Source organism: Phalaenopsis equestris, unplaced genomic scaffold (genome assembly GCF_001263595.1).
Source record: "Phalaenopsis equestris unplaced genomic scaffold, ASM126359v1 Scaffold000417, whole genome shotgun sequence".
Taxonomy (NCBI): Eukaryota; Viridiplantae; Streptophyta; class Magnoliopsida; order Asparagales; family Orchidaceae; genus Phalaenopsis; species Phalaenopsis equestris.
The window spans coordinates 930,816-996,731 of record NW_018164858.1 but is presented as its reverse complement, the minus strand read 5'-3'; the positions used below and the strand labels follow the sequence as shown (position 1 = coordinate 996,731).

The 65,916-nt window shown below is 34.3% G+C and overlaps 1 protein-coding gene across 1 annotated transcript; it reads right to left on the bottom strand.

Moving 5' to 3' along the window:
- Positions 1-20,691: 20,691 nt before the first annotated feature.
- LOC110027167 (protein NUCLEAR FUSION DEFECTIVE 4-like) lies at positions 20,692-49,389 on the bottom strand. The gene is made up of 3 exons (XM_020728482.1): positions 49,027-49,389; positions 21,415-22,241; positions 20,692-21,199 (listed from the first exon to the last, which is right to left on the bottom strand). The coding sequence occupies exons 1-3, from the start codon at positions 49,333-49,335 to the stop codon at positions 20,719-20,721; spliced, it is 1,617 nt and encodes a 538-aa protein (XP_020584141.1). The 5' UTR covers positions 49,336-49,389; the 3' UTR covers positions 20,692-20,718.
- Positions 49,390-65,916: the final 16,527 nt, after the last annotated feature.

Sequence of the window (65,916 nt, the reverse complement as noted above, 5' to 3'; positions counted from 1 at the left end):
CAAAACACAAATTTTATATATAAAAGAAAGTTCATACAACACTGATAAACAAACAATACTTATCTAAAAACTCTTTCTCAAAGCAAATCCTTTGAAGCCTTTCCTTAGAAATGCAGGAAGAAGATATCTCTCACTTTTTTTCCTTTTCCAACACTCTTACAGAAAGTTTCACACTAAACCTCACCACAAAAACTCTAAAATATGAAAGGAAAATAAAAAATTGACTCTAATATGATAGTGGAATGGAATGATGTGGTGCGAAAAATGAACGTAGAGGAGCACTTTTTCTGATGAAATTCAGCCCCAAATAGAGCCCAAGGTCGGTTCTCCAAGAGGTGCCTTGACCAAAAGAACATATGTTGAGATTTTTATACCTATTTTACACTGATTTTGTTGATATTGCACTTTAAGGAAAAGTATTGTTGATGTTTTGTTGCAGGAATGATGAATTATGGTCATTGGAGCAAAAAGATGCAAAAGTAGCGAATTTGGAGCGAAAAGGACCAAAATATGAAGACTTGAACTAGGGCGCCGCGGCGAGCTTAATGGCGCCGACGGTGAGATTTTCCCAAGACTCAGATTGAATATTTTAGAAGGCCCACCGACGGCACCCTAGAGGTCGCCGACGGCGAGATCAGCGGTTACTTCAATAGGTGCATTGAATGTGGACGATTTTTAAGGGGATGCTTAGGCAACTCTTGAGAAAACTCTTCTACTACTTTAAAAGAAGGTTTTAAGCAAAAATAACCGACTCTCAGCGTTCAAAAAGGGGGCTCAGTAGTTTTAGAGAAGTTCATATTAGTGTAGTGAGTCCATTTAGGGTTAGATTGTGAGGAATTCTTTGTGAGGAATTCTTTATTCTTTGAGAGATTGTAAAAGTTGAGGGAAAGTGAGAGATTTCTTCCTCCTTGCCGCTTCGAAGAAGAATTCAGTGTGTTGTAAAAAAAAAGAAGAGATTCAGAGGAACTTCGAGGAGTCTGCTCGGGGAGGAATTTGAGATAAGTTTTATTTACTTGTTGTAGTTTGTATGACTTTGTTTTTATATATAAATTCCAAGTTTTGTTTTATCTTCCCCATGAGATCTGAGTAATTTTCTCTGTCTTTCTCCTTACCTTGAGATTTATGAAATGGTTATTTGAATTGGTTGAGCCATGAAAATGTTAAAGAAGTTGTGATGATCTTTTCACTTCGATCTTAATTTACTTTCAATCTGGCCAATTAATTTGTTAAAATATGTTGAGTTTTACAACTAAAGTGAAGATTACATCCAAGATTCAGGGAGGTCAAAGTCCTTGGAATATGGGTGCAAATAAATAGAGAAATAAAATTATCGAGCGTAGAATTGGGGATTTTAGAGTGACAGACTAAAATCCTCAATTCGGACACTATCGTTTGGGTGCTGAAGTGTAGATGTTAGCCTTCAGGTGAGGGGAATGTGGGAGCTCCGAAGTGAGAGCCGGTATCGTCCCAGCCTAGTCGCAGGTTCAGTAAACAAGCATAGGATTAGTCAATGTTCTTTTTGCCTGGACAAAAGGGTAAAGAATAGGTATGCTTCTATTTGGCACAATCCAATTTGAACTGATTCATTTTATCTATTCACTATAAGTTCTTAAAAAGGAGAAGGATGATTTCTTATATATTGAATTTCACATTAGAAACTTTATTAGTATAATTAGTTATTTAAGATTTATTAAAATTACATTTTTATTTCAATTTCCTATTAGTGATAAATAAGCAACTTGAACTATATTATTGTGATTAAGTATTGATTTTCTATAATCTTAGTTCGTAGCCTCTAATATTACTCCCTGTGGGATCGATATCTAGGACTCCATTAGAGCCCTATATTTCTTGAGCGATTTGTATAATTGCGTTGATAAGTGTGACTTTACCATTATTAAATATTATATATATACATCTTTATCAAATCTATAACCGTTGTCAAGTTTTTGGTGTCATTGCTGAGGAATTAAATCTTCTAGCAGCAGTATTAAATACTTGTATTTTTTAGCATATATAAAGTCGCTGGTCATGCCTCCAAAAACTCTTCAAAAAAATCATCCAAATACATCGAACCTTCTAGAAACGGGGTCTGCACCGCCTTTGGCACCTTCGGCACTGGTTTGGAGTCATCGGTGCTGAGTAAAAATCTCAAGCCTTAGGTTGTTCAGCGTCCTTGGCACTGCCGGCGTTGAGCATTTCTTCAAAAACGTAATTTTGACTCCAAATTTCATCCTTCACTCCAAATTTCATCCTTTTTGCTTTCTTTTTATTTTAAGCCCTAAAAATCAACAACTTGCAAGAAAACACATCAAAATAACTTCCATTAAAGTGCAATATCACCAAAAATGAGTATAAAATATGGGTCTAAAAATGCATATATTTTCGGTTCATCAACTTACACACCTGCTAGCTAGCATTGCTGGTCACCACTCATTAAAATTACGTAATTATTGAGCCACACACATATGGTGGCATCTGTGTGCAGAGATACCACAAGTGATGGTGTTTGGGGTGACACCACATGAAAGTGAATGCCAAAGGCAAGATTTAATTTCTTATTCAAATAATAGTATTTAACAGATGACATATCATTCAAAAAAAGTTTATCCACAAATAAGCACAAACCCAAGCATTTAGCATGAACATGCAAGTGATGTGGATACAAGAGTTAAAAACACAACATGCTAGTGTAGTTAGTCATGTTGACCCATCGGATCGACCGAGGTGGTCGATCGGGCACTATGATTAATAAGGGTCAGTTGGGTTGAGGTGGTCGACCAGACCCAAGTGATTACTTGACTAGGTCGGAGTGGCCGATCAAACCAAATTTATTGGTTGATTGAATTAAAGAGGCTAATTGAATCAAAGTGATTAGTTAGTAGGTAAGGTAACCGATCGGAACCAAAGTGGTTGGTCAATCATGCATTGGCGGCCGATCAAACCCATTTGATCGGTTGACTGAACCTTTGTGGCTGATCAAACTAAAATGTTTGGTTGATCAGCCCTTGTTAACCAATCAAATTTATTTGATCGATCCATTAAGCATTGATGTCCGGTCAAACCGAAGTTTTGGTTGATCAGACATTGGTGGCCGATCAAACCCATTTGATTGATCAATCTAGCCTTAATGGTTGATCAAACTAAAGTGGTTACATGTGCAAAATGATAAATATAGTGCATCATAAAAGACATGTAATTAAATTTAAATCAACGTGCTTGATAACCAATTATGCTTGTCCTAATGATTTCACATAGGATATAGAGTTTGATGAAGTCATAGTTACTGACCATTACATAACTTAACAGAGGACCTACCTCTAATTATCAAGTAAGGCACAAAAGAAATTTTTCACAAGGATGAAAACCTTCACAAAAATGAAGGTTTTCTGCATAGTCATAACTTACGTGTTCTAGGGAAAGAGAATCAAAGGATTTTCTCTTTCTCTAGATTAGGGAGGCTTCAACCCATTCATCAAGAGTTAAATTCATCGGATAATTACAGGGTTACTAGGTTCCGGACGATTAGGATTAAGTGATATGGTTTATGGAAAATTGCTCATGGATTGTAAGGAGATCAAAGAAAAAGCTATTAGATGAATGGGCTTTTCCTCTAACACAAGACCTAGCCTTATTTTCTCTATCAAACAAAATAAGAGGCTTGCTAGGAATGGAATATACAAAAGATGCTAAGGCTGATGAATTGTTCTCTTTGCTTGCTTCTTGCTCCAACCTTATTGACATGAAGCTCTCTTTACCTTTAGGAGAGATGAAGTTCTTCCTTCTTCCAAGTGGGATGAAGCTCTCCTTCTTCCAAGAGAGATGAATCTCTCCTTCTTCCAAAAGAAATGTGAATCTTTTCCCTTAAGATGCTTCTTCAAGGCCTACCTCACACTTTCCTTAAGAGATCGAGGGAGGAAGAAGAAGAAAAAAGATAAGGAAGAAGCTTTCCTTTCTCCTTGCTAAGAGCACTCCTCCAAATTTTTTCTCTAGCAAGCTTATTCTCCTTTACACCAAGAGAGAACCAGATTTTTTTCCCCCTTTAAAAAAAAAATGGATGCAGCCCTTTATAACTTCCACAAAAATGGTCATAAGAAGACTCTTCTATCATGTTTTTCCTCCCTTAGGCATATATTCCTTTTGCTCAAGTAAATTCTGCACTTTTTGTCTGTCTCGGATCATGGTTCATCCTTGATTTGGCTAAAATCACATAAATAATGTAACCTAAAAAGAAGCTAGCGCTTAAGCGCTGGGGATCAGGTGCTTAGGCGCTGACTGTGGCATCTAGGCGCAAGGGCTAGGGCACCTACTTTTTGTCTTCTTGACTTTCTACAATCATGGGGGGCTGCTTTAGGCACCTAGGTACCTACCTTAGCACTTAGGTGCTCAGGCCTGTTGCCTAGGTGCATGAGACTGGCTCTTAAGCGCCTAAGACTGGGTGCCTACTTTCCAGGCTCTCGGTATCGAGATCTTGGAGGCTTTTTCAGATTGTTTCCTACATGCATGAGACTAGGCACTTACTTTCCATGGTTTTAATTTTGGGGTCCTATATGCTATTTTAGTCATTGGGGACCCCGTACTGGTGCCTAGGCGCATGAGACTGGGTGCTTACTTTCAGCTCTGGTCATGTAAGCCTCAATTTTCACAGAAAAATGTTTTTGAAGGGTTTTGTCAATATCTAAGCTATGGGAATTATGTACCATTGAAATATATTATAATAACTTCAAAAATGAATATTTATAGAATTTATATCAGGGGTTTATAATGTTGGCGAGCCTTCCGAACCACCGTACGGGTGTAACTGGCTGAACCCTAATTTTATCAAAAATGTGCATGGGAGAGTCTTATGACTTATCTTGGCCACAAGTGGCTTCTAAAAGATGAGGAATGACTTTTAAGCATAAAAATAATCAACAAAAATTTTTTTATTAAAACTGACACCACTCAATGACGAGCTTGTCTTTGTAAGACTGAGTTAACAACAACCTGTGTTTTGTGCCAAAAACACTTACAACAGGACCCTAATGGATGTTTTAGACAAAGAGGATAAACACATAATAGTCTTAGGTAGATAGAAAATTTCAAATGATCCAGGAAATTCAGATGATTAATTATTTTACAACCAAATAGCTTTTGAAGTTTATCTACCCTCTAACTTTTCTTAATCATTATTTTTTCAAGAGACCATCGGAAGTCTGAAGGAGATCTAAATTGAGTAGCTGTTAGTTTTAAGATCTGAGATTATGATCCATCTCAGTATGACCCATGGGGGAGATTGCCATAGTAAGAAGAATGGGTAGAATTATAGGTTAGGATCTCAGCCGCGAACCTACGACACTGTTGGCATCAATTTTTCATATCACATGTACATGTTTTATACTTGAATGACTTGGTACTATTGACACAACTAAAAATTACCTACTTTTTCATATATATTTTATGCTCAAATTTAATAATTTTTAATGATATTAAACTTTAAAGGAAGTTATTTTTTATATTTTTATTTTCATGTCTAAGGAATGGACTTTTGGAGAAAATGAAGCAAAAATTATGCAATTTAGAGTAAAGACAAGCAAGAAAGAGAATTTTGACTTGCACATTTCGATATGTCTTTCTATGCTTAATCTAATTTATATTTCTCACATATTTTTGAATGAAATTATACTTTAAAGAAAGGTTGTTTTCATGCTTATTTTGTAGGCATATCTGTTAGGAGGGAAATGTAACTGAAACGGGGCAAAACGGAGCTGAAATGGAGCCTAACAAAGTAAAATGGTGGAGCTGCTGCAGGGTGGCGCCTGAGGTGCCAAAATTTAGAGAGCTGGCACTTGAGGAGCCATATATGATATAAGACAGATTAAGGTAATTTGAGACGAATTTTGAGCGGATTTTGAAGGCTCCAAATGACTCAAATGCCCCATGGAGTGATTCAATGCATCTAGACACTTTGGAAGGATCTTTAAGGAAGGGATATGTCTCTTGAATGAATGGACATGTCTTTTGGGATTCAAAAGGTGTGACTTATGGGACTATATTTTTTGCATGTCTGAGGTCTTCACAAAACCTTCTATAGCTCAAAGCATCCTTCTAGACCTCCTAGTACCTATTCGGGGCACAAAACCAGTTCATAATGATTCAGTCTTGCCCAAAAAATTCCATTGTTATATATCATTAGCTATGATACAAGACATATTTAATATTAATTCTAGGGTTTAGAGACCATACCCTATCTATTTTGATCATTCCATGGTCGAGGAAGGTCACAAAAACCTCCCACGCATGTTTCAAGAGAATTAGGGTTTTGGGGGAAATGAACCCGTGTGGTAGTTTATAGATCCTGATGGCACCAAATTCCCTTGGTAAAAGATACAATTTTTTTTATTTTTGGACTTATGGGACTATATTTTTTTCATGTTTAATATCTTGTATCCTTTGTTGGATGTTCTGCACAAATATTGAGGTTTTTTCCCCCTGGCACTTAGACATCAATCCTGGGCACCAAGGCACCCATAATGGCCTTGAGAGTCTCCAAACTGAGAAGCTAGAAAATAGGTGCAAGCCCTTGGTACCTAGGAACTAGTCCTCTAGAAAGTTGGCACTCAAAACAACTCCAAAAAAAGTAAAAAAAAAAAGATAGGCCCACCATTTTTAAAGAGGAGGACTAGTTCTTCTTCTTGGCCGATCTCCTACTTTCATGATTCCTCTCTTTTCTGGTTTTGGGGCTGAAGAAAAATCTAGGGATCCATCTTCTTCCTTGGAGCTAGAGAAGACTCCTGAGGTGAATAGCTTGGGAGAAAAATGAGGTAAGGGCTTTTCTTCTTAGAGTCCCTTCTTCTTCTTCTTCTTCCCTCACTACAATCTCTTTTTTCCTTCATCTTCTCCTTCTTCCTCCTCCACTTTCTTTGAGTGTGTGAGGGGCTTTTCTTGGAGGGGCTACATTGTGGAAGATAAGAGAGCTTCAACTCTCCTAAGGAGGAAGAGGAGCTTCTTCCTAGAAACATTGGCGCATGGAAAACTAGAGAGAACGCTTCAAACAACTATCACATGGGTAAGAATCTCTAAAAACTTTTATTCTTCCTTTCCTAGACCACCCTTGGGTCTAGCCGTTAAAATTTTAAGGACTTAGGATATTTTTTTTTAGAGGAACGCCCCATAGGATTAACTTCTTTGTGATTTTCCCCTTCAAATCCAAGAGCAAGATTTAACCTTTTTCTTAGCCCAAAAGCTTAAAGATGGGGTTGTACTCATCCTATCGTTTGCCTTGGTGGTTTCATCTAGATGGACACTTCAAAACTGCCGATCGAGAAGATGAAGATATTTCTTCTATATTCATCTTCTTGATCATGAAGAATCCTCTTCTTGAGAGATTCCCTCAGGTGTTGTGCAAACAGAGGTGGGTGTCTTCTTACTTCATGCAATAAGGATTTGGTACACCTCTCTATCATTTAACCTTAGGATCATGTCAGGTTGTTAGGATGAGTCCAATTTATTATCAAGCATGATCGGATTTATATTTTATGCATGTCTTCACATTGTTCGCATTGCTTGAGTTTTAATTTGCATAAAAAATGATGCATTTTTGTATGCTTCATCAAGCGACCATCCACACTATTAACTCAATCGAATAATTTTATCAATTCCATCGATCAACCGCCATCAGCCCAATAGATCCGATCAACCTTTTCCATTGGTTCAATCGATTATTATCTTCGCATCCGATCAGTTTGTTAGACTATCTTTGTTGATCCAATCGATTAGTCGCCACTAGCCCAATTGACTCACTTGACCTTTTCCCTCGTTCGACCGATCGACCACCATCAGTTCGATCAATTTGTTCAACTATCTTCATTGATACAATCAATTAGCCGCCACCAGTCTGATCGTATTCTATAGATTTGATCAATCGACCTCCACTGGTTTAATCACATCAATTGACCAAACACCACTGATCGGTCACCCACGTTGGCCCGATTGACTCTTTCAATCAACTCAATTGATCGACCGTCACTAGTCTGATTGTCTAGATCAAAATTTTATTTTCAATTTGATTCATCGCCCTTCACCTATTTGACCACATCCATCAACCATACTTCATTGACCAGCCACCTACATTGGCCCAGTCGATGCTTTCTGTCGATTCGGTCGATCGGACGCCACCGACCCAATCATCTTGATCAACTTATTTCCATCAATTCTAATGTTCAATTATCACCAATTTGATCGCATCAATTGAACATTCTCCATCAATTTTCCACCTACGCCACCTTAATTGACCTTCCCCAGTCCACTTGATCAATCAGCTGCCACCGGCATATCAACTGACCATTCTTCGTCATGTCGTCTATGCCAGTTCAATCGACCACCTCTGTCACTTCGATCAATCAGTTGTCAATAGCCCAATCATGTTGATCAATTCCCTTGAATGTAGCATTATCACATGCTTGCTTTCTCACACCGCCTACATTAGCACATTCACACCCCGCGCTCTATTGTGCATCTATGAGCATATGCCCTCACATTCTCATAGCGAGTGGCTTTGTTCCACTTTAGCATGTTACTTTGTGCCTAACTCATGACATCCACATATCATAGTGCATTATGTTCCTAGTGTTTGCACTCTCACTCGTACGCCTTCGCATGTTTGTTTGCAAAGCGTCCTACATCTTGATCATTTGCATGTCTGAGGTCTTCACTTTAGTCACTACTTCTCGCACGCTCATCTTTAACACGCATGTGTCCTCTTCAGAGACAGCATGCACATTGGGTCTGTTTGGTGCAGATTGGTGTCGTGGCATTTTGAAAATGCACCTGGCATGTTTGGGTAAACTGCGTTTTGATAGCTTATGCATTTTTAAAATGCTAAAAACAACATTTCACACTGCACCTCTCTAGGTGTGGTGGCAACTTTCTTGCAGCGGTCTGGCTTCTCCAAAAAAATTAAAATTTGTAATAACCACTGCACCTAGCTTAGCTTATTAACAAATTATTCAATAAGTTGCAACTGTCCCAAACAGACCCTAAGCCTACCCATCGTGTGATTCTCTTCTAATTAGAATCACACTTCTTCACCTATTTTAACACCACTTCGGACTACTGTAGGCATTTCCTCGAGTCACTGCTTCTCGTACATTCATCTTTGACACTCATGTGTTCTTTTTTAGAATGGATTATACATTTAGTCTACCCTTGGTATGATTATCCCTTAACGAGAATCACACTTCATCACCTATTACAGCACCACTCTGGACTATCATAGGCATTTTTTATAGCATTGTTCTTGCACACTCATCTTTAACACTCATGTGTCTTCTTTTGGGGTGGCTTGCACATCTAGCCTACCCGATGCGTAATTCTTCCTAATAAGAATTACGTCACCTCACTTCATATGACATCACTTGTATGTACCATAGGTTTTTCACGTTGTGCCACTTGATATGGACCATTCTCCAAAAGTCTCTAAATCCCCGAAGTGCATGATATGTGACCACTTGGGCACATGGCTTTCACCAGATATGGATCGCACTCTAAAGGCCTCTGAATTCATTTGGTGCTCAGGTCATGTTGCCCATGACACTACCCAGGTATGTCATAAGTATGTCATATGGGTTGCATGTGCATGTCATTTGTCTGTGTGCTTGGTCATTATTGGGGCAAAGTGTAATTCTTCCCTATGGCTTCCTCTACCCTAAGCGAGCAAGCACAACATCACTTGTGCTTTATATCTTGCATGTTCATCTTTGCACTTTTATCATATTTATCACTATTATAGGCCACCACATATATGTGATAAATATTCACTATCTCAAGGTCACCCCCACCTTGACGGAGCAGTCATTACAAAATGGATCACTTCGCATCGGCAAGTGCAATCCCAATTGTCTTGACAACGAAACTAACTTTTTAACTAAGTAACCCATTGTTGATTGTGATGTGATAGCGAGTATTGCCCATGAGAATTTCTTGATGGGTAATTCCAGCACCCACAACGTGATTAGCATGCATATGTTGTGCTAAGATTCCAAGGGATCTAATAGGTGTCACTTAGGCTTTTCCCTTTCTTATGACCTATTTTAAAAATATTTAAAAAATTAATTTTTTATTACATGTATGCATCTTATTTTCAAAACCTATTTTTAAATTATTGCATCTCTAGCTTAGATCATATGAGTTCAAACCTCTTAAACACCTTCTTTCATACAAAGCTTGCATTTAATGGAACTTGTTAGAATCCTTGGACCCTAGAATAAGGTTAGGGACCGTGATCCCGAAAATATATTTGTGTAAAACTTATAAAGTTGACTCTGCTTTACAACGATGCCAAAAACATGATGTATTATTTTATGAATAAGAAATTTAAATAACTTATGTTGGGATTCTATGCAAGTATATGTATTGTTATCAAGTAATATAAGACTTTCTTATAAGACTTTCTATTTAAGCTGACTTTCTATTTAAGCTCCAAATATCAATCTCACGAGGAAGGTATAAATTTAAAATGATAAATTAACCAAGAAATTCACAGAAATAAAACAAAATTACTGTAACTAATCTTGAATTGTTTGAGATACTATCAAAACTAAATTATTAACTACTAGCAAAACTAAAATGCAATGTTTAAACAGTCACTAATAAACTATGTTTTATGTGATGAAGTTTTCAAATATGAAAAATCATCTTTCCCCACTACAATTAGTTTTTGGTAAAATAAGATGAGATAAATGGTTTAAATTTGTATTGTGCCAACTAGGAGCAATTTTAATTCTCAACCCTGATTCAGTGTTATAGAAAATCATTGGCTAATTTCAGGTTTAGTCCCTAAATCCATGGTTAGGCTAGGAGTAATTTTAGTCTGTCGCCCTAAAATCTCCAATTCTACGCTTAACAAAGTATATTTCCCTATTTATTTACACTTAATTCCATGAATGAAATACTCCTTCATGGAATTAAATGTGATTCTCACTCTTGTTGTAGAACTCATACTCCATTTCCGAGATCAGATGTTTCACAACATAGTTTAACAATTCAATTGAACAGATCAAAAACTAAATTAAGAACCGGAGTTTAAAAATCATCACAGTTTATTTTACAATTTAATATTGGTAAATTCATATTATCTCTTCATTTAACCATATCTCAGAGTAAGGAGAAAGATAAAAGAAACTACTCAGACTTCATGAGAAAGATACAACAAAACACAAATTTCATATATAAAAGAAAATTCATACAACAATAATAAACAAACAACATTTATCTGAAACTCTTTCTCAAAAAAAATCATTTGTAGCCTCTCTTATAAGATGTAGGAAGAAGAAATCTCTCACTCTCTCCCTCTCTAACACTCTTAGAGAATAATTCTCACTTAAAATCACCACAAAAACTCAAAACTCTAAAGAAATAAATGACTAATGGACTCTAAGTGGCTGTGGAGAATGTAGAATAGTGTGGAAGTGAGTGGAAAGCGGTCAAAGGGGGTCTTTTCTGATCAATTTCCGCTCTAAATAGAGCCTAATGTCGATTTTCCAATAGGTGCATACAAAAACTCTTTAAAATTGATCCAGATTCGTCAAATCTTCTAGAAATAGGCCTTGCACCGACATTGGCGCCATCGGTGCCCATTCTGGCGCCGTCGAGGTTAGTGTCCCTTGAATTAATTTTGTGCTCTCTGTTAAATGGCACCGTCGGTGCTGCTCCTGGCACCGTCGGCGCTAAGGATAGTCTAGCCTCTATTCTGTAGGTCTACACCATTGGTGTCCATCCTGAAGACGTCGGCACTGAGTATTACTTCAAAAATGCTATTTTGACTCCAAATTTCATCCATTTTGCTTCCTTTTTTCTTTAAGTTATAAAAATCAACAACCTGCAATAAAATATAAAAAATAACCTCGTATAAAGTGCAATATCACCAAAAATGAGTATAAAATATAGGTCTAAATATGCATATATTTTTGGTTGATCAGACTGCGACCCCATCAAAGCATACGGTAGTCTTTCACCCACACCTACACAAACTTAGATTTTGTGACTAGGAAACTATACATTAGATGGTGTGATAAGCTAGGACTAGAATGCTAGGTAGTCTTTTCGGTCCTAGATATATTTCTCTGCTAGTTTGGTTGCCCAAGCCATACATCACTTTATGAGTTGCTTTCTTATATTTACTAGGGTGTGAGACATGTGCATTAATATGTTAGGGATAGTTTTCTTGAAGGAAGCCATGTTCATCAAGGAGGAGCTATAATGTTTTATACTAATGCATTTTCTGAAGGTATTGTTAAGCTCTCCTTCTATAAGGCATGACTCACTACATTAAATGCCTATAACCTGTACAAACCCTGTTGCTTTGCGAGGAAAGTTTTTTTTTTTTAATTTTACTATGTACTTTTTAGAGTCTTTAGGCTTGATTTTGTATAATAAATAAGGTATGTGCACAGGTTCTAAGACGCATAATGGGTGGAATCATGTGATGGGGATCAGGAGCTGCAGGCTCGTGTCTCGTACTTTAATTCTAAATCTCTTTAATGTATATAATTAGGATTAGAATGATATATGAGGTGTCTGACTCCTTTATTTCTTTTCTGGGTTATCTTTTTGATCCAACGACACCTAACCTCTCTATTCTTTTATGTTTGGCTTGTCTCTCTTTATATTGCATAGTGTGTCTAAATGTTACTCCCTTTTTCAGCTTGTGGATTGTCTGAGAACAGTGTGAATATCACATAGGCTCTTTAAGACCTAAAATTATAAATTTTCTACAATATCTTAATAAAATATTAATACTAATCAAAATTTAGGATTAAAATATTTCAATATTTTTAAGATCTGTACTTAATTTCCTACATGACTTTTTGGTTAGAATTAAAACAAATTTGCATTGCATGGGCATAACCCGAGTCATACTAATAGGGCCTCCACATTAGGACTTTTGTAGATAACTACATCTTTTGCACATCCCAAGGAGAAGTCCTCATGCTTCTTCAACCAAACTAGCCCAACATAGATTTCTACTAAGGTGGTTCTCCGGCACGCTTAGGGTGTTAGAGGCTTTATCGATCCAAAAGGGAAAAAATTCCTTTATGAGAGCGTGTCAACTTCATATCTATATCTCTCTCCTTTTTCCACTCCAACAGCTTCCTCACACTTTTGTAGGTATAAGTCACAACACTACTTTTAGCCTGCAAAGAGTAATAGGAATTAAATTTTCCTTCTCTTAAACATAGGGTTGTTGCAGTCCTCTTGGATGACACAATTCAAAAATTGTTGATAAGGGATAGTTGGTTGTGTTGGGTCGACTATCTTCACAACAATGGTATCCTGACCTGGCTATCAGTACCCAATTAGGATTACTCTACCCTTCCTTTGTTATACCTCTTTTGAGCTCTGCCACATCCTTTAACACTTTGTTGATGTTTTCTCATACCCCAATTTGTGGATAGATGGTCGCCAATTTGGGCTAAGGTGATTCACCATATACCTTTATGGCTCAGTGAGGCTATAAAAGCATAGTGTGGACTCTATGGACCATGTGCATCAATGAGTCACTACCCAATTAGGATGTGAGAGATTCACTCTTTGTTCTATAGCTAGGTGAGAGCTCAGAAAGCAGTGACATGTTCTTATGAGATAACCTTCCTTTGTGACACCCTTCACTAGTCGTCACTTGAATGTTAGCAAGATTCCTTTAATAGACACTATTATTGGTCATCCCCTAAGATGTAGTTAACCAAAGGGAAACATCCCTTTAAGAGTTGCTCTTGACCCTATAATAATCAACCACACTTGACTCTCTAGTTGTAAGTTGCTTTTGTTGGGTCTTCTTCATGTACATATTCCAAAGAATTTTCAGTCCAATCTCATTTTGGATGTATGCTCTTGGGCTATCACACGAAGTTTACTTTACGAAAGTTTTTTGCATTCTTTCTCTTGTTTATCTACCTTTGTTATATTTCCTTATTTTCTTATTCTTCTCTTCTTCAGATCATCCATATGATCCGAAAGAGACATTTACTTGATGAAGGAAATCATACCACCAAAGACAAGCTAGCAACTCCAAGAAAAAAAGAGAGAAAAAGAACAAAAATAGACATTCATCCTTACTTTGTTGTATCCACATCTACTGCACAAGAGGATGAGCTTCATAGGTAGGTTTTCACATTATCTACAAATATTGAAACTCGAGTTGTTGTCATGGTTACTGCCCATCTTGCCCAAATGAGGTCGAAGATCAAAGAGTAAATGAAATCAAAGCTAGATGTGATCTGATATCGAGAAAAACAGTGAGGAAAGAAGTAGGTTTTGGATGAGTTTGAGGAAGAGGATGATGATAATGGGATAAAGAATGACTAGAGAGATGTTTTCTTCATTTTAGTTTTTTGAAATAATTTGATGGAGCATATTTTCTCTGTACATATATTCACTTTTAGTGTGTGTAATGTATTCATTTTACTTTCATGCTTATTACTTATTAAATACTTTGATTGTTAAATTGTGCATTATATTATATCTTTGGATTTGTATGTGTCTTACGATTGCAGGTGAAGATGGTTGAATTGTATTGTTGAATACTTACTTTTTTTCTACTATATTTTTTGATGACTTTATGATGCCTATCCAACAGATAATAACATTTGATTATTAAACCGAGAGTAAAATGACAGATTTGCAATGGACTATCGAACTGCCAACAGCTTAATAGATATAATATAATGCACAATTTAGCAATGGACTATCGGTTTTTTTTCATCACCAACCAACGGTCAAGTAATAGATGTTCCAAGTTATTGATGGAGTGTTCATCGATAACAACATTGATTAATACTGACAGCTTACCGACAACAAACCGACCAGCATTTACAGACTAAAATCGACAGATTTTGGACCGTCAGTATTGTTACGGAGACATAATCAACGGGTAACCGGTGCTTTGGGTTCTACGTAATAACTACAATCTAGGCTATCAGAAATGCATCAAAAGAGAAAATCCATCATTAATAACTTCAGTAAATAAATTACCTACAATCATTTTTAGCTATGCGCCAAAAATTGTATGTAAGCCATCAAAATTTAAAAATATGATGACTTTTTAATTATTTTTGACTTATTTGGACTGTTGATAATAGATTGATTTCATGTAGTTCCAAAAGGAGGCACACCATCAATGGTGCATGAAAGAGCCTACCTTTTGATCAACTCTTCCACCTCTTCTCTTCTTTGAATGAGGAGGAAAAGTTTTTTTGGTTGATTGGGGTCTCTCTCAAGGAGAGGGGGTGCTAGTATGGGCCAGCACCAATGGGAGGTACGCTGTGATCGATATGAAAGTGGATTGGTACACAGGCTCTCCATTGGCATAAGACTATACATCTACCTAAGTGGAGGTTTTTTTTTTTCCGGCCTTTGCTAAGTCTCTTGGGCTCTCGAGTGCCCGAAACTTTATTAAAAAATTTACTACAATCGCATTAAGGCTTGGGAGTCCTCTTACCTCCAATCAATGGCCCTTGATAGAGTAGAATCAAATTGAGCCGCTGACACGAAGATTAAATTAATAAAATCAAAATTCAGCAAACCCAACTTAATTGATTCATTAAAATTGAAATTATTAAACTCATTAAAATTAAATTCAAAAGCCCAAGACCTAAAACCTAACCAAAAGCCATTAAAATTAAAACCAAAAGCCCAAGCCCCAAAGCCAAACCTAAACCCCTCATCCTCTTCATAACCTATAATCCAGATGATTAAACCATAAAATATCTTTAAACGCTAAATAACATTTTTTCTAAAAATTATTAAAAATTCAAGCCCCTCATGAGAAATCACATCCAAAGCTACCTCATTTTTGTCGTGAAACCACTCCACCACCTCAACACAAACATAGCTTGTCTAGGGGCCTACATAGCTTGTCCCAACATTTCTAATGAATATTGGCCTTACCCTTACCTTCCCAAAGAAATTTATTGAAAAGTTTTTTCCAACCTTTTAATAAAACCCGCAGACATATTCATCGCTTGTGAAGCATAAAGAGATAGAGAACTTGTAATGAATGTTGTTTTGGTCATATATTGATATAATTAGTAGACAAGGTTATTAAGGAATGCCCTAATACATGATAATAAACTTTGAGCTCACTAGTGTGAACATATTTATGAGCTAACATATGCGGCCCAAGTAGAAGATTATTGAAAAATAATTAAGTAATTTTTTACACGGGCCAACATATGTAAATAAATGTGTTATGCTATCATGAATTTAAACATAATTAATATGATATAATAAGATATTAATGATAGGCTTATGGGTATTGAAAATTTTAAATAGTGTCTAAAACAAATGCGTTGAGATTTATTTGATCTTTCAAATTTTTTAATGGGCAGGAAGTACAAATGTTCAAGAAATAATTACCCATAATATGGTGGTTATTTAAAAATGGTTATAGTGCCAATTTCATATATATAAGTATCAATTCACTTTCCCAAAGGAAAAGAGAACTCCTCTTATTTGTAATTATATCAACAAAAAACACACATTGATTTTAGAGACAATAACTCATAACTACAAGTAATCATTATGACCAAACACAAACCCAATTGAAAAGGGAGAGAAGAGAAGAAGAGAGATAAATAATTTTTAATACCTAATAATAATAATAATAATAATAATAATAATAATTTATGAATAAATCCATATTCTAGCCAACCAAAAATATAATAAAAAATGAAAAGATGAATGAAAATGATTTTCAAAAACACACCACAATATTCTTATATATTTATATAATTAATATTTCGTGTTTGTATTTACATATCTAAAACTTTAATTTCAACTTTAATTTTCACCTAAAAAGTGAAAAAACAATAATAATAATTTTTTTTCCAAAAAATTTAGGTTTTAATGAAACCCATGATTATGTGTTGTATTTAAAAAACTAAATCTTTTATACATAAAAAAATTTTAAAATTTTTTATATAAAAATATATAACAAATTTTTTTTTCCTATATGTGCTTGAATGTTGAAAACTGATTTCCATATGCTATGTTTAAAAATAAAAGTTTTTTTTTTTTTTGTATAAAAATAAATATTCCCATAGAAAGAATATTTTTTGTGTTATGGCTAAAAGATATATTTTTTTAGTATAAAAATAAAATATTTTTTAGTGTGAAATTAAAATTTTTAATGTGCTTTGTATGTAAAGAAAAAATAATTTCCATATGCTGCATTTAAAAAATAAAATATTTTTTTTAGTGTGAAATTAAAATATTTAAAACTATTTGTAAATAATAATTAATTTCAAGATGTCATATTTAAAAATCAAATATTTTGAAATGTTAAAGTAAAATATTCAAAAGCTTTGTATCTAAGAAAATGAATTTTTTATGTATTACATTTATAAAGAATTTTATGTATGTTGTATGTAAACTAAATTTTAAAAAATATAAAACAAGTTTTGTTTACGTGTTATGTTTAAAATTAAGCATTTTTGTGTGAAAAAATTAAAACTTCAAATGTGAAAGTGTGTTTAAATTTTAAGTATTTTAAAAAAATATTGTGAAGTATTTCATATAAGAAATTGTAATTTTAAATATTTGTGATATTAAAATTTAAATGGATAAAAAAAAATTAATGATTTTATGTAAAAAAAAAGGAATATTTAAATGATAGTTATGAAAAGATATAAGAATTGTGTAGTGTGTATGTAAATTTGACAAAAAAAAATTTAATAAGATATTAAAAAATAGAAGAGGAAATACAACTCCCCAATATATAACCAAATATTTATAATCTTTAAAAAAATCAATTCACTAAAATGTCCACTCATAAAGTCATCTAAAAACTCATTTAAAACTTCATTTAAACTGCACTCCAAACTCCATTTAAAATCTTCATCAAAATCAACTCAAAGCTCCATCAAAAACCCACCCACATAAAACCTTCATCTAAACCTCCACTCAAAACTCCATTTATATCTACATTAAAATCCACTTCAAATTTTTACCCAATTTCACAAAAATCTCCACTTAAATCTTACAAAGTCTCCATCAATATTACTTCCAAATTCCTTTCCCAAAATCATACCCAAATCCTAACTAAATTCAAGGAAAGATCAGCAATCATCATCCTATAAAAAAAATATAGTTTCCATAAAACTTCAAGTTAATAAAAAATTTAAAAGATAAAAAAGGAAGGATATAATAATAGTAATAATAACATGTGTGGGTGTGTGTATAACGTGAAATAATATTATTGTTATAAAGTTAATTAAGAAAATGAAAAGATAATTGAAACAAAAAACCTATATTCTCTTAAGCTACTTAAACTATGAGAAATAAACCTTTGTCTCCAAACTTAAGTACCAAAATATAAAATTAGAATTCCGATTTAACTTCATAAACCCATTAAAGTGAAAAAAACATAGCCAAAACCCTAAGCTACAGCATCAAAAAATGCATAAGGGCAAAATGATAATTGTGAAGATATGAGAAATTGGGCTTCTTAAACATTGCTAACCTTCATTAAATATAAGTCACAAAACCAATAATTCATTCAATATTTCAAACAAAATTGATAAGATTAATAAGCCAAACTACTAAATTTCAAAAAAAAGTGGATAAAGTTGAAAAATTATAAATTTACCCTTGAACATAATTTGAACTCTTTGAAACCTTAAAAGTTAATTAAAACCAACTGATGAAACACAAAACAATTAAGGCATAAAGAAACTCATAATTAAGAAAGTGAGGGGGCGTTATGCTTGTCATTTTTCTAAAATTACAAATGTATCATTCTTAATTTTTAAACATGTAATATGAACATTGAGGAATTAGACTAGGGGAACTTAATGTCACTTGAACAATAATAATTAACTCGTCGGGTTTACTAAGGTTTCTTGGACAACACAACTTATGGTTGCTGACAAAATTTTTTCATTCAAAATAGGTTAATTACCTTTCTTGACAAGTAGATCCGAATTACCAATGACCCCGGAATGAATAGAATCCATAGTCTTCTTTATCTTTACCGTCTTAACTAAAATTTGATAAATATTCCCACTTTACATTTACTCGCCTTTAGACACCATAAGACACTAATCCTAGATGTCGTAAGATTAGATAAGTTGTACTTATGGTGGTTTAGATGACAGTACTTTCTAGGTAGATTTATAAGTTCATTGCATTTTATTTGTGTTCTTTCTCTTTCCTTAGACAAGGTTTATGAGGTTTCACTCCTTTAAGTGAATTTCACTTCAGACATAGTATTATGAGGTCGCTCATCTATTTACGGTGTAAATCCTTACCTCTTAGGCTTTGACACGATCATATATCATGTCACTTAAGATCAAATATTTTATTAAAAGCATTAATACAAACTCTTTAATTGTGGATCTACTCAGTAAAGAAATTCCACCCAATGTCTTTCATGAGCATACTGCACGTATAGGTGTTTAATTACTTGATAATATGTAGTTTTACTAAGAGGTTGTATTTGGATGTTATGCCTTTTAAATATATATAAATTGTCTATTTTCTCTAGAAATTAAGAAATTAGTTTAGTTTTCACTCTAATTAATTTGGCTCAACTTTTATCTCATTAAAATTTCAGTTTGGACTAGTAGGAATTAGGCATTTATATATCAAATTGCATGTAACTTTCATGCTACACATCCATATTTGATATATGTTATTGAGTTGCATTGATACATATGATCATTGATGGGCTAGTCAAGTTGAACTTATAATGAATGTTTTTTTGGCCGTATATTGATATAATTAGTTGACAAGATTGTTAAGGAATGCCCTAATATATGATAATAAAGTTTGAGCTCACTAGGGTGAACATATTTATGAGGTAGCATATGTGGCTCAAGTAGGAGATTATTGAAAAATAATCAAATAATACTTTACATGGGCCAACATATGTAAATAAATGTGCTATGCTCATGAAGTTAAACATCATTAATTTGATATAATAAGATATTAATGATAAACTTATGGGTATTAAAATTTTAAAATATTGTCTAAAACATATGTGTTGAGATGCATTTGTACTTTTAAATTTTTTAATGGGCAGGAAGTACAAAAAGTGAAAGAAATGATTACTAAGGTGGTTATTTTAAAATGGTTGTAGTCCACATTTTGTTATGTACAAGTATCAATTACCTTTTCCAAAGGGAAAGAGAATTCCACTTATTTGTAATTATATCGACAGAAACATACATTGATTTGAACGACAATAACTCATAACTACAAGTAATCAAGAATTAATGTATGCTTTCACAATTTCATTTTAATTTTCTTTTTATAATTTGACATGGCAGATCCAATATTTCATGAACCAAATCTTTAGTTTATAATTTCGCCAAATTTTACAAGAAGAAATACTACTAATATCCTTTGAAATTGAACATGCAAGCTGCTTATGAAATGCCACATTCTCTTACCTTAACGTTCATCTCAATTGCTTAAATTTAAATTAAATAGCAGGTTGTTTAATATTTCATGCTATTTGCTCAAAAAGATGAATTAACACTAGTAAACATGGGCTGGTATTGATTCACAGTAGATTTACAATTGCTTGGGAGAGCCAATAACAGTCAAATTTTACAATACACATGCATACATAAATATATAAATATATATACATAAATATATAAATATAATATATATATATATATATATATAGATATATATAATTTTATTGCTTGGGAGAGCCAATAACGTTCGCACAAACCTCTAGCCACCACTTTCATCCGCGGATCTATACGCCGCCCTCGTCCTCAAGTAAAGCGCAACGCCGCAAGCAAGACCAAGCATCGAAATACATCCCCAGCCGAGAAAGGTCTTTCCATAGCACCGCGGACCCATGCAAACCACCACGCCATCGCGAAGCAGCGTCGCCGCAGCCTTGCATAGCCGCTGCACGCCAACACTACCGTTGGCGTCGTAGACAAGCGCGGCCAGCAATCCGTAGATGAGGGAGCCCAACGGAATGTTTGTTATGACGATGTTGTGGTTCACTGCAAAGCTCGAAGGCCCAAAGAGTTCCGATGTTACGGACACAGCCGCCGCGAAGATGAATCCGGAGCTCAGACCAATCAGTGCTGTTCCGACGACAAGAGTTTGCCCGTCTTCTTCCTTGGACATCTTGTAGAAAACCAGCGGCATTGGGACGAGTGCTGCGGCTAGCCAGCCGGTTCTGGCGAACCTTATCTTCCTGCATGTCGCAAGGGATTAGCATTATTGGTCGGTCAGACATGTTCTTGATTCACAAAAAATATGTAAAGGGGATGTCTGAATGTAAGTTAAATCTTATCAGATGTTCATTGGTAATAATAACATATTACCAATAAATCAAGGAGAATTGAACGGAAAACTATTCCTTGAGAATTTATATAAATGGATGGCTTAATTATGTGAAATTAGGCGAACCCGGGGAAAAAGTCGGGAGCGGCGGAGAGGAGGCGGCCGAAGAAGGAGCATGAGGAGTAGACGTTGACGAGAAAGGTGGTCTGCGATCGCTGCCCCAAAGACTGGGCGATCTGACCCAGGTTGTTGCTGTAAACGAGACCAACCGTCCCGCCGCAGAAATAAGAGATGTAGTACAGCCAGAAATCTAGCCGGCGGACAAGTCTCCTCGCCCCGTGCTCCTCCCCCAGTACTGTAATCCTGTCTTTCGTCGTCACCTCATTGAAGTAGCACAGCCACCCATTGGCAGTACTTTCAACGTCCTCTTGTACGACCTCTCCGACAATCAGTGCCTTCTGCAAGTCGTATAGGACCAAGCCATCGGAATCATTGGAGCAATGAGCCCATTCTATCGCAACAACGACAAGCGGAAAGGCTAGGAGGATTACTGCGCCGGAGAGGATTAGGGCAGAGATAAAAGGGTTGGGGGAGTTGGGGTTGTGGAAGAGGAGGTAAAGGCCGGTGAGGAAAGCGAGGGTATTGAGGACGAGAAAGACGTTTCTGTCTGAGGAGGCTTGTGGGGGTTGGGGAGGCGGCCGGTGGAGGATGGGTATGAGAGCAAAAACAGAGGCGAAGAAGGGGATTGCGGCGTTGAGGAGGAGGTAGGAGGAAGGGGGCCCGTTGATGGCGTTAGCAGCGAGGCCATATAAGGCGGCGCTGAGGCCGTTGAAGCTGACGGTGAGGGAGAGGGCGAGGGAACGGTCTGTGGTGAAGTTCTGGATGCAGAGGACGAAGCATAACGTGTTGAACCAGCATATGCTTAGGCCGGCCGACAAGCACAGCACAAACACCTGAAAAGGGGTTGCGTTATAATTAGAAGATAAATTCTACTTGCATTCACGCAAGTGAATATGTAAATTCAATGCATTTTGAATATAGCTTTGAAAATTATAATTTTTTTTGGAAATTTTAATGGGATTGATTATGAAATTTAAATTTAACAATAATTTTTAATTATCTCAAACGAAATAAAGAAATAAGTTTTTGTTTAATCAAACATGTAGCCAAGTTAAAGCTAAGAAGATAAAGAAAGTTCACCAATGGTTGAAGTTCGGGAACAATAACTTGCTTTAAACTAGGAAGCCCAAGCTCGCAAAATTCAAGAGAGCCCAATAAATTAATAAACCCTAACTTAAAGTGAATCGTCGAAGGCATTATAATCACTCGCTCATATAAGATGACAAAAATAGAGAAGATGCTCACGTACCCCAAAGGCACTCTTTGCGACCCTAGAAGGAACTGGCCAATTTAATAGTGTTGACTATTCGGTTTGGCTAGAAATCCCATATAGTCATTGAGACAACAATCCATATATATCTTAGTTACCATCTTGACAGTTTATAATGTATATATCATATATTTATTATTTATGTCATTTTATAACCCTTTCGTTAGCTCCTCAAAATTTGTTATATAAAGGTTCAAAAGGCCACAACATGGGCAAGAGTGTCAACTCTATATTTTATGAAAATTATAATAAATAATCTAACAATTTTCTTTCTGGATCTCGGTCTTTACTTTTTTCTTTCTTTCTTTTAGTGTAGAATTTGAACAAATTATGATAGATTTTATAAATATGAATTGAGAATTGTCATAGATAAATTTACATCCATCATCTATTTAGGTCATATAATATACATGTCAATGTTAAAAAATATTAATCGAATAATATAAGAAGCAAAACAACCAATGAGGAAAATAACACTACACATGGATAATCAATTCTTCATAAACAACAAACAACTATTGAGATGGAGGAGCCAATAATGAGAATAATTCTGGCAGCTTTAGAACAAACTCCTAGAGTAATCATGAAAGTAAGAACACCATAAGTCTCATCTGACTTAATCATACAAGATAATGCATAGGCATTTGAGCACTAAACTCCACATTTTCCATTGACAAACCTTCCTACTGCAACAACAATGATAGGTCTACTTCTTATACCTAGCAAGTTAAAGGGCAAAGAATTCAACAAATAAATACTATGCATGGAGATTATAAAAGTCGAAACTCTAACCAAATTTTGAAATACTATATTTAAAATTCTATAAAAGAGGAACTGATCCAAGAATCATGTGACTTCAAATTTTTATTTTTTTCGTGAAATGAATGGTTTATCAATATCACTAGCTCTATGCCAATTAAAAGAATTACCCATTCAATATTTTTTATGTCTTTTACTAAAATTCTTCACATCCTTTGTTGAATTCAGAAGGCATGTATTTCCCTATTTGTTAGTGCTTAGAGACCTCTAAGGAACTTATATGTATCTTCGATGATTATACAATATCTTGTTGAGTTTCTTAAAAATTTAAAAGATTTAATCAATAATCACTCAAGATTTATGAAAGTCGTCATTTAATTATGAACTTGACCTATAACTGGCATAGACATTGTCATAGTTGAACTTGCTAAAAATCATATCAATCTTGAGGAATACTACTGAAATCACTAAAGTGGCTTTTTTTAATTCATTCAAAAATGAGGTTTTTTCATGCTAAGACAGTGTTGTTATAATGACATCCAACATTCTCCTCATTTATTCAATTACATGTTGTATAATGTAATTGATTATAAGTCTCCATTGGGATACTTTGTGGGTCTTAATTTGTCAAGCAGATATCAAATACCATAACATACCTTGAAATTCATAGTATTAATTTGAAGTTTTCTATAATGGTTCAGTCACAATATCCTAATCTAAGCTATCTTCTTCGTCGTTTCCATTTTAGAACTCCTTGTAATGTCCAATTGATAACTTTTAATTGCCTTAATTTTTAATTACTATCCCTACCGCCCTCTAGATCGAATTTAAACTTCTACTATAAATAATTCTTAAATTAGAGGTTGAGTTTTAAAACTGGACATCCAAAAATAATTCATAGTCATGAACAAACTTACCCATACATTTTCTTAATACAATTCTTTATTCTAAGCTTTGGAGTGTGAACTTCAGAGAAATTTGATAAGTTTTCATTAAGAATAACCGTCCTACAAACTCAACGTAGGAATTCAGAGCAGTAGTGTTTTCGTGGCTTAAATAAAATTTCTAGAATCATTAATTAATTGCCAAGAAGCATTCCTACATTAAGTACTTTCAAAATTCTTCTTCATTATTGATGTGTCATTAAGAAATTTTTATCATCAGGTATGAATCTCGATGTAATTTGAGTATTAAATATTCTAAATTCAAATTCATATCATCTCTGCCCCAATTTTAACAAGTTTATAGTCAAATTAACTGTCTCCAAATGAACAACCCAATAACAACAAAAGTAATCCAATATGAGTCTAAATTATGGTTTTGATGCATTAATTAGAAGGTTAAATGATTTCAAAATTTGGCATGCTTACATTTAAATCAATTAGCTCAATGTTAGGAATCCATTGAGCCTAATATCATTCAATTTTAATATCTTTAAGACACTCAAATGTTGAAATCTACTTGTCATTAAGGAAATTAATGTTGACTGCCTGATAGAGTGTTTTGGGAGATTGACCAATTGTACAAAATTTTCATCTTAGAAACTATAATAGGTCATTCTAACTTGAGAGGGGAGGATAAAGAGAGAAGAGAGTGAGCTAATTACAAAAGCTTACCTCTTGAAGTATTAACACTTATCACCGGTCACAAGAGTTTGTCACTAACCACAAAAGTTCACTGCTAGTCACCAATGGTTAATTTCGACCATCATCAGTAATTTGCTACAACAAACAACGACCATTATTACAACTAATAACAACTTTTATATCCAACAAGTGATATTGTAGCCACCAACATCATCTTATAATACCATCTTCTCTAATAAAGGGGAAGTGTGGACCACTATACTTTTAACTTTCTAATGCTTACTTTGACTCTAGATCAGACCTTGTGATTTGTCTTTTTTAAGATTTTTTTTCATATAAAAATGTTGGTTGTCTTATACATATGTATCTTTTAAGACATAAGATTTCTTTATTGTTGAGAACTTTTCTATCCTCAAACGGTTTGGCGCCATCTGTAGAAAATAAAATCTCATTTTTATAGAAGTGTAAGCATTCGTTCAATGGCTAAGGAGCATAATACTCATAGTGATGGAGCCTCCTACTCTAATACCAGTCACTCTAAGGGATAATCTCATAGCCATTGACAATAATCCTCTACATCTTTTCCCCTTAATGAGCACCTCTCTGATAGTAAAGATGCATTTTTTGTTCTAAAATATCGCTTATAGAGTATGAAGAATCTTAAAATTATATTTTTCAGCTTTTACGTGAAGCTAGACAACTAGATTGAAAGAATAATGGCAAACAAGTTACTTAAATTATTAAATGAGGAGTATAACTCTAACATACCTTATCTTTATGAAGGATCATTTTCCCTCAAATGATGATAGTTCTTATCACTTAAAAAACACATGGAAGTTTCTCATTTCATTTCCTAAGAGAATTTCTTTTTTTAGACAAAATTCTATCATTTATGTTCATTATCACCAATTAATTTTTTTATAAATAATATTGTCTATTATAAGACCCTTGAGGGCAAGTGGTAAATATAATCTCCACCTATACCCTTGAAAGACATGTCCATGAGATAGTCTCAATGGAAGCTAGTAGTGACATAATCCTTACTAGAAATACCCTTAAGAGAAAATGACACACTATTTCCACTTATAGCCCTAAAAGATACACTCATGAGGTATGTTAGCTGGAAAACTATTAGTGGACTCAATCATCAGCAAAAGAACCCTTAAGTGCAAGTGACATTCACAATCTCCACTTATACCCCTAAAAGACGCACTCATGAGGTCTTTCTTATGAGGATTTTTTTTTTTTTTTTGCAAGACATGTTATCAAGAATCAACATTCTTACATGAAGATAAAGAATTCATCAAGTATCAAAATCATGAATTTTAGTGAGATCAAGTTTTATGCTATGTTAATATACAAAGTTATTGGATCAACATGCAAGAGTTCACCATGCTTTATAAAATCATCACCAAAAAACTTTTGGGATCTTCTATGGCTTTCAAAGTTCCCCTTAACTTCCATTAGATCGTCTTATTCTCTGTAAGGTTTATAATAAAAATGAAATATAATTATTGACTATAGTTCATTTTAATGAAATCAAAGCTAATGTTTATACCTTCCATAAAAAAAAGTTCAGCTTTTTTAAAGTTGTTGATATCACTGATATCAACAATATTAAGCTAAACATCAAGTATATATAAAGAAGAAAACATGATCAACACATATTTTAAGGGTAGGGAAAAATTTTATTATTATGGGTCATAATTGCCTTATAAATGAAGAAGTATAGCCTAAGAATCATTAGGCAACAACAACCCAAGAAAAATTAAGAGAAGTAGCCTAAAATGATAAAATAATTGCATGACTTTAGGTAAGTAATAGTAGTCTAAAAGTTACTAATGGTTGAGTTTGGATAGGAAACAATTGTCTGAAAGTCATAAATTTCTGAGATTAGGTAAACAGTGATAACCTATACGCAACAACTACCTAAATTAGGGTAGGAAAAAATAACCTGAAGGCAATAATTTTATGAGTTTGAATAAAAAATAATAGCATGAAGACAACAATTGCTTGAGTTTGGGTAGGTAATGATAGCTTGAAAGCAACAATTGCTTGAATTTGGGTAGACAATCACTGTATGGATTTGGGTAGGCAACAACAGCTTGAATAAATTAGGCAACCACTTCTTATGGGCAAGCCAACTACAACATATCGAGGAGGTGTGTTGCTTCCCTCCCCCTCAAGAGGGGCATTTATATTTAAAATTTAATAAAAAGGAGAAAAAATTAGAAATTTGATTTTTTTTTCTCTACTATCAAACCCATGGATGTGCATAAAAGTGAATAGTTCTGCAAATCATTCTACACACGTGAATGATTTTACAAAACTCTTATATGTCCACTTAATCATGCACACACAAACACACACCCTATGTCCCTGCCCATGTGAGCATGCATTCCACTCCCATGCACTCTCTCTTATATACACTCTTATGCAGACATGCGAACACCCACATAGGCCCATGCATGCACACTCACACACATGCCCATACTTTGCTAAACCTACATACCTTTGTGCATGCCACTACATCTTTGCTCTTGCTCGTACTCCCCTCTTGCTCGTACTCACCTACAAACCTAGCAACTCTCTTGAGCACAATATTATTCTCATTTTCTCCCACAATATCTGCTCCATTAAACAATCATATTAAGTATATAAATAGAAAAAAAGCAACCATTTGATTGAATTATCCTCAGTAAGCTTGAAATATGCTTGCTCAACCATAGTCAGTGTAGTTTGTGTGCTACTCATTAGACATGACATTTTAGTCTAGGTAGATGATTGCATTGAACAATTTGTAAGATTTTTGGAAGCACTAATCTATGAAGGAGTATCTTAGGTCAGTTATTAAACTTCATAATATGGATGCAACATATTGCCAATATCATTTGATCGGGATCTCCAACTCAATCATCTTTTTTATCAATTAAAAAGAATGTGTGGTGACCTATGATGATTTTGTAACTCGAGATGAAGAAATAAAGAAAAAGAGGATTACTGAAGTTAAATAAGCTAAAGCACCATATGGAATGAAGAATGAAGAGAATAAGAAAACCCTTACCCTTATTATGAATAATTATGAGGAGTATGTTCCTATTTAGCCACCTTATGTCTCTAATTGCTTAGTCAACAAGATAATATAGAATTTAAGGGGATGCATATGAAAGATTAATATGTAAGAAGCTATCAAGGTTACCAAATAGAAGTTGAAGTAACAACTCTTAATCCCTCGGCTATAGTTAACCATGATTTTATAAATGGTATGCTTGAGGAAAAGGTCCTTACAGTAGGCACTCAAGGATTTTTTCACTAAGAGGAGTGACAAAAAGATTCCAAATCTCATTATTTCATAGTTGAGAAGAGTGAAACGCTTGCCCCAACTTAATATTTTAATCACTAAGGTAAAAATATGATTATATTTGTGATATGGAGAAGAAAACAGAAACGATAATAGCTATCATGAACTTTTATAGAGTATGTCTTTCTCATCACATAAAGCACCTAATGAATCAAATAGACCTAAGGCTATTATGGTAATAAAAAAAAGAAGAAAGTTATTAAGGGCCAAAGTTGATGCATAGAGGATGCAAAAAAAATGAATCTCGATGATAGTATAATGCTTACAAAGGATATAAAGTAACTAATCAAATAGTAAGTGAGGGAATCTCTTTCAAAATTCTTAGGGCTTTGTCTACCCCAAAGAGATTGATGTGGTATTGTATCCTAAATGATTCATGTCTCCATCATTTAAGTGTTCAATGGCAAGAGAAACTCAAGGAATCTTCTATCTTACATTTTAAGCAAGTTATTGTAATGTAAATAAAAATGATGGTCTATTATTTAGATAGTTCATCAACATTTTATTTAGTGTAGTAATTGACTGAAATGTTGAATTGTTCAACAATATAGTGCAAACCTTTGAAAATTTGAGAATAGTTTCATCAAGAATTTTTTTGAGCCGTAACACCAAGTTATAATGGGTTTTTTGTTGGAGAAGCAAAGGATTAAAGAGTGACCAGCCAACTATGTCTTTAGATGGTCGAATATAAGCATGAAGTGTGACCCTAACTTGTAGGAGCGACATTCAATTAAGGTATTGATTAAGAACATTCATGACGAGGTGGCATTCTTTTTCATAAGGTTCATTATCAAGACTATTGACAATTTACTGAGAAAATTTACTAGTATTTAAGAGAAAGCTTTATAACTGTCTTTCTTGAAACCATAAAAATAAATTTCCCAAATTTAATCACTATGAAGACTCAAGTGAAGAACACACTCTCCCAATCCATAGGAGGACTCTCTTGCCTCAAAGGCATTAGACGGGGGGCCTAAAAGTGACCACACCAATTTAGGACTTACTTGGTGTTCAATAAACAAGACCACTGAAGTACTCATCTGAACTATATTCTATATGTATTTTGATCATTAAGTTCACATATTTATAGATAATGTCATATTTTTTTATTTAAATCAAAACATTTTCATTTTTCTAAATATCATTCACATACACTTCAATATTTTTAGTTTTTTAATGAAAAAAATTATATAAATTATGCATTGATAAGTAGCGTTAGCATTCCTTAACCTGAAGGGCATTACAATATAACAATATTTTTCATTGGTAGTGATAATTACAGTCTTCTTAGATACATCTTGATCTAATGGTAGTCATATAAGGCATTGAAAAAGCTCATCGCATAATGATCACTGTATGCATTGAAAAACTTGTCAATTTGTGGTAGAGAGTAGTTGTCCTTCAAGAGAGTGGCATTCGGGTTGGTAATTTCAATGCACATCCTCCATTTGTTATTTGATTATTAAAACATTATGAAATTTGATAACTAAAGTCAAGTACTAGATTTCTCATATGTAGTTAGCCTTCATCAGCTTTTGTACCTCCTCCTAGATTGGCTTGACCAAAGTGACAATCAACATTCTTATCTTTTGCTTCATTGGTCGGACCATTAGGTTGACATTCAAGCAGTGACAAGAGACATCAGTTGGTATCATGGGCATCTCAGTGGTTGGTCAGAAAAAGACATCTTAATGGCTCTGGAGGCTCTCGATCAACACATCCTTATGACCTACATCAAAAGTTTCACCTAGCATAAAAATTGCAAGTTTTGCCTTAGGTCTTTAAGATATGATGGGTGGTCTTTCTAGTCTAGAGACTCTCTTGTCATAAGTTGCCAAGCTCAAAGGGTTCCTGTTAGATGCTACTGGTAGGCTAGACATAGTAGTTGCAGGAATTTTTAAGATTAGCTTGGACTATGTTCACCTTTTCATTGACCAGGAACATCACAATCACATGATGGATGAAGGTGAGCACCCTAAAAGAATTGAGTAGAGGATGGTGAAGATAACATTACAGGTAGGTGATGAGTCAACTAATATGATGTCCTTCATGTTCATAAACTACTTATTTCTTTCTCCTAAGGTAATCAATAGAGTGATGATTTTCAAAGCCTCGTTCATTTCACTAGAAAAATCATAGAGTTTCCTAGGCATAATTATAAGTCATTTAGCTTCGAGACCCATCTTTTCGAACACCAACTTGAAGAGAATATTCAAAGAGTTTCCCATATTGATGAGGATAATTTTAGTTTGTTAGTTGTCTATCATTGATGCAAAAATGATGGCATCATTATAGGGATTACCTTTAGGGAACAAGTCCTCATTAGTGAAGGTTGTGGGTGGATCTGAGTTGCATTTTGACATGAGTGTGATTGTGTATAGCTCTCTAGATCAACACTTTTCTAGGATGGCTTGGCAGAATGAGTTTCTTCCTCCAAAGATGGTAGAACTATGTCAGCGATATGAATTTCATGAGCTTGGATTCGTTCATCCATTATTTTCTCAACTGGGGCCTTCCTTTGCATTTGGGTTGTTGGCCTGGGAGCCACAAACTCCTTCAATATATGTTGACCTCATTTTTTGTTGAGGTCTAGCTTTTCCTCTTTAGTAGTCTATGGTCTAGTCATAGGAATTTCCTGTTGTCTATTCTTAGATGACTAGAAAAGGAACCCTCACCATTAGAAATTTACACTCTTCCTTACTCAACTTAAAGTTCCACATATTGGTCATAAAATCTAGTACTTAATAGGTGGGGTAAGTAAGGAAGAGCTCAAGGGGAGTCTCCCATAGGATGTTCAAACCTTAGGAGACCTTGGGACTAACCTTGGGTGGTTTGGTTTTGGTTAGGCTAGCCTGTACACACCTTCTCACACAACCAAAACCCTAGACCCCTTTATTTGGTCATCTGACTCCTTTTGGGAAGCTCATGTGGATGGACACAAACCCCTAGTCCTTGGCTAAGAGGGTTAGGACCAGCATATTGAACATCCAAAATGAGTCCTCATATGACTCCTGTTTGTTTGTCATGGCTTCATGGCTTACTTGCCCATTCTAGCCCAAAATCACCAAATTACCAAAATACCCCTACAACCCTAATTTTTGTCAAAAATCCCAAAATTACCCAAAATACTCAAATTTGTCCAAAAGTCATTTCAAATCACTCATCACTACCTAAATTAACAAAAATTTACTAAAATCACCAAATGTTCAAAATACCCCCAAAATTGTCAAACATTACCAAAATGTTCCTCAAGACCAAAAATTTTCAAAAATTCCAGAACTTCCCAAAAAATTACAAAATAATCCCAAATATTACCAATTTAAACTCTTAACCATTACATTGACCCAATTTGACCAATTTTATCCAAGTTGACCAAAAGCCCCAAATTACCCTTAAAGAACCAAATTTCCCTAATTTATCCTCAATCTTGGCCCAATTGACGTCAATCTTGCCCAATTTCAATTTCAAATCAAAATTTAACATCCCTAATACCAATTGAAGTCAAATACAAGCTCAATTTGACATAATTGCAAGCTCAATTTCACCTAAATCAAAAAGCCCCAATTTTGATCATATGTCTAAATCCACTAAATTGGTGTTTCAATTCAATTCAAAATCACTTGAAATCCTTTCTAACTTCTTCATGACATATCCCTACACCAAATTCAACATTCAATTGATCCAAATTTTAGCCCAAATTCAACCTTTAGAAAAGCCCAAGCCCACCAAGTTTAATTCCAAAAGCTCAAATTCAATTAAAAGCCCACATGAAAATTTTCCCCCTCATCATCCATTTCATTAAAATCACTCCCTAAGTCTTAAGTCCATGATCAAATCATTCCAAATCAAACCTCATGACAAACACCACCAAAAATATCTCATAAAATTCAAAATCTTTTCCCATGCAAAAGAGCCAAGCCAAAGGATAGTCATGAAGCCATTCTCAAGCCATAGGTGAGCCATATGAGCCTTGCCACCTTATCAAGCTATTAATGACAAGAGGCCAAGCCACTTTCAATCCTTCTTAAAAATGTTGTAACCCTTTTAATGACACAATCTAGACCATGTTTAGCCAAATCTCTTTGGTTGTTGACTTATCCCCAACGATTAAGTTGAGCCAAATGATCTCCTCTTCAGCCCAAACCAGCTTTGGTGGTTGAGTCCAACCCAAATCCATGTTTTGACCCAATTTGACCCAAAATGACACTTCCCCCATTTTTCCTTAATCCAAGACCTTTACACATGGCCAACCCTAATTGATTGCACCAAATCCAAGCCCTGAGCCTCCTGACAAAATGATGACCTGATCGTGGCCGGCCAGCCACCTTGACTGCCGGAAAACACCATGGCCAAGGGGGGGGTGGGGGGCAAGGAGCTAAAACTCAAAATTGAACCAACCTGATATGCAAAAGTCTAATTGGACATTAGATCCTTGCTTCCCTCCACCTAAGCATCATTTTTTACCAACTGGCCAGCCATGGTGGCCTCTCCTCCCCCCTCTATTTAAACTCACCCTCCACGACCAAGGAGGGAGAGCTTGAAATTCTTTGGGGAGACTTTGTCAAATTGTTCCCAGAGCTTCTTCAAGACCTCTTGAGTGCAATGCAATCATTTTCTAGCCCTCTTCCCCACTAATCATAGCCAATTCTCAACCTTAATTTGAGCTTGAAATAAGACATCCCTCAAAACTCCACCAACTCCAAATTAATTGCACTTACACCATCTTTTGAGTGAGAGAAGAAGATTCCACACAAAAGGCTCATCATCAGACCACCCTAGGGTATACTTTGATCAACCCCCTAAATCGGCCTTATTTGATTTCATACTTAGGCATTTCACGACAGCTTAAGGTTTCATCTAGGAGCACTTTGGACTCAAGGTAAGCTTTTGGAAGCACCTAATCTAGGCCACACCTCTTGGACAAAGGTATTGAACTCTCCCCTTAAACCAAGCTTCATTTAATTCTTCATGCTTATAGACTTGATCAACCATATGGATATGTTCTCCTGGTCAAGACGAGTCTATAGGAACAAACCGCACTTAATTTGGTTAAGTATCGAGAGAGATATTAAATTTTGAATATGGAAGGTTCTCGGCTAGGGATTTGGGGACGATGAACGGATGTCGTCCATTTCCGTGTGTATCAAATGGACTATCATGATTGCATCAGACAGATCAATGGAACAAAAAGGTAGGTCGAGTCAGCGCTGAGGTGGATGGCGGCGCCGAACCAGAAGACGTCACGTGGAAAGTTTGGATCTGCCTAGGTTGAGGTGACACCACATCAATTAAATAGAAAAATAGGGATTTTTTTATTTATTTAAATATTATAACTTAAAAATGCATATCTTGGTGTAGAAAAATCACAAAAATAAAATAAAAATTTGTTTCATGCCTTTTTTATGCATGTATGATTTTTAATTAATTAAATGGTATTTTTCTTATTTTAATTCTCTATTTTCATAGACCATTCACCATGGCATGGGACCATGGGCCTTTTGATGTCTCTATTGTTAGGTATATCCCCTGATTTTTCCAAGTTCAGGGGCATCTCTAATCAGAGATATCTAATTTTAAACTTATTAGTCTCTGTTTTGGTATAAAAATTATAGTAATTAAAATATTGACAAAAAAAATACAAAACTTATTTTGGTAGTTTTAGTGTAATCAGAGGACCCTAAGAAAAATATAAATTTGGTTTAACTCATTAAAAATAATCTCAATTGTCACCAACCCTTAAAATGAATAAAAATAAATTAGGAATAATTATAAATATAAATGGTATAAAAATCATTCTCCATTGTAATTTCAAGTCAATTAGAGTTAATTTGACCACTTAAATGAATCAATTAAGTGAAATTACATTTTTAGCATTAAAATATTTATAATAATTAAAATAAAACTCAAAAAATCATCAAATTGGTTTTGGGTTCTCCTAATGACCAGAGGAATCTAAAAAAAATAAAATTTGAATTAAAATAAACACTTCATTTTTTAGCTAATTTTAAGCATTTAAATAATTAAAAATTATTTCTAAAATCGTAAGAATTGAAAATTGTAAAAACCACATTAAAAAGTTACATTTGATTTTGTGATCACTTGAAACTAATTAAAATAATTTTCCTAATTTTCTAAGTCAAGATATTAATTTTTAAAGGATTAAAATGAATTTTCTTTAATTTTCCACTAAGTAATTCTAATATAATTAAAATATAAATAAAAAAATATGAAATATGTTTCTTTGGGTTCCCTGGACACAGAGAGATTTAATTAAAATATAAAACTTAATTTTCCACTTAATTAATATTTTATATTTAATTAATACTCAAAATAAAAAAAATAATTTTAATAATTAAATTAAACCTCTAAAAATCATGAAAAATGGTTCAAGTTGTCCTCTGAGCTAGGTGAACCTCCAATAATTTTCTTAAGGATAGGAGTTTTATTTTAGTTGAGTTATTAAATTTTCATTAAAAATCCTTAATTTTGCATTAAAAATAATTATAAAATTAAATAAATTCAGAAAAAATCACATTTTCTCCTCTAATGTTTTAATTGGACCATGAGTGGGGTAACATAAAATTTTAAAGTCATTTGCATTAAACTTGATAAATTATGAAGTGTCAGGTCTTTAGGGGCAAAATGGTAATTTTGAAGATTTAGCCTTAATCAATATTTAGGCTCAAATAAAATGAGAAATGGGCAATGAATGATCTTAATTAACATGATTAAATGATTGAAACACAAAGTGTTAAGTGGTAGCAACCAATCTCACTTTGATCTTATTATAGATAAATTCGTAATTCCTTAAATTAATGAGGTTTGAAAGAATGATTAAATAAGAAGATATTAAGGTGATGGTTTGATTTCGGAAGATCATAATTCACTAGTTTTAAACCCAAATTAATGGTGTATGATTCAGGATAATTATTAAGAACATAAATGTTTAAAAGCTTTTTTTTTAATTGCAAATCTACCCATTAAGCTTTAAGAGCTTAGTAGTGAATTAGGCCTAATCTAATTTTATCTAATGAGGTTTAGAAAATGAACTATGATTAATTTGAAACTTTTAAAGAACTACAAGCCCATTCTTAAAAAGTCAAATCGGCTAAGCTTCTTAATTAAGTCAATTCGCCTCTTAAAAACTTTCACCTGCATAATTTATAAATAAAATATCAAAGGATAATTACCCCATCCTTAGGGTTGGTTATAACATCAGTTTATTGAGCATAATGGTATGATAAGGATGAGTTATTAAGCAACATAATGAGTTTGAATGAGCTCGGGAATTTTTAAGGGATTGTGAAATGCCCGAGGCCCGGTCCCTGGACCTTTCTCATACTCTTTTGGAAGCATGATTAAACTTATTATGCCTTGCTTGAGAAATCATCTATACATTTAAATAAATAGGACCCACCAAGTTATGACATAGAATTTGGTAGGCCTGTGAAGAACCTATCTATAGGCTTTACTTTCCAGCAAATTATAAATGTTTACTGCAAAAGATACTAAATTTTCAAGTGGATGAACGAGAAGACTCGATAGGTATGCTTTTATAGTTTACAGTATCTTCTTTTCCTGCACTTTATTTACTATACTTGTCATGCTTATAAACTTGCATGTTAAATAATAATGTCACATTGCATGCCAAAATCAAAACCTTTAGGATAGCCACCAAAACTGAAACCAAAATTAAAATCAAAACAAGATAAAATTCACCACCACAACAATCAAAATATAAGACAACTCAAAATTTAATCACAAACAAAACGAAACAAAAAAAATTGCAACTAAATTAAAATGTCTCTATCGGATGATCAGGAATCCCTCGGAGGAGGTAACATACGGTTTCTAACGAGATTTCGCACGGTCTAAATGAAAGTATGGAACTCATTAAGTTGAGTTTAGTAAATTCATTCAGACTAAGTGAATCCGAAAAAATACAGTGGTGTCGGAAAGAGGGAACCGTAGGATCCTAACCGGTGTCGCTCTAATCAACTTTAATATCCCCCGTAATACTTGAATAACCATAACCTTAGAAAACATCTGATTTGACATCAGGACCCAATCCATCAGAAAACTTAAACTCGTCACGACGAGGAGTTTGGAGCTAACATCGTGGGCAGTACGGCCATCTTCAATAGCAAAATATGTTTACACTAGCTAAATCATCACTTACAATTAAACAATAATCCATAGGACTTCGAGGTTGTCAGCTTATGCAACATAAATTCTTAACTTATCTTTAGGCCTTTGTATATCTTTAGGCCTTTGTATAGCTGCTATGTAATTTAAGCCCTAACTCGCTTTAGGATTCCGAGATTTTCGTTCGTCACGACCTAAATCCTCACATCTTTCGGGCTATTTGTGTGATCATTTCACACAAATGTAAGCCCTAATTAATAAAATTGGCAGGATAAACCACCTAAATATTTCTCCTCTAAATTCAAGCCAAACCATAGGATAGCTTGAGAAGTCATTGAGTTTCTCCTCAGGATCTGTGACATCCCCTAGTCTCTCCTCCTTTGGATTCCAGAAATAAATGTTTCAAATCTGAGTCATTCCCCTTTCACACTTCTTTGTCTGATCTCCTTGAAAAGTCATATCCTTTTAAAATTCTTAAAGATAATATCCCCTAATTTTTATCAAGTGTTTTCTTATTTGTCTTCGGTTATCTAAGATGTAATTAACTACAAGGGCTTGTCTTTATAGGAAACATTTTAAGAACACGGCTTAATATAAACCTTATTTAATTCTTCATATTAAATAGGAGAATTTGTCGGTCAACATAAAAACAGTTTCACAGACCAAACAGATGGCATATAATCTTTAGTTTATTTAATCAAGCCTTACCAGTAAATAGTGTGTTTATCCTTCGGGATAAATACATTGCTTGTGGTATTAGGCTCGTTTATTTAAATTGCAGGGAATATGAGATCGGTTCGGTCTTGTACTTTCAATTTTTAAAATATTATTTTCCAAATTATTATATTAAACTAATATAAAACGGGTGTTGTGATATTCATCCTAGCAGTCGACAACTTCACAACTCCTCAACTTTTTAGTGTCGATAATATACCGACCATTATCATATCTTTCATCAGGCATTCAAGGTCTTCGCGCTACTCTGTGTTGATGGTAGGCATAGTACTTATTTGGATTTCAAAGGCAAGCTCAAACTTTCATCAGTTGCAATTTCTTGAAATAATTTTTATTATGAGTGGTGTTTATTATCTCAGCCATCGAGACCCTCAACGGGATGGTCTAGGAATTAGCAATTATTTTACATATTGAGTCGGGTGTTGATCAGAATACCAAGCTCGATTCCCTTGATGGTGTATTCTATCAACCACCTTATGATCGTGAGGTGATTGGGCATCTTCAAAATGAGGATGAGCAGAAGGATGTAGATTATGTCTCAGCCTCCGCCCTTCAACTTGAGTGGTCCTTTGCTACAGGTGATGGGTGGTGGGTTCTGCTCTGAAAGAGGAGAGGTTGGAGTTATACTCCTTAACCAATATGTGGTTGTTGGCAAGCTTCAACAATTCGAGTAGTGTTTTTGGTTGTGACAGGCCTAACACATATCAGAAGGGTCCTTCCTTCAGCCCTTCAACCATGGAGACATGGGCAACTGTTGGTTCCAAATCATATGCTTCTAAAATTTCCTTATGGAAGTAGATGATGAATGAGCAGAGAATCTCGCCCTTCCCTTAGCGAATTTTCAGGGGGGCCTTCTAGCTCTTTTGGGACTTCTGGGCGCTGCCAATTTGAGCCCCAAACGTATGCTTGAAATTGTTAAATGAACTGATTACTTTTGTTGGTAAGCTGTTGAAACATCTGCGAGCTGACTCTCTCAGTGTGGTAAAGAAATGACAACATTTCAACATGTTGGTGACCTTCAACAAGAAAATAATCGACTCAGATAAGGCTATATGATTGGTTGGATCGGTTTGCCCCTTGTAGGACTCCAGTGCTAAGGTTTTGAGTAGCATTAAGAGTTAGACTTTGAATCACATTAAGAGTTTTGTTCTTTGGTTGTTAGGGTGTTATAGTATGCCTGAACTAATGTTGTTTGATTGGTGTCGACCCATCACTATCGTGGTATTGAAGTCACCATCTCTTTCTAAGACTGACAAGACTCTTCTAACAATGGGTGTTCGTCCTTCATCCCAAGGTTGATGATCTCTATCTTGAGTCAGTGTCACCTCATGGATTTACTGGGCCACAAATTATCTAGTGCACTCCATGTTGCCAGCATCTCTATTATGGGATTCTTCCCCTTTAGATACTCCTCTTCTTGTTTGTAGATGATCCACACTCATTCCACTTTTAAGGATGTTGAATCTGAGATTGTTTGTAAATCAAACCCAAGAAATAAATCGTGAATAGTAGAGAGAACACACACACATAGAGAGAGCGAGAGCGAGAGAGAATAAACAGTAAAAGTGATTCCCCTTCTTTATTAAAGGCTTCCAATATTTTTAGAGGGCGTTTTGCAATCATGTTTTTTTTTTTTTTTATCCCCAACCTAAAGAAGATCTATAATAGAGTATTTTTTCCTATATTCTACATTAGTGATTATCCTCGATTACTAATGAGGAGCCTTTGAACTCTTCACATATTGGCTGGATAAATTTTATGGAGCTTGATCTTCCTTTGAATCAACTTTACTGGTAGATAGGTTTATTGAGATAGTTTTCTTATAGCAGTTGACTCAGATGCTCTTTGGTCTCATTTTCAATCGAACAACTCACGCTTGAATCATTCGATCGCCTTCTTGTTCGTCTCGTGGCTTAGTCAGGTTTGGTCCGGTCAGCTCGACTCGCTCGATCAAGTAACCCCATGAACTTCTTATAGTGGGGCCTCCTTCATCCTACTTCTCCCTTCCGGATAGTTAGATCTTTTCAAGATCAGTGCAGACACATTTTCAATGTAAATCTACATAACTGAAATCATGGGTGCAGCCAAACACCCCTTATAGTTTTATTCCTTAAAAAGGATCCATTTGACTATCCTCTATATTTTTCTTTGGCTAAATCTCACTGTTCCATCATAATAACCTGATAAAAAATAACACATCATATACACATATTGCTAAACAGAGTCGTGAAGTAGCAACCACAACATGCGTGCAGCCCTCTTTGACCAAATAAAAATTACAAGGGTAAATTAAGAGGTATAAAAATGCAAATTTTTCTGTAAAAACTCATTTCATCGTTTTTGTACCCCTAATGCCCTTATTGTATTTCGAATGTTGAAAATAATGATAATATGTATCACACACAGGGGTGTAAACGAACCGAACACGAACGAGCAGAGCTTGTGTACGTGTTCAATCTGCTCGTTCGTGTTCGGTTTGTTTGAAATTTAGTTTGTTTGAAATAAACTCGTGTTTGAAATTGTTCGTGAAGTCACTGTTCATGTTCGTTTCTTAACAAACGAGCCGAACGACGAGCTGTTCGCGAACGACGAGCCAATTTGACATCCCTAATATTAATATTTCTAAATAATATATTATATTAATTATATAACTTATATTATATAAATATATAATATCTATATTAGTATATTACTAATATAGTATATTAATATATTATTATTATTAATTTATTAATTTTTTAAAATATCATAAATTTTTTATATATAATTATTTCAAATTATTTTATATTTCGAACAATAACAATTCGAACACGAACGAACGCATCACTGTCCGTGTTTGGTTTGTTTAACTAATCAAACGAAAAAAATTTATTCACATTCGTCTCGTTTACTTATCAAACGAACCGAACACGAACTCATTGACGAACCAAACACGAACTGTTCTCGAACAATGAACTTTTTTTAACACCACACTTATGTCAGATGCGCTGCAATTATTAAGAATATATTTGTGTTAGATCACCCCAAAGTAATTTATTTATTATATTTTTTTTATCATACCCGTGTTATCATCGATGATGCGGTAAATAAAATATGATTGATGAAGAAAAATCTGGACGTCAAAGTCTTCCTAATCGTAATTAAGAAAATAATGGTGTTACATCAACTAAAGTTAATATATTTATTTGATTTTCAATTGTAAATTTGTTGTCATCCATCCTTAAAATAGTGATATTTGACATGTATAATTTAGTGCGCCGACCATCGAACAATTATTGATAGCCAGTATAATCTTTGTTATTTCATAACTATTATCATATTTTTAACATTTTATTTTGAAATATTTTGTCCTATAAACTTGAATATTTAATAATAACTTGTTATTAAGTATATATTTCATTCAATAATCATATTTATAATAATTTTTAAATTTTTTAAAAGAATTTTTTTATGCCTAATTATTTGTCAACTATACAATTTATTTCAAAAGTAATCAATTTGAAAAATTCTTAAAGAAGAAATCAATTTTTATGAAATGAACGAATCCTAACCGTATTTCTATCGTCTTCAATTTAATTTATAAAGAAAACAAATTAATTCATAAAGAATCTCCAGAATGAGATGTTCAGTTTCATTTTCATCATTAATATTTTATTTATTTCCCTTGATTTCAAGCTATTATTTTTTGAACTAACCTGAATTGTGATGGCTTTAGTTTGGAGAGAGATATTTACATACGGAGAACGCACGCACCTCTGTAAAGGCTATTGGGGGGTTATTGCAGAGTTATTTCGGCGTTATATGGAGTCACATTTTGTGAAATCGTAACCGCGAATGTTAAAGTGTAACCGCGGAAGGTATTCACTTCAAATAACGCCGAAATAACTCCGCAATAACCCCCCAATAACCTTCGCAGAGGTTATTGAGAAATTATTGGGAGGAATTTACGCACGGAGAGCTGCGTGCATTCTCCGTACGTAAATATTTCTCCTCGTTGGAAGACCATCCTAAGCAATCATTTGAAACGTTCGAAAGAAATTAATGCTCCTAATCTCTCATTTGATTGCTTGAACACCCATAATATGTTGTTAAGATAATAATAATTTTACTTTCACTTGGTTTAAATATGGAAAGAAAATTCTTATTTTTTAAATATTTTGAAGATATTTACATATTTAAAACTCAGATGAAATAATGGAATTTTAATATTCTTTATAGATAAATTTTAAAATCCCTAAATAGAATTAGCATTCCTCTCAGAAATCCTTTTGTTGGTTAGATGGGAAGCACTAGGCGATGTTTCGACCAACATGCTTCACAAAATGATGATATTTTTCTCATCCATATAATTTCTTCATATAACTATCTTTTATGCAACCAACCATTGTGTGATTTCTTATTTGCAAGTGTGACCTTCCCAGCAAAAAGAGTCCTAGGAGGAGAACAAAATGGCTTACTAAAAGGACCCAATTCATTTGTGCACTGTGCTTGTCCTTGTTTCCAAAATGATGAAACCAAGTGCCTAGTTCCTTTGTTGAAGCATGTCGTTTGTGAATGTTAACTTCGCAAGAAGCTGTATCAATGGAAAGAGTTTACCATCGAAGTTCAAAGTAGCGTCATACCCAAAACTAACGAAGTTAACGGTAAATTAAAAAGAGCAAACCCTTAATTTGTTATTTAATTGCAACCAATTTTGTTAGTAGAGAAAGTGGCCCATTGTAAGACATTAGTAACCTAACTCCACTGTCCCAGTCTCCTTTATTTTCTTTTTTATGCTCCTTTCAGTTGCCATCATTAACCTTTTCCACAAGCTTCCTCATATAACTCTTTCTATGAACACTCTTTTGTTGCACTCTAGTCCTCCTTTGCAATTGTGCGCCGTCAATGACCTCTATCAATAAAAAATCACTATAGCTTAGTTCATCTCTTTTTAACTGCCTCATTTTGAACATAGCAGGATCAAAGCAAGAAATTGCTCCCCACTCTCTTACACTCTCACTTCTCTAACCACCACACCACCTCTAACTTTGGTTAAATATAAAAATTATAAGATCATCATTCTAAGAGTAATGATGGTTGTCAAAAGAATTTATGTTTAATTAGAGTCAACTATGTTATAGAAATATGTTCAGGAATTGTATGACTCTATAGTTATTGTGTATATGCAAGGTAAATAAATTTAAAATGCAGTCATGTGCTTTCATAAGACACATCTTTGCAACCTTCTTATGATTTATACCAGACAAAAAAAAAAAACATATAAAATTTCAATTGTGACATGATAGTTACAAACCTTTTAAATAAATATAACCATTTCATTTTTGTAAAGATATTGAAGGGCATATGTTTGTGGACATAAAACGGTCATAGTGTTTGTTTGTGGCATTTAAATTTGGTTGTAATTTATTTGTGGCATGCTCATCAACAAACAATAAGAAAAAAAACTTAATTAGAGATGAGGCTTATGATGATATTTCTTATGGCAAGGGGCATGTATCCTATAGTGAAAGTATTGTGAGTATCCCTTCTGGTGATTGTTAAGTGAATAATAAAAATCAAAGTTTATTAAAAATTTCAATGAATATTAATAGGTGAGAAAATTGATAAGAATCAAATTTTATTAAAAATTTCAATGAATATTAGTAGGTGAGAAAACTATCAAAAACTAAAAAGATATTTGATGTGTTTGGGCAACTAGAACCTTAATGGAACAACACTTGGATAAGTTTTTTTTATTTTAATCTGATGGGTTCAATGGGTTGCCAATGACCTTGGTGGGTGGTGAATAAAAAAAAAAAGATAATGGACATGCTAAGGCACCAACTTTTGGGATCTAACATTCATGCTCCTAAGCTAGTATATTTGCCACTTTAAGCAATTGATCAAGGGAAAATGATAGTAATTTAATGGTGGGCCCATTAATATTATCTTAAGTAACTGTGTTGAATTATGATTTGACCGTGAATCACATTTAAGGAATAAAGCGTAAGTCCGAAAAGAGGGATAGAGACAACAAGAGAAGTGAGTAGTAATAAATGTTAAAATATCATGTCTATCATCTTTATTCATAAAATGATCTCCCTAATAATATGGGAGAAAGTACCATATCATGATGTTATATTATTATCTTTGCTTTAAAGAGTTTTGTATAGTGTATTCATCGTATTTGACATGTATGAGCCTACCACTTGGTCGTTCCTTAGCTTGATTGGCTTTGGGTCTGCAAGATCAGCTTTGTTGATTGACATTGCTCGGTCGATTGTGCTTAGTTGATATAGATTGGCTGGTTGATATGACTCGACTGTTAATTCTTTACTTATGTTGAGGATCCTCTGGGTGTCCCTAATATGATTGGAGACAATCAGGAAGAAGGTCCTCCCTCACGTTGACTTCTTTATGGTGGTTGGCTCAAATGCCTCTTTATATCATTTTTGATCAAATGGTTCAAACATGGATAATTTGGTCTTCTAATGGCTCGGTCAACTTTAGCCTTGCTGGTTTTGGCTTAGACTGTAGCACTCGGTCCGATAAGTAAGCCACACATTCTTCTATTAGTGGGTCTTCCCTTTCTATACTCTCCTCCTTTGGACCATTAGATGTGCTCAGGATCATCACTAATATATTTCTTATGTACATAGTTTAGTTCATTGATTCTTCTACTTTTTGACTCTGTGATGGGAATATGAGAATTAAATGCAAAAACAATATCACATTTATTCTTTATTTGATGATTCAATAATTGAACTCCCTTAATTTTTACACCTTTTATCTTTATAAATAAGGCATGACAGGACTCTTTACATTCCATATTTTCTCTGCATCCTTGTTTGAATCAGTTAGTTTTTGCATGTTGTAATGGGGAACGTTCTAAATCCCCCATTTGATGTCTACAACAAAGATTTGCTTTGTGTTCCCTTCAAGAGACCAAAGAAGTGGTACAACACGGAAGGCGAAAAGAAAAGAAAACCATCATTAAGAAGAGAAAACTAGTTATGTTGGCATATCAGGTAGGGTTGTCTGATTCTTCTATTATTTTTAAAAGGATCGCCATCGGCTAGCATATCTTTATTGACAGGAAAATTATTACGGTGAACTCTAAAATTACCTTGTTAATTGCAAGTCCATCGAGCGTACAACACCAAGAGAATGACCAACCTAGCAGAGTTAACTCAGTGCAAGAGGGAAGCTTCAAACAATAAGAAGAAACTTATGCAACCCCTCAGCCAGTCGCTCCTTCTTTCATCGACATTCTTCCTAGGGATGAAGCAAGTTGTTCTTCTCCAGCTGGTCTAAGCAGACATTTGTTCCAGCTCGAGCCCTCTATTTTAAATGAGTGCATTGAAAAGAGAAGGCCCTAGCAACCAATCTGAGTGACTTCCCTCCTCCATCGCCATGGAAGAAGATGAAGGGAACCTCGTTTAAGTAGATTCCAATGCAAGACAGAAGAGCCAAGGTGACTACTAGCTTAGATGGTCGGTTTTCCTTGATCGATCTCAAGAAAGACTGGTACAGACTCCCTCGTCGTGACTTCTTATCCTTTATTTAACTCACACTAGCGACAACGTAGTTCATTCTCGAGTCTATGTCACATGACTGATAGGTATCAATTATGGCCTGAGAGGCTTCTCAATTCTATTTGACTGCCCTTCTCAGAGAAAAAGAAGGATGACTCGAGGCTGAGAAAAAAATTGGTCACAGTTAATGAAAGGGTAAATATGGAGAGAAATGGGTAACGGTTGCCAAAGCTAAGGCACTCCAATAGCGAGAGGAAAACTGAGCCTTGCTTGAGAAGACGGCTACGATAAAAAAAAATGTCAATTTTTTTATTAAACTCTCCTCCCACTCTTATCAGGTGGAACTTCTTGATGCATGGCTTAGAGAATGGGTTGCCTTTGGTGTTGATGGGATGGTGAAAGCAAAATTGGTCTTCTCTGAGTGTACCGGCATGAATAAGTTTGCCACCTTGCTTTCAAACTTGGAGGAGGGGGAGGAAGGCGAGAGTGGTGAAGATGATTGAGGGTTTTCGAAAGCCTGACTCACCTTCGGCCTCATATGTAACTGAGAAAATATTGTTCTTTTTTTCTGAACACTTGCAAAAAAAAACTTAAGAAATGTTGTATATTTTTTAATCATAAATAGAAAAAAAGTTTATGATCATTTTTACCTTCGTTATTTTCATTTTATTTTTACTATGCATTTTATTTTTCATGTGATAAATGTTCAGTTGTGATGATTAATGGACTAGCAATCCTTAAGAATCTTTTTAAGTCAGCTTAGTGAGTTTCCGCCAGAATTAAGTCTCACTCTTCCCATATCTTAGTCATTTGCTTAGGTTGTCCCCTTTGACTGGCCACATCTTACACCATGCATATTAAGTGGATTTTATTGCAAACTTTGCGAGAATAACTATCAAGAATTATTGTTGGGGTGATTGGTATACTACCCACCTTAAACACTATTGCAAATGGGTAAGAAATCACCGCTAGAGCTTGACCCACTTCGAGCTAAGATACATTGGTTTTTGTGACACATGAGCGTTGTGGATTGATTCAAAAACACTTTATCAATTGTTTGTTATTAAATCGTTGTCGGTTATTTATGAAATTTTTATTTCTCAAAAGTTACTCATTGTTTTCAGTTTTGTCGGTTTAAGTTCCCCGAGAGTCAGCAAAATTTTTACAATCTCTTGCACAACTTTACAAGTTCCTTGAGTGTCAGCTAGACCTTGGACGTATGTAAAATTAAAAAAAAAAATACTAATCCAATCTTATGAACTTGATAATGTGTGCTTGTGGTTAGATAACTACCACACGCCATACTAAGTTGGTTGTTTGTCAGGATATCATGCTTGACGCCCTTGGTGGTATGCTCTGTCGGTCACCTTCTGGTCCTGGGGCAATCGAGCTTCTTCGGAAAGAGAATGAGTGGAAGGATGTGAATCATGCCTTGGTCTTCACCCTATGCCTTAGAGGCGCTCTTATGCATGTGACGAGTGGAGGACTCTGCTTTGGAAGAACTAAGATTGAAGTTATACTCCTTTACTGATATGTGGTTGCTGGTCAACTCCAATAACTCCACGAACATCTTCAATCATTGTAGACCCAATGCGTATTGGATGAATCCTTCTTTTAGCCCTTGAGCTAGGGCGTCATGAGTTACTCCAGGCTCTTGATCCCGCACTTCCAACATTTTTTTTTGGAAAGGTGTGATGAACCAATGAAGGATCTCAAGGGCATGTGAGTTTTTTTGAGTCTTTCGGGTGCGGGCAAACTATGCCACAAAAATTATCTTTAATATCAGTAAAAGATTAGATTGCTCTTCGTAGTGTTGCATTAAATCATCTATGGGTTGACTCCCTCGGTGTGGTAAGGAAGAGATAACATTTCAATACATTGGTGATCTTCAGTCGAAAATAGTTGACTCGAATAAGGTTTTGTGTTCAATCAGATCAATTCTACTCTTGTAGAACTCTAGTGTCAGAAATTTGAATCCTTTTGAGAGCTAAACCAAAAAGATTTAAAGAGTGAATGCATTTTATGGCTATCAGGGTGCCTCAGTATGGCCAAGCCGGTGTTGATCGACTAGTGTTGTCCTAACACTATCGGAATACTGAGAATACTGAGATTCACCTTCTCTTTTCAGAGCCAAGGGGACTCTTCGGTCATTGGGTTCCAACCCTTCCTCTCAAGGGTGATGTTTTCTTCCCCGAGCCAGCGCGCTCGGATGACATCTGATATTTAATCCTTAAACTTCTAGATCCGTCGATTCATAACTTGTCTTCTTCATGGACTGCTTCTCTTTTAATTGTGACATGATCCACGCTCACCGCACCTTTTTGAACATCGAATCCTAACTTGTCTATGAATCACACAGAATAAATAAAGCGTAAGTCGACGGAGAAAGAGAAAGAGAGGGAGAGAGTGAACAATAATGAATAGCGAAACATTGTGTCCATCATGTTTATCCTCTTTATTCATTAAATAATATCCTTATTTATAGGAGAGAGAGAGTACAATATGATGATGTTATATTTTTTTCTCTTAATTTAAAGGAGTTGTACATGATATTCTTGGTTTTACATGTATGAGCCTATTGCTCGACTGTTCTCTGGCTCGATAGGTTGAGCTTCATTAGTGTTGGGTCGGTCAGATCAGCTCAGTCAGTTGAGATTTGCTTGGTCGGCTACACTTGATTGATATGGGTCAGTCGGTTCATATGACTCGATTATTGATCCTTGACTTATGATGAGGATCCTCTAGTCATCTCCTGTTTGATTAGAGATGTTGATAAATTAAGTCCTCTCTTGGGTTAGCTTCTTTATGGTGGTTGGCTAGCTTCCTCTTTGTTTCGTTTCTAATCGAATAGTTCAGGCTTGGATTGTTCAGTCATTTTTTTGTGGCTTGGTCGGTTATGACATTGCTTGTTTTTGCTTGGATGACTGTACTTAGTCGGGTCGGTGGGTCTTCCCTTGACATACCCTCCTCCTCTGGACTATTAGATCTCCTAAGGATCAACGCTGACACATTTCTGATGTACAATATGAAAAAATACAATTTAAATGAATGCAATGCTACATATCTAATTCCATCATTAGATTAATATTATGTGGTCTAATTGACTAGATTAATTCTAAGAAGGTATGGGAATTAATTTAGGGCTACTAAAAAATGATAATAAGCAATTATTCATTTATATTGATATGCTCATATTTATCAATAGTAATGTCTAGCCAAGAGTAGGTCTTGAAGTTAAGATCTATACATGCAATACAAATTACATGAAACATACATCTTGTTGAACAAAATACACGACAGCAATCGCTCGTGATTGAACAAAATAGCACTAAACATTTATGGTGATAGCTTATTAGCAGATTGAAACACCATGCATGATCACTCACCATGTGTACGATTTCTGAAGTAGGTTCAAATCAAGTTAGTTATATTATGTTTGGTCCTTTGTATGTTGTGTCCTCAAAATTGAATATTTTTGTTGTTGTTGAAATAAATTTTTTTTACAGTCGGAAAAATTGACCTGATCAAATACATTGAATTAATTGGTCAAAAAAATTTGACCTTTTTAATAATGTCATACATCTAGTAATTCTGCAAATCACAAGTGATGAAGCCGCCCCTTTAATCATTACCCCAAAGCATGCCTTGTAGGGTTTTTCAATCAAAAAAATGAGAGCTGTTTACGTATGGCATACGCACGCAATTCTGCGTGCATATGACCTCTAATAACCTCCCAATAACTAAGTTATTGGGGGTTATTGAGAGGTTATTGAGGGTATTAACCCCAATAACATATCAATAACCTCCTAATAACCTACCAATACATTTTGAGGTTATTCGAGATTTTTTGTGAGGTTATTGGGGTATTAACTCCAATAACAGCGAGATAAACCTCCAATATTCCCTGAATAATCGTTACACGCAGGCAATCATATGTGCGTATGATGACGTACGTAAATATTTTTCCAATAAAACACTCTCCTAAATTAATTATCCAGAATCCAATGACCGTTTTCGCTCTCTCCGAAAAAGAATCTCTGAACTAAACCTTAAACGAATCTCTGACTTTATAACATAACACATGCATGAAAATTTAAAATTATTTTAAGCTTTAAGTAAATTAGGATTACCTTAATTTTTATGACAGTTAGAGTTTAGTATATTCTATAAATAAACATAAAAATGAGTTGCCAAATATAAATATACAGAAATCAGTATGTAAATCAGAAAGTACTTCCGCATAATTACCAGGGCATATGGAATGGAGATCCATCCGGTTATGAGAGTCCACTGCAAACCATAGCCGAGGGAGCCGAGTCCGGCAGCAAGAAACAGTACAGCAGGCAGAGGAAAATAGAGAAGAGCAAGACCGGAGGACCATCCGAACGCCTTACCAAGATCTGAAGCAACGGCGAGGTAATTCAGCTGCACCTGCGTGATTTTCAACGCCGCCTTCAGCTCCGAGGAGTAGGAGGAGAAATCGAAGTTGGTGCCGGTGAGCGCCTGGAGCCAAATCGCCACCACGAGGATCATCCACCGGCGACATCGTCCGTCCATTTATTGTGGTCGGGAAATCCCAAGGCTTTTTTCTCTGTGTTTCTCCTTTTCGTTCCTCGGATTTTGCCTCAAGGTTAAATACCTGCGCGGAGCTTCGGCGCTTGTTCTCAGGTGTTGCGAGGATGGGCTCTTTTTTTAGGCGCGCATTATTTGAGTTGCTTTGGGCCCACCCGAGTCCTGTGTTGTTTCGGGTTTGGCTCCATCATTTTAACACTAATTAATGGGGCTCACTGACAAGTTGGACTCCGAACACAAATTAAGTCAATAGTCGTGATGTAATATTTTCTCATTTTACATATACATGCTGTATTTTCATATCTAATATTTAAATTTTCATTTTTATTTTCATATCTAATATTCTAATCTTTAATATCATATAAAAAATATTATTATTAGTATATTTTCAAAAATTTAATGTATTATTTCATGCATAAATTTTTGAAATCAAAGTCATCAGAATATTATAAATATAAGTATCACTCTAGTTTTTCGATACATAAATACAAAAATGTGTGATCTGTATATAAATTTTCTTTTTTAGTTTCAAACAGGAAGATTTTGAGAAAAATCCCTTCTTGATTAATATTAATGATAATTTTATATGATTTAAAATCTTTAGGGGCATTTACATAGGTATCACATAATATTTTGTTTGATCAACTTATGATTCTATCGACTAGTGTGATGATAAATTTTCGTGCTTGTACCGCTTTCTTCGTACATGATGAATTTTCGTGTAGCCACATTAATAAGGTGTGTGTTTGTGTGTGTGTTCGCGCTTGTGTATCGTGGCCTGTTGGTAGTGCAGCCCCTTTGAAGGTCATCAGTCTCCTCAAGTCACAGGTTCAAATTCCCCTATGTGTAGGGTATGGTACTCAAATATTTAACACACCTAGGGATGATCGGGCCTCATCTAATAGCCTTCGATCATTTCATATATATATATATATATATAACTAATTCAATCGTAAAATTTGATTGAAAATCTCATAGTTGAAGGTATAACCCCAAATGAGCCAGCCAGGATCGCTTGTGTCCAAGGAAGTATTTAGTAAGGAAATGAGTCATAATGATGTAGAAATTATTAATTTTGTAAATAAATATATTAGATGAATAATAAATAAGAAAGTTTTAAATTACATTAAATTGATACGAACTAACCTTGTTTCGATTTTAAATTGGTCAGCCAGTACTGGTATTTGGATGGCATTTGCGTCAAAAAGCCTCTAGCTGTTTATTTTAGCTTCCTGGGCGGTTGGGTGCCATTGACCAGCGTTATTCTATTGTTATTTTACGGTCCTAATTTATTTATTCCTTAGAATCTAAATATTTTTAATCAAATAATAAGAAAATTAAATTATTTACATGTCATGCAACGTTGCACTACGTGTTGGCGCATTCAGCATATAAATTAACTAGGAGTCAAGTCCAGAGAAAAATTTGCTTACGTAAGACGTACGCAACGCTGCGTACGTGAGGGAGGTTATTCAGAGGGTGTTAGAAGGTTATATTCGAGTTATACGCCCTATAACCTCCTTGTAACCTATCTGTGACCTACCTGCACTTTCTAGTAAGTTACGCGCTTTCGTTTTCATTTATTTAAAGGTTACATGTAGGTTACAAGGAGGTTACAGGAGGGTATAACGCAGATATAACCCCCAATATCCTCTAAATAACATCCCTCACATACGCAGCACTGCGTATATATTATGTACTCAATTTTTTCTAGTCCAGAAATGGTTTTATTTTTTTTTCCATGAACGAATGGAGAATTTGACAGAATTCAATGAAGCTCTTAAGAAAAAAAGCATATTTTTGCATTATTAAAAATAAATCATGGGCAATATAACAATTTCATTGATTTAGTCACATATTTGATTTACTTTTTCAACGAGAAAAGCAATTAAATCTGTCTGAGGTGTCTCATGCCTTTAAATTTACCAAGCCATACTAACTTTATTTTTTTTATAACATCATTATTATAAAAAATAAAATAATATTAAATTCCTCATCAGAGATTAGCAGTAATGGGGAGAAATTTTTTTTTTCCTGCTGCTCCACTCGGGCGAGCCCGGCTCAGCTCGTGTTCGGCTCGTCTATATTTCAAGCTAAAAAAGTATGTTAGTCTTCGGCTCGTTTGTTTAACGAGAGACGAACATGAGCCGTTCACGAACAAAGAGTCATTTTGACAACCCTAATCACGTAGCATGAAATGTTATAATTTTTATTCAATTTTCTTAATCAATATTTTAATTGATTATAGGTCTTTGTAGCCTTGTAGTCTATTAGATTTTTTTAAAATACTACTCTATATATATATATATATATATTTGATGAGTAGTATTTCGAGTCAACCAAGCCGAGCAGGAACGAACAAATATTTGTTCGTGTTGTTCGTGTTCGGCTCGTTAACTTAGCAAACGAGCCGAACACAAGCTTCTTAATAAGCCGAACACGAGCTGTTCGCGAACAACGAGCCGTTTTGACAGCCCAATACTCCACAACTTCCTTAACAGTTAAACAAATGGGGTTCTGACATTTATCCCTACTTTTACAAGATGCAAACTATGTAAATGTTTTATTCTGATTCGTTGGTGAACTCAAACCATAAAGCTAAGATTTCAAAGAAAGATGGTTTTAAGCTGAGGAAGGGAAAAGCACAATTGAGAATGATGGCCTACTTAGTATTTGATGGTAGATCCCTTTCCATTACAATTGTCCCCCACATTTATAAGAGGTTTATTTATGCACTACATATCAAGTACTGATTGCACTCGGGTTCCGAGCGATCATCCATCAATCCTTCTTTTTTTTTTTTTGCGGGGCAAGGGAGTTATATTTTATATTATCTTTATGTCCCTATATTGATAATTAGTCTTTAAAAAAAGTCTAATATCATATGTAGCTTGATAGTGACACATCTATTGGTACACCTTGCCACGGGACGAGTGGTATCCTTAGGCGAGTAAATCACATGGGGAGTCTTGCCAACTCGACCATAAGGCAATTTGGGCTTTCTTGGCTAGTTGTTGAGTTGCCTGAATTTGACCAGATATTAATGTGCGGATCACCATAGGCAAACTTTTGGTCATAACTTCTTGGTTGGGTTGGTCTTTGATGAAACCATTTGGCAGCCTTGCCTTTTATGTTTGACTTATGTTCCAAGAGTTCAAAGTAGGGGGGTTTTACAATGCTTGAATTTTGATAAAACTTCATATTTAGAAATAAATTATAATAATATATCATTCAAAGTCTTGAGTGAGTTATGAATTCTCGTTGAAGACATTAAGCTCATTGGCAAATTTAAAAATGACAAATTTTAGAAAGCACTCTTGATGATGAGAGTAGGTTCCCACTAGTGATTTCAAGAGGTAAGACCTAAAACAATAGAATGTAAGAATTTAGTTAAGCAAGTTCCTCGAGTTGTAGGATGAAAGCGGCAATAAATGAATGTGAGATGGATTGTTGGGAGTTCTAGACATGTAAATGCTTTTGACAACAAAAATAACATGTCAAAAGATGAATTGCCTAGGTGAATGGTGGAATTCATGACAAATTTATTTCTATAAGCTCTTCCCTCACACTCATTTTTTGGCTACAAATAATATGTCATTTTCCATTTTTAGGCATCAAGCAAACAAAGTATGAAGTGTTTAGTAGACTCGAGTGATGAGGTAGAGGATGAGCCAAATTCTTTGCCCTCTCCTTTATCCTTTAAAATATTTTTTTGTTGTTGGTCAAAGTTACAAAATCTTTTTTTGTTGGTATCCAAAGGTGGTTGATGGTCCCAACCATCGACATTCTTCCAGTAAAATTGAGTTCATTGTCAACCCTTGCACGATCTACATGGGTGGATAGCTATCGAGTTTATGTTAGATTGTATGGCTTTATTTTGAGTGGTTTATGTGCTAAGTTGATAGATTAGGTCAAATGTTTACTAACTCTCTTTTATGTGTGGATAATAAAACTCTTAAGAGAGTGAATCCTGCCTTATTTTTTATTTTCATTTTCTCTTTCATTGTTGTATGAGAGTATCCACGCTTTTCATCTAAGGTGGCCCTTATGGAAGTGAGTTGTTGACCCCCTCTAATCCAAAAAAAGATTATGTACTAAAGTTGTTGTCGAGTTCCTGGTCAACAATCTGTGCTTTAGAATAGTTATTGTACTAAAGGTTTCAAATTGTGGCATTTGTGTAATATGAAGTATTAAAAATATTAGGAATATAATTATTTTGTATGTACTTTTATAATATTTTATTTCTTAATTGAACAACTTATGTGTTGATGAAAATATTCTCACTTGTATTTTTTTCAATATGGATTACAATTTTAAGATATTATTTGGCATACTTATTGTGTGGTCGAATTCACCACTTGTTGAAATAAGCATTTCTTGGCTAGTTCTTATAATGTCGGTGGTATTGATTATAATCTCATTGTCACTTATATTAAAATTCTCCTGATAATGATAGTTACATATATGAATAATGTTTTTATAATAATTTAAGCTCATATGTTAATGAGTTCACAAAAAAAATTCTAGATAGTTTCTCTCCCATATCATTTCCTTAAAGATAGACATAGGTAAGACTTATAGGAGAAAATTGTACCATTCAACTTTTGGATCTCCAGCTCTCCTACATGTTGTTTTCTTAGAGGCTTCTTGAGTTTCTCCAATAATGGCTATTACCTAGGAGATTTTTACAATGTCACTGAGAGTTATCGTTCAATCTCTTAGCTTAGTGATGCACACCAAGTGTTGTGAAGCACAGTCGGCTCACGTAAATAAACATGACGTATCAGCATTACTAGGTTGGAGTCTGGTAGTCGATCCCATAGAAAAAAAGGATAAATTCTATGGAAAAGTTGTAGCTTATAATTGTCAATCCTAACATGAAAAGTTTGATTAGCAAGTTCAATTTAAACTTATTCTAAAATTATGAAAAACAAGTTTATTCTAGCAAGCAAAAATTTTATTTTAGAAAGTCAGGTGTTGAGAGTTTTCCTTCTTAAAGTGATCAAGTGATGGATAAAACTATGGATTAGTTTTCAAAAAAGTTTCAATCGGGAGAAAAATTTTTCCTTATCCCCTTCTGGTGGCCTAAAGAAGATTAACATTCTCAAGTTTAGTTCCCTAAAGCTTTTGCTCTGCTCAATAGAAAACATCTTTGAGAAAATTGCATAAATACATTGGCAATTTCCCTATTCCAATGAGTTCATGTGGTTAAATATTTCTTTCCTGAAAAAATCATTTTGGATATCAATATTCACGAAAGTTTTTAACAATCAACTAGCCAAGAAGAAAGTAAATTAAGTTCTTAAGTTAATACAACATTTTTAAATTCTAAGAGAAGCCCCAAATAATCTTAAATACTTTGTCCTATCTAATCTCCATCTCAATTTAAGAGAGAAACAAGCAAACTACCACGATTAATGAAAAATCTCAGCAAAACAAATTAATAATTATGCATAAACAATAGACAATCAACTCTCTCAATCCTCTCAATCACTCTCTTTTCTTTTCTTCAAATATCTTTATAATATTTTTTTTATCATCCCCTCTAGTTCATCCTTCAAGAATGATAGAGAGAAAAAATAGTCAAATGCCTCTTTAATTCATCTTAAATAGTTTAATACTTCTTCTCCCAAACAAAATTACTCTACTGCCAAATTTTAGTTCTCACGCTTAGGCGCCACTCACTTTAAATAATTTTAATATGGTATTTTTGCTTCCATGGCGCCAATATTGCAGTGCCCAGGCATTGGTAAGCAGCATCTAGGTGCTCCTCCTACTTTTTGTTCTTTCTGGAATCTAGACAATTTTTGTTCTATTTGGAGTTCTCAGTGTCACTGGGTGCCTAGGAATTATATACTTGGTGCCTAGGAGCTCCTAGCTTGGTGTCACCTTTCTATGCTCTCAGAATCGTGCTCTCTTGAACAAGGACTGGTGTTTAAGCGCCACTAGCCCAGTGCCTAGGTGCCAGACCACAAATTTCTCCATTTCGATCATTGTAAGTCCCATTCGATCTTGTTTTTGCTTCAACCTACAAAACAACACAGAAAATTTCCTCAAAGCATAACATTTGCAAACATATACAGACATTATATACAAAATCAAAGAACAAGTCAAAATCCAACAAACTTGCAGGTTACTTTCCCTCAAGTAACAACAACACTTTAACATTTGATGTTGTGAAACATTTAAGAAAAGGGGTTTTATTATGGACCACCTGCAATCAATTATCCCAAAGATATGTAGATAATAAACAGGCTTCTATTGAGTTGTTCCTCCACAATTGCTTTTTGAAGCTTTGAATTCTTCAAATGACATATATCCTAATATTTATTTTAAGAAATTTAGTAGATGCTAAACTAATACAATCAAGATGTAAACTTTTAAATATGTAGCCATCTATTAATCTAGGTTGTTCTGCTATCAATTCATAAAAATAAAAATTCAATCAAATTAATGAATGTTATAGAGTTTTTTATTTTGAAAGAGATGGTGGTGAACCCAATTTTAATTAGGACTTCTAATCAAGTTTCTCCTTGATGTTACATTTATATTTTTCTTATTCTTTTTATTTTACATTCTTTTTTTTATTTAGGATTACTTTTTATAATCCAATGTTTTGAAATATAATCCCTTTTTTTCATACACATCATAGAAGATTAATGTAATTGGATTACCCTTTAAATGATTTTGATTTCCACTAAGAACTCCTTAACTTTAAATACTCCTCATCCCCTTTCCATTTAAGATTTAGAAATATAAATAGCTAAAATAAGGGCCAAATTAATTAGTGGATAAGTTTTCAAAAAGTTATTCATCTCTTTGCAATTAACAAACCAAATACTAAATCTTTATCGAATGAAATAGTTATTAAACATTTGTTAGATTTTTAAAGATCAAGCGACAAATGTTTCAGTTTAATTAAAATATAGTCATACGTTATTCATCTATGTATCCTTTCTATTTTGTTAGTTATGGTCCCAATTCAATCCCCACTTTACTTAAGTCAATAAATATTAAGCCACAAATTTTTTGTTACTAAAAGGAAAAATAATAAAACATGACATATTTTTTTCCTCCTAAACTTTATCACAAACAATAACATAAAGAAATATGAAGGAATATCACATTTGCACATAAAACCTGTTCAATTCAACATCTCATCAACATATGTAAGAACAAGATATAACAACAAAGGCATAACGAACAATAACAGCTCAATTAATTAACTACATTAAAGTAGTCCAATTAGTTACATTAGTTTAATGTCCAAATACAGAATAAAACAAATGCACAACAATAAAGTTCCACATAATAATACTACAAGTCACAATATACAAACAACACAAAGTAACAACAAAAATAAAGCCACAAGCAGCAACAACAGTCAAGTCATACGAACTACACACCCAAGGAGCAGTCATAACGCTTGTCCCCTGCTTCTTCTTCTTCTTTGTCTTCCTCCATGGGCTGGCAAATATTCTCATATGGTGCATATGGAGAGTAAGTGGGGAAAAAAATGGTTCTGGTCCTCCTAACCACTAGTTTTTCCTATACATATTGTTTTTTGCTCTACCAATCCATATGAGATACCTGGTTCATCAAATCATAAACCTCTACCTGAATAGTCGATGTATCCTCCATGAGCGTATCAAGATGCTCGATAATTAAAGTCATAAAAGTAGAAGAGTGAGGCCTAAAGACATAAGAGGAAGGATAGAAGGAACTCTCTCCATTCTAAAAAAGTGAGGTATGACTGTAAACCCATACACTTCTATTGAAGATAGGATTTAAGGGTTGCAATTATTCCGCCCAACTCTCATAAGTGACTCTTGCCTGCAAAAGTAAAGCAAAAATAGTGGGTGCTATTATAGATCTGAAAATAATCTGAGCGGCACCTAAGCACCACATTCCTGAGCCATTGGTCTTTAGGCACTCAAGGGGCGGAGCCTAGGTGACAGGCTCAAATTAGTCAATTTCACCAAATTACACAAATCAAAATCAATTACACAATAATCTCATATCAAATCAAAATGAACATCACCAATAAATAAAAACATAAGCATACCACTACGAAAAAACACAACAAAACACATCAATCACACTAATAAACTTGAGTTAACTCCCAAGAGGCGCTTATTTTACTATCCTCAGCCTTACATTGCCAGATTCTTCAATAGTTTGACCGAAAGTCAATATCTCCTCTAGTTCAGGTCTTTCTCCCCCTAAATACAACTTAATTCTTTATCCATTAATTTTAGTAACTCTTCCACTCTTCTAATCAACAATATCAATAGCTTCAAAAGAGTAAACCTTTAATTCAATAAATGGTCCTGACCACCTAGATTTAAGTTTTCCTGGGAATAATTTCAATCGTGTATTATATAATAAAATAATCTATCTAGGCTCGAAATCTTTTCTTAGAATCTTTTGATCATGTCATTTTTTTCATCTTTTTCTTATAAATTATGGCATTTTCATTAGCTTCTTCTCTAATTTTCTCAATCTCATTTAATTATAGTAGACATTTTTAGACAACACTTCTCATATTATAATTGAACTCTTTGATAGACAAAAATTCCTTATACTTTAATTTAATAGGCAAATCACAAGCTTTACCAAACATAAGCTTATATGGAGACATTTCTATGGGTGTCTTATATACGGCCATATAGGCCCATAAAACATCATAACATCTTAAAACACAATCCTTCCTATTTGGATTAACTGTTTTCTCAAGGATTCGCTTTATTTGCCTATTTGAGAAGTGGTAACAATGGATATATTATTTATTATTCCATATTTACCAACAAGAGTTTCAATCTTCTTATTCCTGAAGTGATTCCCCTGATCACTAAATAATCACCCTAGGCAATCAAAATCTACAAAATATATTTTTTTTTCAAAAATTTTGAAACACTCTGAGCCTCAACTAGGGAGAGTGATGTGCCTTTAACATGCTTACTTTACCTGTTATTTAACACCTTTTTTAGATAAAATTGCACTTTAAAGGAAGGTATATTTTATTTTTTTCTTGCAGGTATAATAGGTAGGACTCATGGAACGAATCAAAGTTGAACTAGAGCAAATCTGAAACAAAATGGAGCAAGTTGCTATCCAGCAGACTGACACCTAGGAGTCAGCTTCTTGGTGCCAAGGCGCTGCCCATTAGCGCCTTGGCGTCAGTTTTTGGGCACTCATGCACCAGAACCTCCCAAGCAACTCGAGAAGGTGGTGCCTAGGCACCACAGATTAGGTGTCAAGGTGCTGATACTAGTCAGAGTGGTTCCAGTACAATGAAGGGAGTTATTTGACAAATTTTGACACTTTAAGAAGACACTGTTTGGCATTTCCAAGTCCTGCAAATCTCCTAGAATGCCAAGAGGTCGTAGATATAAGTAGGGTAGTATATTCATACCTTTTTCTGAGAGATTGGTGAGTGTTTTGAGAGAAATTAGTAAGGGAAGCATTGCAGCATTACAGGGAGTTCTTGGATTCATCTTTGGGGAAACTTTTCCAACTCTTATCAACGGAGGAAAGCTAAGTATCATGTTTTTTTTGTTTTTTTTTTAACTTGTTGTAAGCACATATTTAGCTAATTTTTATGTTAAATGATGATGATTTTCATTAAAATATTCATGCTTTGTGAGTAGATTCCTTTACCCTTATCTTGTGATGAATATGTAGGAATTGTAAGATGTGTTGAATGCTTTAGATTTGGATTTTAATACTAGTGTGATGATATTTACTTCTATGCTTTATTTACTTTTTTTATTGGTCATATAAATTATTAAAAATTATTGTTAACCCATAAAGACTCCGGAAGAGCTATGACATAAATAACTAGGGATATTACATTGTTCGATAAGTTATGGTAAAGCAGTCCATAGGGCAATGCAAATAGATAGTGAGATAAGTTTTAATGGGTATAACTTGGGAGTTTCTAGGGTGACAGGTAGAAACACTTACCAATTTAAACCAAACTTCTTTATGCACTCGAAAGAGGGTAAACAAGATGTATGCTCCTATTCGTCACTAGCCATATTATCAATTCTTGGTATTCAATCGTACAGTCCACTTAGGCAATCACAAGAGAAAGGTAGTTTTTATATCTTGATATACAACAAATCAATTAATATAGTTAGGTTTAGCTTTAGACTTAGCGTTATAGTTTAGGAGTAATTGTTAGAAAAACCATTTTAATTTGTATTCCAAACTAAGACCTTAGCGTAGTAGACTAGAACTTTGTCTAAAGGACTTGTTACCTCATTTCTTGTGGGATCAACAATCCAGACTCAATATAGCCCTATGTTACTGAAACAATGTGTATATTTGTGTGAGAAACCCTAGTGAGTAATAATATCAAATTTTAAGAACTCAATTTATTTGATAGGGAGCAGATCAAGTTTTTGGTGTCATTACCAAGTCTTACATTATTTTGATAATCGTTGGGGCGGATCAGAAAGTAACAGCCTCAATCCATTTTAATAGATAATCTACTGCTACTAAAATATAAAGATTTTCTAGTGAAAGTATAAAAGGTCCCATAAAATCTAATCCCCAAACATAAAAAATTTTGACTTCTAAAATGTAATTTGAGGTAATTTTATCTCTTTTACATATATTTCCTACTCTTTGACATTTTTCACATGTCTTAATATAATTGTTTACATCCCTAGAAAAAAGTAGGCAGGTAAAATCCTGGTAGTAAAATCTTAGAAGAAGTTCTATACACTCCAAAATGTCCTCAAAATTCTAAGTCATTGCATTTCTATTCACATCCTAGGTCTCTTTTAAGGGTAAACATCTCCTAGTTACCTCATCTTTACACTTTCTATATAGGAAAGCGTCATCCCAAAAATAGTATCTAACATCATGAGTGCTTCTTCCTCTGGAGATATGGTAGATCAAATGGTAAAATACTAACAATAAAGTTTACAATATCTACATATCATGGAAAACTCAAATTAGATATAGTGTGAAGTTGTTCATCAGGAAAATTTTCATTAATTTCATCAAAGTTAGAAAAATTTCCTTGATCAAGCCAAGATAAGTGGTCCACTATTTGATTTTCAGAACCCTTCTTATCCATCACTTTGATATCAAGTTCCTACAGTAATAGGACCCGTTTGATTAATTATGGTTTAACATCCTTTTTAGAAATTAGATATTGAATTACTAAATGGTTGGTAAAAATAGTACATTTGGTTCCAATCAATTGGGACCTAAAATTATTAAAAACATATATTATAACCAAAAGCTCCTTTTCCATAATAGTGTAATTAATTTGAGCTATGTTAAGGGTCTTATTGGCATATCATCTAGCTCTAAAGACCTTATCTCTACTCTGGCCTAACACCGCCCTTATAGCATAGTCACTAGCATTGCATAATAACTCAATTGGATTCTCCCAATCAGATGAAACAATAAAGGGTACGGTGACTATTTTTTTTCTAACAAATTGAAGGCATGAGACAATCCTAGTAAAAAATAATGAAGACATCATTTTCCAGTAAGTGACATAGGGGTTTGATAATTTTAAAAAAATCTTTTATATAACTCCAATAAAATTCAATGTGGTCTAAAAAGATTCTAGCTCCCCTCACAGAAGTGTACATGGGAAGTTTTTTAGAAACCTTAATCTTTACGGGATTCTCCATCCTCTCAAAAAATTTGTGCCCCAAAACAATCCCATTTGAAATCATAAATTGGCAGTTTTTCAAATTCAAAACTAGGTTGGTCTCCTCACATCTTTATAAAAAAACTAGGAAGTTAATCTAAGAAAGAATAAAACAAACGGATGAATATAAAAAAATCATTCATAAACACTTCAATCCCTTTTTCAATCAAGTCACAAAAAATAGACATCATGCAGCGCTAAAAAGTGTTAAGTGCATTGCATAGTTCAAATGACATCCTCTTAAAGGCAAAAGTCCAATAAGGGCTCATAAAGGTTGTCTTGTCTTGATTCTCAAGAGCTATAGGAATCTAATTGTGCTCTGAATATCTGTGTAGGAAAAGAAAAATGATTTGCTACCCTATCCAACATTTGTTCTAGAATTGGTAAAGGAAAATGGTCTTTCCTAGTGGCTAAATTAAATTTTTGATAACCAATGCATATTGACCGCCCAATGACATGTCTTGTAGAGATCAACTCATTATTTGCATTTTATACAACAACCACTCCCCCTTTTTAAGTGCACAATGGATAGGGCTAACCCACACTATCTGCCATGGGGTAGACAATGCTTGCGTCAAGACACTTTACAATTTTCTACCTAACCACTTCTTTCATAGTAGGCTGAAGCCTTCACTGAGGGTTCACCCTATGCTTATTATTCTCTTCCATAAGAATCTTATGCAAAGAAAATGAAGGACTAATCTCCTTAATGTCTGTTAGAGTCCATTCAAAAGCTTTCTTAAAACTCATAAAAACTCTCATTAATTTCTCTTCTTGTAGAATACTTAGTTCTAAGGTTATAATTATTGATAAAGTGGATGACTCTTTTAAGAAATCATACTTCATATATTTAGAAAGGATATTCATTTTCACTTCAGGCAATTCTTCAATGAAAGGGACTAATAGTCTTGAATATCCAATGGTGTCCAAAATTTCAAACCTTTCCTTGTATATCCTCGAACTAGCCTTTAAGAGTAAAGTTGATTCTTACTTAGAGTTATTTCTAACATCCTCAGTCAAACTCTGCTCTACTGGATCAACTTCACAGATCTCTTTAAATTGGCTTCTACTAAGTCGTTCCACTAGATCCAACCTAAAATGAGAATCTACATTTAAATTAAAAGGAAATTTTATAGATTTTAAAAAATTAAAAGTTACTCTAATAGTCAACTTTTCCTTCTATACATCAATCATTACCATACAAGTGGCTAGGAAAGGTCTATCTAAGATGATAGAAATATCTTTATTCTCCTCCTTATCTAAAATAATGAAGTCTGCAATGAAGATGAACTTACCCACCTTAACTTGAACATCCTCTATAATTCCCTAGAATATGTAAGAGATTGGTTAGCAAGCTAAAGGTTTACATGGGTGGGTTGGACTTGTCCTAATCCTAAACTCTTAAAGATAGATAAGGGCATAAGTTTGATGTTAGCACTTAAATCACATAAAGCATTCCTAAATAATTTCTCTCTAATTGCACAGGGAATGGTGAAACTCCCAAGGTCATGGACCTTCTTCTGGATAATAACACTAAACGCCTCATGAAGTGCTACAGTCTCAAAGTCTCCAAGTTTCCCCTTCTTATTTAGGATATCCTTCATAAACTTCACATGGCTAGGCATATACTCCAAAGCCTTGATAAAAGGGATTTTTATGGTCAACTTATTAAACACTTCAAAAAATCAAGAAAATTTTTTATCCAACTTGTGATCTTTAAGTCTCTGTGGAAATGATGGGGGTGGTCTTTCTATGCCCTTCCTAAGGGTGAATCTAGTCTTCTTAAGCCCTTAGAAGAGGTTTCAATTAGACTTTCGGGCTCAAGGTTATCTTATACCAACTCAGGTTCCTTCCTAGTTTCTTTCTCCAATTTTCTTCTACTCCTTAATTTAATGGCTTTCACATGTCCGTTAATCTTCTCCTTAGGGTTAAATTCAATGTTAATAAGAAGAGTTTCATGAGGTCTATTATTAAGGCAATTTGCTATTTAACCCAATTGATTTTTATTATTACCTATAGCTGAAACTTTACTCTGTAGTTATCGTCATCTTTAAAACAACTTCCTCCAAGCACAACTTTTTTTTCTTAAATTGTTGTTTTGAGTTAAAGCCAAGAAAGCAAGACAGTCTTAAGTTGGCGGCACCCTGATTATTCTAATTTCCTAAATGATTAGCTTGATTATTCCCCCCATCGTTGATTTCCTATCCCCTGGTTCATATTATTCTAGTTAAAATCGGGATGATTCTTCCAACAAGAATTGTAAGAATTGGAAAAAGGGTTATTAAACTTGTTGTTAATAACATTCATCGTCTCAATTAGCAAAGAACTTGGATCCACTTATTGTTCATAAGAGTTCTCCTCTATGACTAGTGATCCTTGTGACTGAACCATAATTGGTTCTAGAGATAGCCACCACTTGAGAAGTCAAGATTGAAAGAACATTTGTGTCATGTACGCTAGCTACCTTTCTAGAGTTTACTCGATTAGAAGACCATTGAAAGTTGTTTTTTTTTTCATTTCTTTGATCAAATAATAAGACTCATCAAAAGGTTTAGACATAAGGAAATCATTCCAAGCTGCGTCTATAATTGACCTAAGAGATCCTACCAGTCCATTATAGAAAATCTGAATAATCAACTAATTTATTAATGCATTATGGGGACACTTCCCAAAGAGTTTCTTAAGCATTTCCCAGACTTCATAAATTGACTCACGATCATGCTCGAAAAAAAGAGGTAATGTTGTTCCTAAGTTTATCCATTTTCTAAGGTGGAAAATTATTTGCCAAAAATTTTTGGGTCAGGTCATTCCAAGTCCTAATAGATTCAGAAGCTAAGGAATGCAATCACATTTTGGCTTTATCCCTCAAAGAGAAAGGGAATATCCTTAGCCTCATGGCATCATTTAAGACATCATTGTAGCAAATGTGTCGCAGAGTTTTAAGAGCTTGCTAAATGAAGATTAAGGTGCCCCCCCCCCCACCCCCTCCCTCCCACAAATTGATTTTTCTGCACCATATGGATGATATCATGATTCAATTCAGAGGTTTTGGCTTCTACGGTAAGAGTATGGAAACTAAGGTGGATTTCATCTACTGTAGGCTTAACATAATACCTTAAAGATTGAGGCATGTTATTATGTTCATGGGTTTTAAGATTGTTATCGGATAAGCCAGCCATTTGACCTAATGTTTGTTGAAGTCTTTTTAATGTTTTTTTTTTAGTTGTTCTCTCTAACTCAAGGTTGTAACTTTCAAGGTCTGAAGATCTTAAACTACGCATTTACTAACTAGGTTCAACTAGCAAGGTACCCTATGCTAAAGAGAATAAGAAACAATTAAATTGAAAGAAACAACCACGATATAAACTCCCAATGATTAAACAACTAAATAAAAAACAAGTAAATAACAAGTATTATGCAAGAATTAAAAGAAATAAATACAAGTACATAATCAAACAAGTATTAAACATGATATTTATGGATTTTGTAAATACAGACTGAACAATAAAGATTATAGGAAATAATGAACACTACAGTTATCAAGTCTAAGACCTAAAAGTTTAATGAAAATTTTCCTGATTTAAAATTTACTATTGTTCCTCGGTAATGATACCAAAAAATTGATACGCACCAAGTACTATGAAGCACGAGAGGCTCACGCAAGTATACATTGTAAATCAATAGTACAGAGTTGGAGTTGCATTGTCAATCCCACAAGGAATGATATGAATTCTAAGGAAAAGTTTTATTCTATAGTTGTCATTCCTAGAATAAAAAGTTTAATTAGCAAGTTCAATTTAAACCTATTTTAAAATTATAAAAAATAACTTTATCCAATCAAGCAAAAATATTTTTTTCAGAAGTTAGGTGTTGAGAGTTTTCCCTCTTAAATTGATTCAGTGATGGATAAAACTAACGATTAAGCTCAAAATATTATCAATCAGAAGAAAATTCTTTCTTATCCCCCTTCCTTGGCTAAGGAAGATTAGCATTCTTAAGTTTAGTTCCCTAAAACTCTTGATCTACTCTAAATAAAATATCTCTGAGAAGATTGCATAAATTCATTGACAATATCCATATTCCAATTAGTTAATGTGGTTAGCTCTTTTGTTCCATAAATAATCCTTCCAGATTCTTCCAGATATCAATATTCACAAAAGGTTTTAACAATTATCTAGCTAAGGCGAAAGTAAATTAAGTTATCAATTAACAAAAGACTTTTAAATTCCAATCAAAGCCTCAATTATCTCAAATCGTTAATCATATCCAATCACCATCTCAATTTAAGATAGAAACAAGTAGACTACTCATTATTCATGTCAAATATCATCAAAGCAAACATAGAATTATGCATAAACAATAAATTCAAGCCTTTACAAGATGTTCTGAGGAAAATACAATGTAATTATACTTATCTCCTTCACAAAAAAGCAATTTGAAGATGTCATTAACAACAAACAATCAACTCTCACAATCCTCCCAATCACTCTCTTTTTTATCTTCAAATCTCTTTGCAATAGTTTTGGCCTTCTCCTCTAATTTCTCTCTCAAGAATGATATAAGAAAAAAATAGTCAAAAGCCCCCTTTAATTCATCTTTAATAGTTATCCATAACAAATCTACTCAACTGCCAAATTGCAATTCTAGTGCTTAGGTGCTACTCACTTAAACTATTTTTAATATGGTACTGGCGCCATGGTGCCACTATCGTGGCTCCTAAGCACCAGTATGTAGCACCTAGGCAATGCATAGGCAGTTTCTACATTTTTCTCTTTCAGAAATTTGAATAATTGTTTATATATTTGGATTCCTAAGTGTCACTGACCCGACGCCTAGGCACTGTATGCTTGGCGTATAAGCACCCTGTCGGCACTATTTTTGGTGTGGGG

Bases quoted from the DNA above. Each gene is read 5' to 3' on its own strand.
- LOC110027167 (XM_020728482.1), bottom strand. From the start codon at position 49,335: ATGGACGGACGATGTCGCCGGTGGATGATCCTCGTGGTGGCGATTTGG. The intron at 22,242-49,026 runs GTAATTATGCGG...ACCCCTTTTCAG, and splicing joins TCTCCATTCCATATGCCCTG to GTGTTTGTGCTGTGCTTGTC. The intron at 21,200-21,414 runs GTTCGCCTAATT...TGCGACATGCAG, and splicing joins GCTCCCGACTTTTTCCCCGG to GAAGATAAGGTTCGCCAGAA.